The sequence below is a fragment of the Taudactylus pleione genome, unplaced genomic scaffold (assembly GCF_031769625.1).
Source record: "Taudactylus pleione unplaced genomic scaffold, aTauple2 ptg000571l, whole genome shotgun sequence".
NCBI classification, from domain to species: Eukaryota; Metazoa; Chordata; class Amphibia; order Anura; family Myobatrachidae; genus Taudactylus; species Taudactylus pleione.
The window spans coordinates 759547-821714 of record NW_028284973.1 but is presented as its reverse complement, the minus strand read 5'-3'; the positions used below and the strand labels follow the sequence as shown (position 1 = coordinate 821714).

At 46.3% G+C, this 62168-nt stretch overlaps 1 protein-coding gene across 4 annotated transcripts; it reads right to left on the bottom strand.

Moving 5' to 3' along the window:
* Positions 1-13109: 13109 nt before the first annotated feature.
* Positions 13110-49719, bottom strand: SEC22C (SEC22 homolog C, vesicle trafficking protein). 4 transcript variants are annotated; one of them, XM_088453087.1, is made up of 9 exons: positions 49646-49719; positions 42649-42774; positions 37835-39435; positions 35960-36214; positions 31750-31913; positions 27389-27544; positions 24953-25071; positions 21951-22016; positions 13110-16047 (listed from the first exon to the last, which is right to left on the bottom strand). In XM_088453087.1, the coding sequence occupies exons 4-9, from the start codon at positions 36133-36135 to the stop codon at positions 15847-15849; spliced, it is 882 nt and encodes a 293-aa protein (XP_088309213.1). In that variant the 5' UTR covers positions 36136-36214; positions 37835-39435; positions 42649-42774; positions 49646-49719; the 3' UTR covers positions 13110-15846. The 4 variants fall into 4 exon arrangements, with proteins under 4 accessions (XP_088309213.1, XP_088309214.1, XP_088309212.1 ...); XM_088453088.1 differs by having other exon boundaries at positions 39344-39435; XM_088453086.1 differs by having other exon boundaries at positions 35960-37937.
* Positions 49720-62168: the final 12449 nt, after the last annotated feature.

Sequence of the window (62168 nt, the reverse complement as noted above, 5' to 3'; positions counted from 1 at the left end):
TTAAAAATATGCTTCCACCCATTTTCATGTACCCCAAATTTGATGGCCATAGTTATTTTACCCCCAAAAATGCTATTCTTCATCAGCTCTTCAAAGCCATATTTATGCACCTGCCGCGGCTATTTAAAAATCTGACTTCCCTTCAGCAGGCAAAAACAGGGGTACTCATAGTGATCCCCCAGGACATCCCTCAGGACATCTTTAGGGGACTGCCAGGATGATTTCCCGAAAGTTGAGAGGACTTTTCGCTGGTTCCAGTTTCGCCGGGTCCCGTTTTCGCGACCTTAGAAATGTAATACGAGGATAAGTGGGGACGTGCATGACACTTTTCCGCCTGCAAAACAGGCGAAGGAGGCAAAAAGACCAGCAGGCAAAAAGTCCAGACTTTTCGCCACAAATTGAATACGGGCCAATGGAGGGAAACCATCTGGTTCTACCCATTGACGGGGAAAACATTCGACATCGGACATAAACCATCGATGATTATGAATCATCGTTGGTCGATGGCCATCCCTATTGAGGCAGATGGTGAGGAGAGGAGCTGGAGAGCGGAGTGAGATGTGCAGGTCTGCTACCTGGGACTGGGTAAGCAACAACGCTGATGTGGTGTCAAGTGCCAGAGCCACTGAATACTTGCTGATAGAGTTAGGGTTGCCAGGTCATACCTTTAATAAGGGACGCATATGAATTACACAGGTTCTGTGGCTGATTAAAACCAGGTGAAATAGAGACTTGAAGTCAGCCACAGAATCTGTGTAATTCATATGTGTCCCTTATTAAAGGATTAAGGGACAACCATAACCGCAGCAGAAGTGCCAGCAGTGTTTCTGAGAAATCCGGACAGGCAGCGTGTCAGCTCTGGGAGCCGTAGCAGAGATCCATGGAGATTGTGTGAGTTAAACTGATAAAGGGAGACATCCCTATTGAAAGTGTATTGCAATATTGAGTCATTCTAATTCACTGAGATACTGATGCTATTAAGTGCTGAAGATAACTGTGCTATTCAAGTGGAACTGTATTCATTGTGCTTTATAACTGGAAAGTGGAAGCTATTGTTCTCTGTAATCAAGAAAGACCTGTATTAGATGCAATTCTATTACCTTTGCCTAAGGAGATAACAAGTACATGCATGTTATAGGACAGTGACCACGTAGCAAAAGTGTACTCCGACGACAGAGCTGTGAGCCTGATTCAGCTTGGATTGCAGTTGCTAATATTCATGCAATCGGATGATTGTTGCGTTCTGCACATCCGTATGCATCGCAGTGTGCGTGCGCGAAATAACTATTGAGATCGGGACTGTGATCACAGAGGCTACGCAGACCTATGGCAGAGTGAATGACAAGAGGTGCTGCTTGTGGGTGGTAATGGGGGTGATTGGCTGAACGCAGACATGCCAGTGCATTCACATGCCGTTGCAGGGGCGTGCATAGATTATCCACTGCGATACCATTTGCAGCCTGAGGTCTCATAGCATGCGTGGCTGTTAGCAATTCCTGAGTAAGTATTACGGATGTGCGTATGGTAAAGTGGGCGTCCTTATGTGGTGCAGAGATTGCATTGTAATCGCACTGGTTTGTCTTGCAATCGCAGTTGAACTGCATGCGTACGCAGGATTACAATCTGTCTGGGGTTTCACTAGTCTACTGAGTAATAATATGGTTTTCTATTTCTTCCTATATTTCTTATTGATAAGATTATTGTGTGTTTAGAGAATAGTATAATTTGTATGATAAGTATTATTTTCTCCATCATGACCTCCCCTGGACTCACGTACTCTTAATAAATCTACTAGATTATTCTATTAATCAAGGCTGTCACATTATGTCATGTTACTGTGTGTAGGTGCCTAGCCTCTGTGCTACAGTCTGATGTAGATAATACTCATGATGTTGTTGCCAGAGAAGAAGGAACATCCACTGGAGCTGCTGTCTCAGCTGTAAGAAGGGCCGGCATGATACGGTAAGCCAGGCCTGTGCTGCAGAAAGGGCACCAGGCTGGAGGGGCGCCACCACCACCTTCTCCATTTGCCGGGCGCCTGGCAGCTCCTTCCCTACAGCCAGAAGCTGGAGTTCACTCCTGAGCTCTGCCTACATGCTCCCGTAGTGTATGTAGAGAGAGACGTCATGATCCACTGGAGCTGCGATTCAGCTGTAAGCAGGGCTTGTGTGATACGGTAAACTGGCTCTGTACAGCAGTGTATGTAGGGAGAGATGTCATGACATCTCTCCAATAGTGCAGAGCCCGAGGAGTTGTTGGACGGCGGCGGTCACAGGAGCAGGGCTTTAGGTAAGTACAGTGTTGTGTGTGTGTCTATGTGTCATTATTGGTAAGGGGCACTACTACTGTGGGCATTGCATAAGGGGCACTACTACTGTGGGCATTATGTGTATAAGGGGCACTACTGTGGACATTGTGTTTAATTGGCCCTACAGTGTGTCGTAACGTGAATTAGGAACATGACTATATGGTGTAATGTGAATCAGGGGCACTTAGGGCCTGATTCAGACCTGCTCGCGAGCGCACAGCGCTTGCAAGTGGGTCAATGGTCCCCAACTGTGCATGCGCCACCTCCGGCGTGTGCATGCGTGTGACCTGTACTGCGACGTCAGCTCCGTCGCAACGGGTCTCATTACAGCTCGCCCCGTCGCTACGTCTTGTGTGGGACAGAGGACATGGGATGAGAGAGTGGGGTTGGCAGCTGGTAGGAAGGAATGGGTATGGGCACTTCTGCTGTCAGTGTGCGCAAACTCTGGTTATCCTGATATCCCAGACATTGCAGGACAGGCAGAGCCGGTCAGCTGCTGAGAGAGTGCGAAAGGAGATGTAGGATACAGTATATGGAGTAGCTAAATACAGTAAATTCACAAATATAAATATAGAAAACTGTGCTCTATGGTTGCCTGTATATTGACTATTTGGCAATCCAATCTCAGAACTTGTCACAATTTGTAGTCATTATTTTGCGATGAAAAAGTACTGAGGCCAATGTAATGAATATGTAATGAAAAAATAAAAATAATAATAATAGGCAGTCCAAAGCGGAATATAGGCACCAAGCTATACCTGTTTCTATGGTACCCAGTAAGTGTGTGGTCAGACTTGCTCCTCAGTAAAATATATTGCACTGTGGGCCTTATTCAGACCCGCTCGCGAGAGCTGAGCGCTCCCAAGCGCGTCGATGTTGGAGCAGAGCACATGCGCATGAGGGAGCCGGCTCCGTTGTGCGCATGCGCGAGACCTGCATAGCGACGGGCAAGCCGTCGCTGTGTCTCACACCAAAGGGGGCGTGCTGTCGATGGTGAGTGACAGCACGCCCCCTTTGGTGGGAGTGCCGGGGGCGTGGCTGGCCAGACGGAGGCGTTCCCATAGGAACGCCTACCGTCTGGGGCCGACCCCACTGACATCTGATAGAGCCAAAAGCACTCCTGGGCTTGCGGCAGACGAGACCCTACCACAAGGGTCTTGTCGCAAGCCCGATGGTCGCGATGGTCAAGACCATCGCAACCATCTTTTTGGCCGCTCGTTATAGCTGTGGGTGGTCACCCACAGCTATAGGAGCGGCCAGGAGGCCGCTCTAAAAAAGAGAAGAAGGGCCCTGATTCAGAGCGAGCGCTCTGAAAGAGCGTCCGGCTCTGAATCAGGCCCTGAGTACCTGTAAACCCCTGCTCTGTGGCTGATAGCTTTGAGTCCTGAGCGGGTAAGTGCGGTTGCCTGATAGCTCCATGGGATACTTTCGTATAAGGTGATCTGGGTTTCTTGCGTAGAGTGTGGAGTATGTGAGTCAGAGCGGCTGTGCAGGAGTGTAGCCATTGGATGGCAGGCAGTCTCTGTTGCCGGTCAGTGATCGGGCGGCGTTGAGGTGCAGGGAAATCCCGTGTGCACATCTGATGGGAGGGTGCCCTGCCTTCCGGATCACATGACCACAGGTGATGACATACGTTTCGCCTTCAAAGAAGCTTGTTAACATCGTGTAAAGTGTGGTGTGTCTGATCGTGTTTAAATACCCTATATTGGTGTAACTGAGGAATTAAGGATTTGCAATTGGCAAATGAACCTAATGCCCAAAGGAGACATTATAAATGCATGGATATTAGTTAGAGAGGGTGTATTAGTATACCAAGAATGCACATTTGTTTAATCGAACAGATGATCCGAGATACATAAATAGTTCCAGAAATTAAACAATTTTTAGATTTTCAACAGGGAAAAGGGTATTTTAGAATAGGATAATGGTAATATTCGTGATAAGAAAAAATGGAACCAATGTAGTTAAATTAAATAGAGAAGTACAAACAGTGTTATTTATCCCAGAAGAGGGATGATAAAGGATATCCTGAGGCAAAGGAGAAGCGATGTAGAATATTATATTTTAATCTTCTTTAAAATGAGGCAGGATACGAGGCAAAAAAAGTAGTATAGGGTGAGATACATATATACACATACATATACATACATGCACTACACATACACACACACACATATATATATCCACGCATAAACACATACATACACATACATGTACATCTGGAGATGGATAAGGAGCTACGGAAGATAACAGGGATTAAGAGAAAAGAACTGAAGAGAAAGTTAGTGTACCTTCAATTTGGGAACCCTCACACCGGAAGGACTTAATGAATATATTAACTTCAGTTCTTTTCTCTATTACTGAATACTCGGTAGTCCACCTCTCCTGGAATATACCAGTAACTCAATTTAAAAGGGTTTTAGGAATTAAGACTATTAGCTAATACTGTTTTTCTGGTGATAATATCTACCTATTATATTGTGCTTAGATATATGGTACTAATACTATGTGTATTCTCTAATAGGCATTATGACATGACATATATGACATTTCCTTACATGCCTAGGGTTACTCAGAGTGGGGAGGTATTGCAGTTTTTATGTGTGTATGCCTTTTCTTTAGGAGGTTTTTCTGATTCATATTTTGTATCTACTTATTGTCGAAACCGGATAATTGGGTAAGACAGAATCTGTTTGCAATCAGGAAAACCTGCACGACGCCATCTTGTGAATGGCAGCAAGACTCCATTTTAGAAAAGAAAGCTTACACAAGCGCCATTTTGTCAAAAATACATAGTACACAAACCACAGTGCAAAGTTGCTAAAAGTAGCACGAACAGCTTTTTAACAATCTTCCCCAAACACATACCGACAGTGTTCAGAATACATAAAATAGCTTTCCAACACATTAAAATCACCACAGACTTATATTTGAGCAACAGCAAAGCAGTGGTGTTTTCCCCGCATACATACATTTAAAAGCAATGGTCCCGTAACGCAAAAAGGATAATTATTACTTGGTTTAAACGCAATGTCAGTATATATAGAAATGAATGTTTTCTGTAACTATGGCTTAGTAAATGACAATTGGACTGTGTTTGGAACCGTACTGATCTACTCTGTTTCCACAGCGTTCCGGTGACATCAATATGAAGATCAGAACATGCGGCTATGAAATATGAATGTTAGAGAGAATAACTATTTGAAATGTTGTAAGCCATAGCAGCTTAGATTTGCATGTGGGGGATGCAAAGGGAGGTTGGAGACCTTTTGTATCCATTTGAAATTGTTCAATAAATGCCCTGTAACAGATTTCTAACCCTTACCAAAGGACAATGACATTGTGTAGGCTTGTTTACATTTTTGTCCAAAGGACTGGTTATTCCAGTCTAATCAATAGAGATAGCTAACTGGGACTAGAATCTAATTAGCAGTAGTTTCAGGTAACCAAAAGGATACTCCCTTTCTGATGACCTCACAGGTGAAAGGGGGCGGGAACATAGCATGCACATTCTGAGAACACACAAGCCAGCAGACACACTTGCAAGAGGGATTTTTGGAAGAGAGAGGTTCCCTCTCTCACAAGACAACGGAAAATGGGACCCAGTTCCCCTGGGTTATAGCTAAGTATAAATTGTGCAATATTTAGCCTATTTGGGTGTCTGTAGCTATTTTTGGTGTTAATCTGTTATTAGCTTAGCGTTGTTTGTGGTTTGTAGTTTGCTAAGGATATTCATGAGTCTGTGTTAGCATACAGTGGATGATATAATGTTATCTAATCTGTACTTTTCATCTACACTGTAGGGTACAATAGTCTGTTATCAGCATGCAGGAAAGGGATTGATTATGGAGTTTTTGCAATATTTGTAAATGATTGATGCTGGTTGATTGAGATCCTCTGGTGAGCTGTGTTAGGGCCTTCCCATGTGCTTGAACAATATCTCTGCTTGGGAGAGATAGGCTTGGTATGTGTTGTATACTCATGAATGTAATCATAGGGTGGTATCAGTGTTATATATTATGGAAGTTGAATTAATAACAGCTTTGAATGGTCATAAGTAATTGCCGTATGGGTCAGATAGGTATTTTGTCTGCAGTTTATTAGAGATGGCTACCTCCATGTGGGGTGAACAAAGGAAATTATAATTCTACCCAGTTATGGTGTTGTATGGGTCAGATAGGTATATTGTCTTTATTATAATTGTGATCATTGATGGATGTATGATTTACAGAGTTACAACTTAATGTGGGTTTTCTTCATAATGGAGTTTGTCTGTAGACCATGCGGTTTGGACAATAGGGCAGGAAGCATTCCCAAACCCCCCCCCCCACACACACACACCATCACCAGCCATCTTGAACATGTGCTCTCAGCAGACATTGATATCTCTCTCATTGTATTTTAATGTGTCTCTCGTTCTCTCTCTCTCTGTCTCATATTGCTCATTGTATTTTGATCTTTAATAACCGTTTCATGTATATTAACTGTACCTTATGGCCTAATGTTTGTACAATTTATTTGCGCTCATTATTAGATCATAGCGTTGTAACATCTGTACTTTTACCTGAATAATAATCTTTAGCGCGTTGGACCGCTATCCAACTGTCTCAGTATTTCATTAATGGTATAATCAAACACAGCGCTAATTAGCGACATCTTGTGGTTTTAGAAGGTATAGGCATGTTTTGTCTTAGAGGTTCTAGGCAGGTGAATCTTAGAGGTTTATAGGCAGGAATGTACTAAAGGTTAATACTGACGTTTCAACATTATCTAGAGGTATCAAACGGATTTAATTGTCTTGCTTGTATCCGCGGTTACCCAGATATATCAGCTCACTAATGAGTGTAATGATATATCTTTTGTCAGTATATACTTGGATAGTATTAAATGGACTGACACATTGCCTTTCAATATTTCGCCGTCACCCAGATTTTATTACTCAATTATGAGTGAATGTCTTTCATGATTTCTTCCATCGGCAATTGTTGTCCGTATTTATATGTTATATGTTGTGTGTGTAAACCTGTATTTTAGCCCTTATAAAAAAAAATGTAAAATTTTTATATTTTCATATACATATCGAGTACCCACCAAAAAAGAGTCTTCTTTCCCCTTGTCTATATACTATGTTACTCTGACTCTGGGGAGCGCCACCAACTCTGAAATTTACTAACCAATTTCTGGCATTATTAATTTAACTAGTTGATCTCTCAAACTATTTCTTTCACCATACAATTTCTCTGTCTTTTTGAACATACTAGGATGGTGTCAAAAATAATTTCCACATTTACCCCTTTAGATTCGTCCTGTGCAAACTCCAGCAAACACTACTGTATTGTAAAGCAGGGTTCGGGACTATGATGACCAGATTCAGCATGAATTGATGAATTGCATCATCAGCCTCCTGGACAGCCCACTTCTCTCGGGAAGTGGGAGGCATCAGGCAGATGCGGGCATCTCCACGAGATTCCGGAGCCTTCCGGCCATTCTAAGAGAGTAGGCGAGTCTGGTGTATCTCAGCAATTGCTGATCTCCTAGGACTTAATGCATAACAGACAGTACCTAGAGACCACAGGTAATGGTGCCAGTGGCCAGTGGCGTCACAAGGGGGGTGTGACCCACACCCGGGTGTCACCCGACGAGGGGTGACACCAAGGTGCAGACTCCCCTTCAGTGACAGGAGCAGAGTGCTGCACTGTTATATTAAGTGCAGCACTGACATTGTAAGGGAGCCGGGACTGCAACAAGGCACCTCCTGCACCCCCCCTCAAGTAGCAAGAACGGGACCACTGGGGTTCGGGCCGCGAGGCCACTTCCCTTTCTGGCGCGCGCTTAGCTTCCCTCCCCGCACAAGGTGACACCGCGGGGAGGGACGCCACTGCCAGTGGCGTCACTAGGGAGGTGCAGAGTGCACCAGGTGTCACCATCCGAGGGGGTGACACCAAAATGAGGCTCCTCCTCAGTGACCGAGACTGTGATGTTATTGTGCAGCACCAGGCTCCCGGTCACTGAGGAGGAACCGGCAGGAGTGCAGGAGTCTCTGGAGGCAGCCCGGCATCTCCAGGAGTGCTGGGCATGCCCCCCAGAGTGACGAAATAGGGGTGCACCACGAGGCAGTCTGTTTGGCACATTGGGTAACACCAAACCCCAGTGAAGCCACTGAATGGCGCACAAAAACTTCCAGTGAGCTGCAGTTCTGTGAGTGAAAATGCTTTGTTAATGAGAGGTCAGATGAGACAGGCCAGACTGGTATATGCTGACAGGAGGGTGGCAGTAACTTACATAGCCATGCGTTACACCAGTGGTATGCAAAAGAGCATCTCTGAATTAGGGGTGAGCGGGTTCGGATTTCTGAAATCCGAACCCCCCCGAGCCTCCCCGATCCGAGGCAGATCCGAGTCAGGCTCGACTTTTCCCGCCTGACTCGGATCTGAAATCGAGGCAAAACGTCATCATCCCGCCTTCCGGGTCTCGCGGGTTTTGGATCCTATATAAGGTACCCGCGTCGGCGCCATTTTCTCACTAGGCTGTGGACAGTGAAGAGGGAGGGTGGGAGTTAGGGCTGGCTGGGCTGTGTAGTGTAGTGTAGTGTAGTGTAGTGCAGAGTAGTGTTGTGCTGTGCTGTGCTGCTCTGCTGTTGTCCATAGGGGCTGTGTCTACTACTTCAAAGTCCATAGGGGCTGGCTGGACTGTGTAGTGTAGTGTAGTGCAGTGTAGTGTTGTGCTGTGCTGCTGTTGTCCATAGGGGCTGTGTCCACTACTTCAAAGTCCATAGGGGCTGGCTGGACTGTGTTGTGCAGTCAGTTCTCCATAGGGGCTGTGTCCACTCCAAAGTCCTGTGCAGTGTCCCAGTCCTAAAGGGGTGCTGTAGTGTTGTCCAGGGGGTGCTCTGTCCATCAGGGGTGCTCCCCCCAAGTGCTAAAAAAATAATATTTTTTCTGTGTTTGTGAATTGTGTGCGCAGTAGCCGCACGTGCAGCAACAAAGTAGTGCCAAGCGTGCGCCTGTGTCATAAGTAAAGGGCCGGCTGGCTTGACCGTTAAAGGGTGCTGTAACCCCCAAAGTACACTCCAGTCCAAACCAAAAAAAAATAATATTTTCTGTGTTTGTGAATTGTGTGCGCAGTAACCGCACGTGCATCAACAAAGTAGTGCCAAGCGTGCGCCTTTGTCATAAGTAAAGGGCTGGCTGGCTTGACCGTTAAAGGGTGCTGTAACCCCCAAAGTACACTCCAGTCCAAACCAAAAAAATATATATTTTCTGTGTTTGTGAATTGTGTGCGCAGTAGCCGCACGTACATCAACAAAGTAGTGCCAAGCGTGCGCCTGTGTCATAAGTAAAGGGCCGGCTGGCTTGACCGTTAAAGGGTGCTGTAACCCCCAAAGTACACTCCAAACCAAAAAAAGAAATATTTTCTGTGTTTGTGAATTGTGTGTACTGGGGCTGCACGTGCATCAACAAAGGAGCAGCGCCAAGCGTGCGCCTGTATCCCATAAGTAAAGAGCCGGCTGGCTCATTTCTTAAAGGGTGGTGTAACCCACAAAGTGCACTACTCTCCAGCAAAAATAAAAAAAATATTTTCTGTGTTTGTGTGCGCCTTAGCTGCACGTATATATCAATATAACATAAATGGAGGACCAAACTTTCTCCGATAAAAATAAAATAGGGAAAGATCAAGAACCACTTCCTCCTAGTGCTGTTGCTTCTGCTGGGAGTTGTTCATCATCCCAGAGAGGAGGTATGAACACCACTACTTTTACTAAACAATTGACCCTCCAACAGTCCCTAGCGATGAGGATGAAGTACGACAGCAGTCATCCTGAAGCAAAACGTATAACTGAGGCCTTGACTGCTATGTTGGTGTTAGATGTGCGTCCGGTATCCGCCATTAGTGCAGTGGGATTTAGACAATTGATGGAGGTAGTGTGTCCCCGGTTCCAAATCCCGTCTAGATTCCACCTGCATCCTTAAAGCAGCAGCAACAAGCGTGCGTCTGTCTGTTAAAGGGTGGTGTAACCCTCAAAGTGCGCTCCACAAACAATAAAAAAATTCTTCTTTTTTTTTCTGTCTTTGTGAATTGTGTGGGCTGTAGCCGCACTTGCATCCTCAAAGCAGCAGCGACAAGCGTGCGTCTGTCTGTTAAAGGGTGGTGTAACCCTCAAAGTGCGCTCCACAAACAATAAAAATATTCTTCTTTTTTTTCTGTCTTTGTGAAATGTGTGGGCTGTAGCCGCACCTGCATCCTTAAAGCAGCAGCGACAAGCGTGCGTCTGTCTGTTAAAGGGTGGTGTAACCCTCAAAGTGCGCTCCACAAACAATAAAAATATTCTTCTTTTTTTTTCTGTCTTTGTGAAATGTGTGGGCTGTAGCCGCACCTGCATCCTTAAAGCAGCAGCGACAAGCGTGCGTCAGCCACACTGACAGGGATACACACAAATACCAAACTGGAGCAGAGGCACCCATGGGTATGGGCAGTGACATATATGGATAGGGGCAGAAGCACCAATGGGTATGGGCAGTGACATATATGGGTGGGAGCAGAGACACAGATGGGCAGGGGCAGATGGATACAAGTGCAAATACAAAATCGGTGATAAAGGGGGAAAACAAAGGGAGCGAAAGAGACTCTGGGCTTCATTCAGAGGCGGTGTTTGTCCAGTGTGCATGCGTATGAGGGAGCCGGCTCCTTCGTGCGCATGCGTGAGACTCGCTACGACCGACAGCGCCGGTTGTAGCGGGTCTCTTTCCAAAGGGGGCGAGCTGTCGATGTTGATTGACAGCTCGCCCCGTTTGGAAGGCGGGCCAGGGGGGTGGCAGCCCAAACGGAGGCGTTCCCGTGGGAACTTGTCGTAAGCCCCGGAGAGCCAGAAGTGAGACCCTACCCTAGGGTCTCGTCGTAAGCCCCGATGGTCTCGATGGTCTATGACCATCGCGACCATCACCCTAGCGGTCGTTAGAGCTGTGGGTGTAAACCAACAGCCTAATGACCGAAACAGAGGCGGCCGGTCAGGATGCAAGCGGCCGCCCAGTTTCTGAGCGACCGCTTGCATCCTCCGACCGCCTTTGAATGAGGGCGTCTGTGTTTTAGGGCGGGGGGAGAGGTTCAGGGAGAAGTCAGACCGTTCAGTGGCAAATGCAGGATTTCTAGAGGGGGGTTTATAAATGCTTGATTTTAAAGCAAGTAGTGTGGAGAGACCCCGAAAAGGGCATAATCAGCACTTAACCAGCTATAATATATGGCATACGAAGTACAGTTTACAGTAGTGTACAGTATATAATAATTCTGACATATACAGGACCAGCAATAACAGTAAGCCATTATACAGTATGTGGCCATCCTGTCTTTATTTCAGATGTGAGCTCCATTGCAGATCATTTGAGCAAGTTCGGGAATCTGGAGGGGCAGCAAAAGAACCTTGTACTGCCCTGGACATATATGTACAGATTGGTCTCCTTATGTACTGGATAGTGTATTATTATACAGTATTAATAATTGATCCTATATATGGTTTATATGAGTGCACCCCTAACAGTGCATGTTTTCCAGATCTCTTAGTTGGTGCACAAGTATATTCATTACGAACTGACATATTTTAAAAGATCAACAGGTCGAGTTAATAATTTAATTTGTAACATTGAGGGCCTACTTTTGTATTATATGCTATTTCAATTGTGGGTATCATGATGTGGGCTAGGGAGGGGGGTTTCCAGGCAACCGGAACCCCCCCCCCTTCATTTGCCTATGCCGTTGGTTAGAAAGACAAGCATGCAGGGGATGAAAGTCAGGTGTAGGCTGGGGAGGAACGGGTCAGGGCAGTTGAGTTTAGCTTTAGTTGCTGGTCATGCTTGCTCCTGTACTGCAAGGTCCCATTCTGTCCAGAATGCAGGGCATGGGGAGTACGATGCTACATGAGGAGTAGGACCCTGCATGAGGAGTAGGACGCCGCACCATAAGTATGCCGACGCACATTGAGTATGCTGATGATGAGAGCAGGACTATTCCAGTCCTAATGCTGGCGCAGTAAACCTCTCTCTATCACAGCTGCAACTGACATTATTATAATAATTATCCCACCAAACTCCTCCCCTTTCCAGTAATTGAAGTGGAAGACGTTTACGGTAGATGTCATCTGAGGAAAAAAATTTACAAATGGAAATTGCGCTCCTTCTAGGACAAAACACAATAATGCGACCTTGTATTAAAATGCCATCCAACGATGGATACTGTCCCCCAAAGTTCCAATGTTTTATAGTCAATTTTCTTCAGTGACCAAATAAATACTCCTTCTTCACGTTCCCTTGAGATGTCTCTTATTAATGCAGATCTGAATGCTGCGACTTCATGTGGTCTGTCGCTTCTCCACTGATAAAAAGACAGCTCTGCCGCTGATGGTGATAGGCAGTTCTCCAAATTCTGGGATGCCACTAATAGCCACAGAAGTAATGTCCCGTTATTAGGAGGTATGCAGGTATGCAGAAAGTATGAGAGCCGTCCACTGTAAAGGCTTCACTAGTTTCCCCTCTCTCAGGGGTTTTTCTCCCCTCTCTGAGGGTCTGACACAATAACTGTGAGATTGTGAAACGCTTACCTACCACCCATAACTGTTCTTTCCTTTCTGGCCAACTTATTTTCATAGGTTGCCCGCCCTGGTAGTAAATTCAAATGAATAGCACATCTGCAGCATCTTCCCGCCGAGCACGCCATAATCATTCAGATGACAATGTTTTACAGTACAGGGTCAATTCTGCAAGGGTACTAGAGAGAACAGCACAAACTTTGTACATATCAAATAAACTACGGGTGATAATAAAAAAATAATTTATTTAATTTAAAAAATTCCTCCCCTTTATCTGCAACACACAGTGATCTTCTAGTACATTATTATAAAAGCAGAGGAACCCCTGGGGAGTATAATAAACAATGACACATGCCAAGCTGGAAATGAGCAAAAATAAGCAATATACAGTGCATGCTAAATAAATACCGGACAAATACAGACATCTCACAACGCATTTCACCAACAGGTTTTGTTTCTCTGGAGACATTTTATAAAAAAAAAAAATAGAAAATTTTACACACATTTTTTTATTTTTAAGAATTTCCAATTCTAATACTTTGTGCTTTTAGGTAAAACAAAGTGATTGCCCCCTGTGTGTACTGCTGCCTTTATCACTATGTGCAACCATTTCAAATGGCAAAAATGAAAGCTCATAGATTGTTTTGGTGGTTCCATGACACCCTCATTTCCTGTGCACCACAATGGAAGGTTGAATGCAGGAAGTGAGGAGAGTAAAGAATAACTGCTTCCCCCCTAAAGTCTAAAGACACCATTAGTCATATACTGTAGTTGGGTGATCTGTAAATGGCCGGACTTTCTAAATATATATGAGTATTACAAAGTTACTGCTTGAGTAATAGATGTAATATGGAATAGAGCCAGGGTGTACACAGCTGTATTATATTATACATATAAATACAATTTCCAGTGACACTTTTGCTGTGTACTTGGAGGTTCTTCCATATTGTACAGCCTAAGGCCACCTTGCAGCCCCCCATGTGCGGTCTCCCCTCTTGTTCTCCCTCCACAACATCTCTATTCCTGCAGAGTCGCTGCTCATCTCCATGTACTTACTCCAGCAGTCAGTGTATACTCAAAGCTGCCCACTGGCCTGATTCTGGGGGACCTTCCAGAGAGTGTAGGTGTTAGTCCCGACTGCGAGGTATGCTCACCGTTACAACATGTGTTTCGCTCACAGCCGCTCTACGTGACAGAGTCCTGGTAAGCAAGTGCCATATGCACTAACCACTGCAGTCTGTGACCACGCCTCTGCTGTGTTGTAACCACACCCACAAGAAGGTGGCCACATCCCATCCCATAAACTGGCCCACCTGTAACTGCTACCTTGTTTACCTTTCATATATAAGTGTATTTTTTTTGTACTCAAAACTCCACAGAAGTCACTGCTGGCTGCTGTATATAAGGTGCATACTCTGCAATAATTGCAAATATAGGGGCTAATTCAGCATTGCACGCTAGTACAATGCTGAACGCAGATTCCAGATTATCGGGAATCTGCGCGTGTGCAAGACCCGTTCTGCTCATGTGCAGCTCATGCGTGATTGCACACAGCCCCTGCTATGTCTCTGCCTGATTAACAGGCAGAGCCATTTAAGGGGCGGTGCGGGGACGACTGGCATTCCCGTAAACGGAGGCGTGTCGGCCATGTTTTCTGGGAGCGGCAAGGCCTGGGACTGCGTCCACGGACACAGTTTCATGGCCTCACAAGCCAGCCAGCCTACTTAGCTGGCCAATGGTCGCGATGGTTATCCCGGCCTGCGACTTCGGTCGCAATGCTGGGTTCACAAACGCAGCAGGGGCTGTCAGGCAGCTCTTGCTGCATCTGTATGTTTGCAAGGACGGAATTGCAGAGCGGCTTGCGTGCAGCTTTGCAATTCCGTCTGCTACCGAATCAGCCCCATAGACAAAAGATAGAAAAGATACACCTAATTCTCCAAAACAATACTGATTCAAAACTAAACAGCAGTGAAAAATACGTTAGCGCTATGTGGAAAAATGATCTTATTGTTGTTTTTTTCTCAGAAGGTTTTCATAGGATACATAGGAGAATAAGAGAAACAGCAACTGTCATATACACTTATAAAGAAGAAACACAAAACACGTCCGGATGATTCGTGAGAGCACCACCAGGGAACCATCTATAGAGAGACTGCTTCATCAGGACCTGGGACGGGGGTTTCCGGGACGGGCGTGCCTATAATCCATATAGTGCTGTCTTTTATCACATTTGCGGTTTTGGTGGAATAGAATTTGGATTGCCTGTATATATTTTATGGCTGAAATTGGTCCATTTTATGTGAGTGCAACTGTATTTGGATGATACACAGTAGTATTGTATTCATTTGTTTTAGCCATATGTTATGGAAGAGACCACATGTCTGCAAATGCACCAGGGAATATAAGGAAACATTTTTCCACATAGCGCTAAGTATTGTTCACTACGGCTTATTTTTGTACCAACCCAGTTATATTTGTACCAACCCAGGCAACCCAGTTATTTATGTACCAACCCAGGAATCCGTCTAGCCTCCACCCATCCAAACGCATAGTCGCTGCAATGCTGTGGGACTTATAGTTCTACACTGTGAGTACTGATGGCGTTACCTGAATCTAGGAAGCTGTGGAAAAGCTGGAAATTATCCTAATTACAGGTGGTCACAGACACCGTTTTCTTCCTAATACTCTGAAGCAGGAAAACAAATACTGCATTTCACTTCAGACCTGAGGCCTAAATCTTTTATGCGCCTAAGGCAGCTGCCTCTTCTGCCTATCCCTCGCCCCTGGTCACAGACATAATGCTTGTAAACAGCACTTATCCTACCACAGCTCCTGTAACCTACATAACACTTATGCAAGTGGCTGAGCAGATGTTTGAATTAATCCACCATCTGTCTTTTTTCTGTATTGTAATGTATAAGATAAAAAATAATGAACGAGCAACAGTGATGCCGGCCTGTCCTCACACCCCACAGTCACTGTGTCTGGCCAGTGGCTTCCTCGCCGCAATCTGCTGTGCCGAGAGAAATGCTACCGAGACATGGAAGAGAATCTGCCACAGGTTGCGCAGTCCATCCAGGTACATGTTACACAGGCAGATCAGTAAGAAGAGAGCGGAGGCTTTCAGGGTCCGTGCTGGGCAGTAGAAGAGATACAGGTAACACTGAAAGAAACAGGATCAGGTGTAAGAATCCACATATACAATCTAATACAACTGTTGTGTTGTCAAATCTATTATCTCCTGATGCTGAATTGGGAGATAACAATGATCCCAATCTGTAATAATTATGGGAGTTGTAAGCAGGTGCGGCATACACTGAAGCTGCATGCAGGGCAATCTATGCTTAGAAGCACTCTCACCTTAAAAATTGTTATTTTTCTTAATTGTGCCTAGTATAAACCTTAGAGTATGTTATGTACAGCCTCTGTATTTATTCACACACCCAAATACACCCTGTATACCACCGTCCCCAGACTACACCCCAAATTACTGCATTGCGATAGGATTATCTCACATAAATAACACCCCTTTCACACCTGGGTTTTTGCACATGAACACGCATTGATGCAGGGTTTTGCTATGTGTGAATGCAAACGACCCGGGTCGAAGTCCTTGGTAAACAACTCTGCTCTGTACCAGGGTCGGGGACTGAGATCCGTGAAATTCATGGGTTGACAGACCTGTGTATTTTCCAGGTCGTTGGTCTGAAAGGGGTTTACTTGCCTCGCAAGCAGGCAGGAGGTGGCCATTCTGAGTAAGCTTAGGCTTAAAACACAGCAAGCTTAGGCTTACTCATATGGCCAATAGTTGCGATGTTGATCCGATCCTGCGTCTTTGGGTGCGGGCATTGGATCTGAGATGCCGGCGCCTAATTCCTCCAGATGCCTCCTGCAGGCATTAGCATATGTTTGCGCAGCTGAATCGGGCCCTAAGTTCCTCCAGCCCAGCAATTCCGCCAGAAACTTAAGTGATACAACAGGCGCAATCTTATCCCTCATACTATTGATGCTCCTCCCCGTGAACATCCCATCCACGTCGGGGGAGGGGCATCGACAACTAATTTGTCTGTGTGACTCAGGTGCCTCCAGGTGAGTTAACTCTCAATTTTGAAATATATAAATGTATGTGCTATTATCATGTAGCACAAGGAAATGCATACAGTAAATGTATGACCCAAAGTGGGTGCTATTATCATGTAGGATTAGGACCACCAAAAGCAGAGACGCCTTGGCGTGGCTGTGTTTAGTAAATACTGTATATGAACTGACATCTCTGCAATCACTGTTATTATATAGGATGCAGGTCGCTTTGCTGGCCCATTTGCAGAGTCCTGGGGACCTGCCAGATCGGGGACCATCCTCTGCTCATACGGTGGCAATAATGTACACCTACATTTTAGCTGGAATTTACTATCGTTTCCTTATATTTCCCCTCTGTGTTTTGTATAGTCGCACTGGTGTCTTTGTAATGGCAAAGAAAATGTATGTAAAAAGGAACTCCAGTAAAAGCTGTAAAACACATATTAATTATTCTTTAACAATTGAATATACATGTTAAAATAATCCTTATGTGTTGGCTTCATCTCAGTTTTATTTACCACAATACAGTAACTTAGAATGAAATGTTAACTTTTGTTACTCCTCCCTGAAATGTAGATAATAATATGTGAAACTGGCACATTTATATACACCCGTCCCAGTCTGTTACTGCAATACAAATACAGTATGTACCAGTAATCAATGTACTAAGAGATCACAAAATCATTTTTTTTTTTTTATTCTTCTCATGCTCCTATATGTCCTGCTCTTTCCTCCCCTGCCTATTATACAGAGAGAATGGCCCTTTCCTCCCCCGCCTATTATACAGAGAGAAGCGCCCTTTCCTCCCCCGCCTATTATACAGAGAGAAATGCCCTTTCCTCCCCCGCCTATTCTACAGAGAGAAGCGCCCTTTCCTCCCCTGCCTATTCTACAGAGAGAAGCGCCCTTTCCTCCCCGCCTATTCTACAGAGAGAAGCGCCCTTTCCTCCCCCGCCTATTATACAGAGAGAAGCGCCCTTTCCTCCCCCGCCTATTCTACAGAGAGAAGCGCCCTTTCCTCCCCCGCCTATTCTACAGAGAGAAGCGCACTTTCCTCCCCCGCCTACTCTACAGAGAGAAGCGCCCTTTCCTCCCCCGCCTACTCTACCGAGAGAAGCGCCCTTTCCTCCCCCGCCTATTCTACAGAGAGAAGCTCCCTTTCCTCCCCCGCCTATTCTACAGAGAGAAGCGCCCTTTCCTCCCCCGCCTATTCTACAGAGAGAAGCGCCCTTTCCTCCCCCGCCTATTCTACAGAGAGAAGCGCCCTTTCCTCCCCCGCCTATTATACAGAGAGAAGCGCCCTTTCCTCCCCCGCCTATTATACAGAGAGAAGCGCCCTTTCCTCCCCCGCCTATTATACAGAGAGAAGCGCCCTTTCCTCCCCTGCCTATTATACAGAGAGAAGCGCCCTTTCCTCCCCTGCCTATTATACAGAGAGAAGCGCCCTTTCCTCCCCTGCCTATTATACAGAGAGAAGCGCCCTTTCCTCCCCTGCCTATTATACAGAGAGAAGCGCCCTTTCCTCCCCTGCCTATTATACAGAGAGAAGCGCCCTTTCCTCCCCTGCCTATTATACAGAGAGAAGCGCCCTTTCCTCCCCCGCCTATTATACAGAGAGAAGCGCCCTTTCCTCCCCCGCCTATTATACAGAGAGAAGCGCCCTTTCCTCCCCTGCCTATTATACAGAGAGAATGGCCCTTTCCTCCCCTGCCTATTATACAGAGAGAAGCGCAGTTTCCTCCGCTGCCTATTATACAGAGAGAAGCGCCCTTTCCTCCCCTGCCTATTATACAGAGAGAAGCGCCCTTTCCTCCCCTGCCTATTATACAGAGAGAAGCGCCCTTTCCTCCCCTGCCTATTATACAGAGAGAAGCGCCCTTTCCTCCCCTGCCTATTATACAGAGAGAAGCGCCCTTTCCTCCCCTGCCTATTATACAGAGAGAAGCGCCCTTTCCTCCCCTGCCTATTATACAGAGAGAAGCGCCCTTTCCTCCCCTGCCTATTATACAGAGAGAAGCGCCCTTTCCTCCCCTGCCTATTATACAGAGAGAAGCGCCCTTTCCTCCCCTGCCTATTATACAGAGAGAAGCGCCCTTTCCTCCCCTGCCTATTATACAGAGAGAAGCGCCCTTTCCTCCCCTGCCTATTATACAGAGAGAAGCGCCCTTTCCTCCCCTGCCTATTATACAGAGAGAAGCGCCCTTTCCTCCCCTGCCTATTATACAGAGAGAAGCGCCCTTTCCTCCCCTGCCTATTATACAGAGAGAAGCGCCCTTTCCTCCCCTGCCTATTATACAGAGAGAAGCGCCCTTTCCTCCCCCGCCTATTATACAGAGAGAAGCACTATTACCCACTGAGGGAGGGAGACTGGTTTTTTTTCTGATATCTAATTAAGAAATTTTAGAGTCTCACAATGGCGCTGTCCATAAAGAGATTAGTTCATAAAGACTTCGGTTGTACCCTAAAAACACAAAAATGTTCTTCTTGCTGTGTTAGGATCAACTCTCTTATCTCCAAGATTCTTTTATACCTCCCAAGAAAAGAGAGAAAACAGAAGATAGTGTAATACTGTGGTGATTATAAAGTCCAATTTTTTAGACAAAAGGGTCACTCACATTTTAGTAGATGGATCAAGTCTTTCACAATTTCTTATTGAAGTATGACCAGTGGATTCCTGATAGATCCTTGCGTCACTTTTGGATCATCAGCTCCCATATATTGAGAGAAAATAATATAGTGCAATATTGTTTGACAACAAACAACCAAAAAATTATTTCTAGATGCACACTCACATTTAGGTAAAAAATATACAGCATATAGCATCACCAAGTCGATGCAAACATATAGGCGTAACACCAACACTGCCACTGGGGTGTAGAGTAGGGGTTTCCGGACACCAACAGACTCACCACCACAGTTCCAAAGGTCTCAGTTAAGATGTTGATTTCCACCAGCTTAACGCGTTTCGGATGCTTAGGTCCTTCATCAGAAGCATGGTGGTACGCTCTGTCATAAGGGCTTAAATACCTTTGTTAATTAAAAATCCTCCCCTTCCTTTCACCATTTTCCCGCCGTTTTATTTGAACATACCAAAATGTAATGCAAGAGGGATCCAGGTTGTGGTGCACATTTAGTACACCGCTTCCTGTTAATGTGATCCACTAGAGCATGGTTTGTCAGCACAGGAAGTGAAGAGTCATACTCCTCCTGCGCTGACAAACCATGCTCTAGTGGATCACATTAACAGGAAGCGGTGTACTAAATGTGCACCACAACCTGGATCCCCCTTGCATTACATTTTGGTATGTTCAAATAAAACGGCGGGAAAATGGTGAAAGGAAGGGGAGGATTTTTAATTAACAAAGGTATTTAAGCCCTTATGACAGAGCGTACCACCATGCTTCTGATGAAGGACCTAAGCGTCCGAAACGCGTTAAGCTGGTGGAGATCAACATCTTAACTGAGACCTTTGGAACTGTGGTGGTGAGTCTGTTGGTGTCCGGAAACCCCTACTCTACACCCCAGTGGCAGTGTTGGTGTTACGCCTATATGTTTGCATCGACTTGGTGATGCTATATGCTGTATATTTTTAACCTAAATGTGAGTGTGCATCTAGAAATAATTTTTTTTGTTGTTTGTTGTCAAACAATATTGCACTATATTATTTTCTCTCAATATATGGGAGCTGATGATCCAATAGTGACGCAAGGATCTATCAGGAATCCACTGGTCATACTTCAATAAGAAATTGTGAAAGACTTGATCCATCTACTAAAATGTGAGTGACCCTTTTGTCTAAAAAATTGGACTTTATAATCACCACAGTATTACACTATCCTCTGTTTTCTCTCTTTTCTTGGGAGGTATAAAAGAATCTTGGAGATAAGAGAGTTGATCCTAACACAGCAAGAAGAACATTTTTGTGTTTTTAGGGTACAACCGAAGTCTTTATGAACTAATCTCTTTATGGACAGCGCCATTGTGAGACTCTAAAATTTCTTGTATTTGTATTAAGGAAATTGTAAGGTGTCCTTTGAGTTTATCACGGGCTGCAGTCTTTTATGCGCAGTGAAAAAGACAACCATTATCTTTGATAACTAATTAATACACAATTCTGGTGTAAAAACAATAAATCAATCCACAGTTTCATAGTATCTAAAAGATCCTAACTCGCTTTCTGTCCCGTCCGCTTCCTGGGAGCAGTGACATTATGGGCCTGGTCAGAGGTACACGCTATTACTCAGGGCCGGGGTGTTCGTCCAGTGCGGTCGAACAGAGGCTGCACCCCTCCCCAACATCCCGATTTCAGCGGGACAGTACTACCCCGCTGTTCCACCCATGGGCCGGAGTAGCTGAATGGATGCTGCGCGCGGCATCCATTCAGTGCCGGGAGAGGACTGGGTGAAGCCCAGATAGTGACGGAGTGCTGGGCTTACCCCCAGCCTGACGTTATTTGGAGGCGTGCCAGCCTTCAAATGTTACTTAGGAGGCGTGGCCTATGGTAATTCCCCCTGTGATCTGCGCAATAGACTCCAGGTACACTCTAGTGCCCAGGGTCTATTACTTCTGCAATAGTCCACGCAAGCCGCGTCAGTCGGCCCCGAAGTGAGAGGAGGGGGCCCGTGACAGGGGGGATGCACATGGACCCCCTCCTCTCTAAAGACGCCACTGCTCAGAGAGTTTACCATCGGGACACATGCGTAGTGCAATGTGGAATGTACGTGCAGGCTGAGCGCATGCTGCATGAACACTATGTGCACCCCTGAGTCAGGCTCTATGTGTCCTGTGTCATTACGCAATAGAGAAGGGAAAGAGGGCTGGTGTCTTTTGCCGTTTCTATTGGAGGGTGAAGGTAATACTCCATCACACTTTATGTTTTCACATAGCAGCAGTGCAAAGTCAGGATTATCCTGAATAGCACATATTATCGCGATAACCGATATATGAATTTCCCCTTCTCCTGGTGGTAGTTGTCCTATGACTGACCTGTAATATGTTTGCAGCGAAGGCAGAGAGAAAAGCCAAAACTCTTCCTGCATTTTCATATCCGTCCTGTAAACAGAAGAAAGAAAGTAGCCTGTGAGTGCTGTATACTTACTCACTGTAGGTATATAATATATACCCAGGTATGGAGCAGATACAGCCACTGGGTGGTTACAGTGATGTGACATCACCGAGACAATTTGTGCCTCTGTCATTGCATTTGTTCATACCTCATACCTCACAAATACGATGGACTTTATTTTATACCATGTAGAGATTGATATGTACTATCCGGCTTCTCCAGAAATATTGATGTGAGCCCTGTTTACCGATACTAAATTTCAGTTTATCCCTTTTCTTACCGTTTCTATTTCATATATGTGAAAAACGACTCTTTAATTTCAAAAGAGTCTAATTCCCGGTAAGAGTCTGCTTTGGCATGACAGAGGGACAGACACCTAACAAGGCTGGAGACTGTTTTTCTCAAGGACAACTTTACGTGGCCCTTTTGCATGTAACGTCAAAACTAAATCTATTCATGTTGACGCCAGAAGAAAAAAAGGGAGAGGGAGAGAGATATATATACTGGGTCATAGACCCGGAAGTCCCTCATTTGCAAAGGACAGCTCTTACCGAAAGAGCTGTCCTTTGCGGTGTTCTTCATGCAGAGCCCAGTGTGTCAGTGTCCGTATCGGAGGCAGGGAGGATCACAAGAGAGACTGTGTGAAGGCCAGGAGGCCAGTATCTTTACCTGTGAGAGGCAGAACTAAAGGAATGAGACTGTGTTACATTTGCAGACTAGATGCCCACTGTAGTCAGGGTTCAAGCGGTGAGGTAGTGCCCTGCATGGGGGCAAGGCTGTTTATTATTTTGTTCCAGAAATCCTGACAGTAAAGCACCATATATTTTCATTTTAGCCTGAAAAGCTGCATATGGATCTTTTATTATGCACCTACTCACTGCACCACTGACCTCTCTACCAAGCTAATTTCCCTGTGGTCTCACAATAAATTATAAATACATTTATTTTGTGATGACTTGGGGTAATTAGCTCGGTAGATGGGCGTCAGTGGTACAGTGATTAGGTGCTAAAGCAGCATAAATTTGGTGCAACACAAATTAACACAAAATAATAAACGCCTAGCCCCTTTTTAGAGTATCTAACTCACTTCTTGACCCCTGACTATAATGGTGCACCTAATCTGCAAACACAGTCTCTCAGCGTTAAAGTCCCAGTCCTGACAGATATTCTCACAGGCTTCGGCCTGCTCACGTTCAGGCTCCTGACCTGCTTGCAGTCTCAAAATCTGCTTCCAGCAAAGTAACATACACAGTCTTTCTTGGTGGCCTTCCCTGTCTCCTCCAGGTATAGGCTCTGGCCTCCCCAGCCTGCAGCCTAGCAGTTTCAATGTATACAGTCTTTAGAGTTTTTCCTGCCTGCTGTAGGTCTGGACTCAAGCCCTCTGGCCCCCAATGGCCTCCAGGCATACTGGGCTCTGTACCTGCCAGTCCTCCCTGGACTGACTGCACATGCAGCCTGACTGTAGGTCTGTCTCGTTAGCCCTCACCTGAGCTCTCTCCGCAAAGCAGCCCTTAGGTGTGGCCAAACTCAGTATTTCTACCCTGTGTGGGCGGATCTCTCCTGCCCAAAAAAACAAGGTAGAATTTGTGTGGGGGCGCTTAAAATAATTTATGGACATTGATGCTGCAGTGTGCCTAGCCCAAAAATTGTCAAAATAGGGATCAGCGCAGGGTTATAAGAAGCTTCAGCAGCTTTGTACTATATAGTGAATAATTTATTCTGCGTTTGCCCCTTGCTCAAGTTTCACGTTTGTGCAGCCTCTAAGTGGGGCAATTTCCTATACGGTGTATTTTATGAGCTGCGCTGTTCTGTGATGAACAGATTTCTTATTTGTTTTGTTACAATATAGTTTTCTCTGTACCGTCTATGTACAAGGGATATCAGAGCGGCAGCCAATCACATTATATTGAAGTTAATTGTAAAGGTCACCCATCTACAGGAAGTGAAGGCTGCCATTTTGTAAATTCATATGGAAGGTCTTTAGTGTGAGTTTTGTAGGCCGATTAGTTCTCATTAATAAGTCTACAAAATGGTGTTTCCTATAAAACAAAACTGATGCATCTAAAACAAAGCATATTTCTACGGAGTCCATTTATGTTGTTATAAACTGTGTTGGTGGCTAAGACTAATACAATGGTTCCCAAACTGTGCGCCGAGGCACCCTGAGGTGCCCCGGGACACTTGCAGGGGTGCCTTAGGTTGGTGGTCCAGTACTAAATCAAATTGATGGTCATTATAATGTAAATATGTGGACAAATAGAAGCGCAAACCTGTTCAATACTATATAACTGAACCTAAGGATGACAGGCAAGCAATCTACTTCACTTTACTACTTTTTATTCTGAATTTCTCAATAACAAAGGTTTGGCTTAGGGGTGCCGTGAAAACAATTCTGATGCACTAGGGCACTGTGATTCAAAAAAGTTTGGGAACCACTGGACTAATATATATGTGGCTCCCTCTAGTGATCAAATACTAGTACTGTTAGCATTTCTTGTCCTCACAACAAACTGCAAAAAGCTAGGAATGTCCAATTCATCACTCTTATATGGTGTAATGCTGGCCACACACTAAGCTATTGCAGCCAATAACAGGCAGATGGGCCAATATCACAGCATGGATACCCCAAAGGAAGCCACAATGTTTTTCAATAATCCCATAAAATACGGCCCATCTGCACAGGCATACAAACGGTCCCTGTAATGTCAGTAGTGATGCAGCCGCTTGTCCCAAGTGGCCGATCAATTGTATATTTTCCCATTTGGACCCTAGACCCTTGGACAAATGAGCCTTTGGTCTTGAGTTTGGATAATTGATATATTCATACAGCCTGCATCACCCGATTCACTAAACCACATGACAAGTTCAGTGAAAGCGTTCTAGAAGTAGTAAGATGATAATGTCAGCGTAAGACAGAGGTTACCTGGAACGAGTACTCGGCCAGGTGGACTCCGCGGATGAGGCTCAGAGCGCTGCACATGATGTTAAGCGTCAGTGACAGGATGCCCAGCGCGGTCACAGGGGCCATTCTGTAACTAGGTGCTAAGGACAAGTAACAGAGAGTCACGGAAAAGATCTTCATGGTCTAAGACACAGAACATTCTACACTAACTAGCTATAATCAAGGTCAGGTCAATATAATATAACCATTAACGTAAACCTGTCACAAGGAAGGCAGCCATTATACAGACTACCAATTCAAGGGGTCTGATGATAACACTACGCATGATGTCCCATTTTCTACTGAATTTATAGGCAGAATAATACATCTGCCAATTAAATGTGGGTATTCAACAGTGGTTTCTGCAATGAACGATCAAAAGTTGTTGTTTGCAATGGCTACTTTATGAATGTACAGAAATGCTTCACCCAGTGGAGGCAGCCATTTTATAGGCTGAACGAAGGTTCATCAGGTCACCTGAAATCCCTGACATCACTGCGGCTGAAGCTTCATTCCCAGCTTTGTGCTGTTAATTGGTGATTTTAAATCATGCCCACGTACACTGCTGCTGGTAAGTATGTGTAGGGGACATCCAGCTCCACCTTTGTGCTATAAATCCTGTTCCATTTGCTTCAAATCACATAATGAGAGTGTGTGACCAATCTGACTGGAGAGCGTCCATTGTCTGGTGATTGGGATGTGGGGGTGTAGGGTCCACAGGCAAATGCAGAGGGGTTTCCGGCTGCCTGGAAACCCCCCTCCCCAGCACACACCATGACCACAGTACAAATAGTACTATAATAGAATTTTACTAGTGCTGCATGTTCTTCTCAGGGGTGCGGTATGATGCTGACTGTACTAAGGTAAGTATAAACTAACCTAACCTCCCCCCCAAACCCTAACCCTCCCTTAGGGGTGCTTAAACCTAACCTTCCCCCCAGTGCCTAAACCTAACCCCCCCTTCCCTGCTGCGTAAACCCAAGTCTCCCGGGCGGGGTGCATGGGAAGCAATCGGGAAGCCGACTGCCTATATACCGGCAGCCGGCTTCCCGACTGTCTTATCCCGGCATGGGTGAAATGCCGGGCGTCTAGATGTAGACGCCCGCATTTCCCCGACGCCGGGAGACCGGCGCCCGGCATCACGATCGTAGTGATGCCGGGCGACGCGAGCGGACAGCCGCGGGGGGGAGGGTTAGGTTTAGGGCTCCCGGGGGGGACTTAGGGTTAGGCACCCCCCCGGGAGGGTTAGGCTAGGGGGAGGGAGGGTTAGGCACCCCCAGGGGGGGACTTAGTGTTAGGCACCCCCCCGGGTGCCTAGGGGGTGGTTAGGGTTAGGCACTTACAGGGGGGATTAGGGTTAGGCACTTGGGGGGGAAGTTAGGGTTAGGCACCCCTAAGGAGGGTTAGGTTAGTGGATACTTACCTATCCACGATCGGGATTTCCAGCGCTGTCGGGCTCCCGCTGCGTCGCACTCTGCTCCTGTCGGGCTGCCGCTGACGGGAATCATACCCATTCCGGGTGCATAACCCTGACCTCCCCCCGGGGGTGCCTAACCCTAACACCCCCCTTCCCCTAGCCTGACCCTAACCTCCGGGGGGGGGGGTGTTAGGCACCCTAACCTACCCCTCCCCCCCCATGGCTGTTTGCGGACGGCACCCGTCTTACCTTCGATCGGTAAGTCGGGTGTCCGGCTCCCAGCATAGGTAAAATGACAGGCATTGGGATTTTGACGCCTGTCATTTAGCCCTTGCCGGGATTAGACAGTCGAGAAGCCGGCGGTCGGGATTCCGTCTGTCGGCTTCCCGACTGCTTCCCCTTCTCAGTATCACAAATGAAATAATTAGCACCACCTGTGGATCTTTTAACATGTATCAGCCAGTAACAAATAACCTGTGCACCAACTAGGAGATCTGGAAATCATGCACTGTTAGAGATGCACTGCTATAAAGCCCAATATGTACATATATGTCCAGGGCAGTGCTAGGTTCTTCCGCTGCTCCTCCAGGCTCCGGAACTTGCTCCAATAGTCTGGAATGATGCCCACATCAAAAATAAAAACATTCAGCTCAGGCGGGAAGGCTTACTGTGATCCCTGGCCCTGTATATGCTGGCATTATGACACAATACACTTTGTACAACGCGTTTTAAAGCTAGTCAAGTACTAATTCTGCCCTCTTCATGAAATGGCCACACTCACTCTAAAATCAAGCATTTAGAAACCCCCCCTCTAGAAATCCTGCGTTTGCCACTGGGGCCCAAAGTAGTTGTGACTGAAAATGGGAGGAGCCAGGACTGGATGTGGGAGGAGTAACGAGGGGAGGTTCAGGATTTATTCTTAAACCGCCCACTCCTGGTATTCCGATGAGTCCCCTCTCTGTAAATAACACGCAGGGCACTAACATGCTCCATCACTTTACCTGAGCGCACATGTGCGACCGTGTGACCATTTGCGATGCCATTTAATTCTGCCACATCTTCCAGCTTCACAAAGACGGGAGGGGGGCTGGGATCCAGGCGGATCGGGGGGCTGTCGACAAAGTTGAAATTGTGCTTCACCCGCTGAATGACACTGTCTGGATCAGAGAGACAATAGATGGACAAGATGGATTTTGACAAAAAGCAAGAAAACCTGAGACTGTGTGTTACTATATACACCAACATTGGTGAATTACCGAGGTAAATACAAGTGATTATACTTCACTTATAAACATCCCACTGCCGAATGCACGCTGCCCCATTACCTTGCTGAAAACAGGCAGGTTGGTTTTGCCTTTTAAAAATAAAAAAATTTCCACTTTAAATCTCACGGCTAAATCACGGAAATATCTGTATTTTCAGCTATCCAGAGGCGATTACATTTGGCCCAGGGACTGCAGTTTGCTCAGATACTCTGTGACTCATCCAAGTATATCACTGGTTATACCCAGAGATATATTTGCCATGTAATATACTGAAAGCTGCATTAGAGGAATGAGATAACCTGCCCAAGTTATTGTTACTGCCTCACAACACTGAGCTCTTGGGATAAATACCCAAAACAGCCCTAACTGTGTGGAGTTTGTATAGTCTCCCTGTAATTGCATGGGTTTCCTCCGGGTACTCTGGGTTCCTCCCACATTCCAAAAACATACAGAAGTCAGCAGTCAGAATCCTGGCTCCAGAATCCCGATGGCTGCCATCCTAATGGCGAGTATTCGGGTTAGGTTTAGGGTCAGGAGTTAGGCACTAGGGGAATTAATAGGGTTAAGGTTTTGGTATGGTTAGGATTAGGCTGCGGAAAAGGTGAGTTAGGGTTAGAATACTTACCTGCAGGCTTCGAGATATCCACCGTCTGGATTAGGCTGCCGGGATTTTAACCGCCGGCATTATCAGGGCTGGAATCAGGTACCCCACCCCCTGACTAACCATCTATCACAGCCATACTTGTCCAAAATGACATTTACGATGTTGACAGGGGCCTGTAGATTCCTGGATGTTGCTATAAGGATCTGTGCGAGTTGTTAGAGATCTATGTAGTCTGATATTTGGGTGAATTTTCTGGGATACCCACTACTGGGAGACTGTCCATTTGATTATCATTTGTATCACTGTAAAATACTGGAAATGTCCTTATAACCATTTCCAGACTGTCGCTTTATTGGGATTACTGCAGATGTCTTTTCTCCTTGGTATTGTATGAACACATCCTGAAGGCTCCAGACTAAACTACCAAATGTTGTGCAATTATATACAGTCGGTAGCACTTCCATGGCCAAATAACAAAGTACAATAGATTAGCAGACGCTGGGCGTGATTCAGCAAGGATCGCAATTGCAAAGCTGCACGCAGGCTATAGATATGATGTATGCACGCAGGCTATAGATATATGATGTATGCACTCAGGCTATAGATATATGATGTATGCACGCAGGCTATAGATATATGATGTATGCACGCAGGCTATAGATATGATGTATGCACGCAGGCTATAGATATGATGTATGCACGCAGGCTATAGATATGATGTATGCACGCAGGCTATAGATATATGATGTATGCACGCAGGCAGCTTATGGAATTCCGTTCTTGCTATTATGCAAATGCGGCAGGAGGTGTATGACATCCCCTGCTGCATTGGCGATCAAAGAAGCATAGAAACACATATTAAGTTATCTGAGCCTTTTATTCCCATGTGACTTTTTTATTTTTGTACTTACATGCCTATTATGCTATTGTTATTGGTTGAAACTTATTTAATTTGCTATTTGTTTATTTGTGTATCATTGACTTGTATGACTCTTTAAATAAACACATTTACAAGAAATAACTTCCCTCAAAATTGCCTTTTGATGGCTGGATAACTAAAATCTTCTTTAGAGAAGCTCTGCGGCCACCGCCAACATGGAATTACTTAGTCAAAGGAAGGAAAATGTATAAAAGGAGGATTCATTTGGAGTCTACTGTTTCTGTGTTGGTAAGTCTTAGTACTGTTTAAGGTTTATTGATTTATAATAAAATGGAATTTTAGCAGACAATAATAAGTAGTGCCCTCACAAAGAGAGTTTATCTTTTTCTTCCTTTGAGTTATTTATCCACACCAACTCTAGGGGAGCATCGCCAGAGTATCTGTCCTTAGTTCCTGCATCATACAGGCTGGATTTTATTCTCAATTCTGGTTAAAATATTGTAAATACACTTTTCTAGTTAAATGTGTGTATGACAACTCCCCCTACATACCCTATGGCAGGCCTGGCCAACCTGAGGCTCTCCAGCTGTTGTGAAACTACAAGTCCCAGCAAGCCCTGCCACGGTTTTGCTATTACGAAATGTTAAAACTGTGGCAGGGCATGCTGGGACTTGTAGTTTCACAACAGCTGGAGAGCCCCAGGTTAGCCAGGCCTGCCCTATGGTATGAATTAGGTCTTCATGTTATTCCCCAGCTGCCAACTGTGTGGCGCCCCCACAAGTCCTGGTGCCCTGGGCTGCAGCCCGATAGTTGATCGAGCACTGCTCTGACCTCAGTGCCAACCAATAAATACACATAAGCAAGGGTGTATTAAGAGAGGAGGGGGCCTGTGTTGATTCCCCATCCGGGGCCCCTCCCTCTCTCCTCGGCGGCCGGCAGCAGACTGTCGCGTCTGACCGCCGACTACAGCATCAGTAGACTCTGGGCACTAGAGTGTGCCCGGAGTCTACTGCACATGTGTAGGTCACCGGGGAAATGGCGTGGCTGCCATTTTCCAGGTGATTTCCTCACTGCGTATGCGCGAAACGCTGGTCGGCATTTTCCGGCGTTTTGTGAAGGGCTGAGACACCCAACGTGGGACCCGGAGACGTAAGTATTAGATAATATGGGTACTGGACCCAGGGGCCCGTGTGCACCGCACACCCTGCAACCATTATAGATACGCCCCTGCACACAAGGCATGGTCTGAGACGGTTGAAGCCTGTACCTGATTATAAATGATGTGCCCATGTACCTATTACCCAACAACAATGTATTCTGTAATGTGCGGAGGCAATTCAGACTACACTAGCACATGAAGGGGCGGCTTTCTGAGTACCCAGAAACCCCCACTTCCCAACCAATTTTTTTTTTATCAGAGACCTAGACAGTCTAGTCTCGGGCCGTAAGCAGGGTGGCAGCACAGAGCGGAGAATGCTCTGGGAGCGAACCCGGCTGCTGCTGCAATTTCTATTTGCTGGGTGCCCGCTACGATGTATATCAGAGGCTCACCCGGCTGTCCTGACTGCTGTAAGGGTTGTGTAAAGTTCCCTTCAGTAGGTACATCTAAGGAAGGGGATCTATCCACAACCCTTCTGTGAGACTGTGAGCTCCGCCTCCCCCGGCTCCCGCATGGTGCACTGGCTTTTAAGGAGAAACATCATGATGGCTCTCCAGTGACTCAACAGCTACAGTGCATACAAGGGATCGAGGAGCTGTTTGAAGTCCTGGGGAGGAAGGAGGGGGGAGAGTGTTTGGGGTGTATGTGTGTTAGACATAGGAGTCCCAGGGAAAGGGGGGGGGCAGTTTGATGGCACCATGGTTATAAAATAAAACTATAGCTGCACAGACATTGCCAGTGTGGTCCAATTGGCCAGGTGGGTGCTGTGCATCTGCATCTGGAAAGTCCTGGGAGGGGAGGAGGCTGGGATATAGTAATATGAAATACAGATCTTTCTTTGTAAATTAACTCTATATATCCCCTTTATATTTGTTTAATGTTAATATTAATTGGTGAAAACTGACGGGGGAAGAGGGGGTGGGTACCGATACTCTTTCACGCACAGGGCACCAGAATGTCTAGTTACGGCACTGAGAAAGAGGCAGGATCATCACGGCCACCCAGCAGCAGCAGTAGCCCGGCAACTGTATGTATGCTGTGTGTGTTTGTAAGTATATTGTGCGTATGTAGTGCTGCGGCGGCATTGCGATGGCAGTAGATTAGCTTCCAATCGCACTGAAGCGTGTGCGTACGCTATATCGCCGTCCGCAGTGAATCAGGCCCAAAGCAGCCAGTGCAATTCTACAGAACAAGTGTGCACAGCTGTCAGTCATTCTGTGTCTGCTCTGTCAGGGAAGCTCTTCCCCCTAACATAGCAGCCTGCTGCAGAGGAGTAACTGAGAGCACGGTGGACATACAGTATTTACTTAAGAATGAACAATTACTTCATGTGTATTTTTCAACTCCGTCATACTGGCTTTACCTGCTCTCTAAGCCTCCTGCTGTATGCAGCGTCTGTTCTAGTGTTGGATGTGAAGCAGCGGAAGGTAGATTCTATACAGTGAGAAGCTTACCAAACTCCAGGAAGGCATAGGGCCGGGATACCAGGGCTATAGCACTGCTGTTGTAGGATGAGGAAAACTCCCAGATCAGCTCTTCCAGGAAGCAGAAAGCCGCCGCGGAGGGGTAACTGCTGGCGCAGACGGTGAGAGAGGAAATGTCACCTGACGAGCAGAAGCTGAGGAGGAAGGAAAGGGAAATAGGGCATGTAATATATATACATATTAATATACGTCATTAATACAAAACTGCAAAAACTCCTTACACAAAAGAACATACAATGCAATGTCGGCCCCTGGCGCACAGAGAGTCTAGGTCATTGGGGGCACCCTGCAGAGATCATGCACCCTGGCAGCGTGAGATATTGCACCCGTGTGGCCTGATAACCTTCTCAGACCTGGTCATGGATACCTTCGGTCTCCCGGCATTCGGGATGCCGATGCCGGGATTGTGAGAGGTGTCGTGATTCCGGTGCCGGTAATATAAGCGCCGGCATCGCGGCCGCCAAGATACTGACTGTATCCCGTCCTCGCCTATAACCCCATTCCATTGATCCTGAAAAGGACTCCACTGTTTGCGGACATGGTTTTAGCCCTGAAAAGAACCTATCTATGCATTTATATAGAGTATGTGGACACTGTTACCTCAATAATAAGTAAAACAATGTTGAGGCAACTGCAATTGCAATCTGCTTTTGGCTACGAACTTTGGCCAAGATTAGATTTAGGAGGAATGTTTTTCCTGTTCCCCCTGGAGCATCTAGAAAGACTATACCTCCAGGCTTACTTCTTACCAAAGAACGGATTCTGGGTCTCATTCAGACCCGCTCGCAAGCAGGTCGATGATACCCAAATGCGCATGCGCACGACAGAGGGAGCTCCGTCATGCGCATGCGCGAGACCCGGATAGCGACAGCCAAGCTGTCACTCCGGGTCTCGCACCAAAGGGGGCATGCTGTCGATGGTGATTGACAGCACGCCCCCTTTGGTGGGCGTGCCGGGGGTGTGGCTGCCATACGGAGGCGTTTCCATGGGAACGCCTACCGTCTGGGGCCGGCCCCACTGACATAGTGATGTCAGTGGGAGTGATTTTGGCTCTGATAGAGCCAAAATCACTCCAGGGCTTGCGGTAGCGAGACCCATCGCGACCATCGGGCTTGCGACGAGACCTTGCGGTAGGGTCTCGCTGCCGCAAGCCCTGGAGTGCTTTTGGCTCTATCAGAGCTGACATCACACTTGTGATGTCAGTGGGGCCGGCCCCAGACGGTAGGCGTTCCCATGGGAAAGCCTCCGTCTGGGCAGCCACGCCCCCAGCACGCCCACCAAAGGGGGCATGCTGTCAATCACCATCAACAGCACGCCCCATTTGGTGCGAGACCCATAACGACGGCTTGCCCGTCGTTGTTCGTGTCTCGCGCATGCTCACGACGGAGCTGCCTCCGTTGTGTGCATGCGCACTTGGGCAACATCGACCAGCTTGCGAGCGGGTCTGAATTAGGCCCTCAGTTATATGCAACTTTTTGATCTGACACCAGCCTGGGCTCATTTTCTGTCACAAATCTCTGCAACTGTGCAACATTATAGCTTGTTTCACATAACAAGTCTTTACTATGACTGGAGGTGTTACTTCTGTCAGGTGTTGGAAGCCCTACTTGATACAGACTCTTGCCTACCATCTATTGAATTTAGGGCCTTATTCAGGTTGGTTCGCACGCAGCCGGTCGCTGTTTGTGCTCTGCGCATGCATCGCAGTGCGCGAACCGGCCGGTGCGATCGCAGCGAGTATGCAGTCCCATCTCATAGTGATTGACAGGAAGTGACTGTTTACTGTTTGGGGGTAGAGAGGGGGAGTGTTTGGCGGAACGCAGGCGTGCCTGTGCGTTTGAACGCCATTACAGGGGCGTGCATAATTAAGCCCCTGCGATTGCAATTGGCGACAGAAAGTTTAGCAGTTTGTGCAGTAGGGTCAGGTCAGCCACAACTGTGTGAATGGTTCCGATGTTACTGATGATTTTGCTGACTTGCGGATGCATGTCATGGGAAGTGGGCGGCTTTATAGTTTATACAGTGATGGGCGTCTCGGTATAGTGATGTGGTTGCCATGCGATTGCATTCATTGGCATATTTTCGCAGCGAGCGGGTGCGTGCAAAAAGCAGCCGTGTGATCCGTGCTGAATCAGGCCCTTTGTCCTCCAAGCAGATGAGAGTTTATTTGAACATTTCATCAGTGTATTGTGACCTAAGCTCAGGATTGGCTCATCTTCCTTCATAATAAATCTCTTCAATCATATTAGGCCAATATCTGTTTTGTGAGGTACGTATTTTGGGGGGGGATTCCATATTCCCTTCCCTTCTTAAACCAAAATTTCAGGGACTCCACAGCCTATTTGGTGGGCACCATGTAGAACTCAATGTGTCCTGATGAACTTCATGAGTATAGGTGCATACACACGTAACAATTGTTTTGAACGATTTAATTATAACAACGTTGTTATCATTCAATCGTTGAAAAACATCGTTCAGTTTCTGAGTTATAACGATGAACGATTATCGATCATGCGCGTTCCCGTTTGCAGTTTATTCTGACTGACCAACTGAACGATTTTCATTAAGGGAAGTTACAAAAATCAAAAAAAAAATTCAAAAAATCGTTCATTACACTTTAAACAATCTGACAGATAATCGTTGGTAACAAAATTGTTGTGTGAGTAAAGGGTCTTTACTCATAAAGTTCATGACTTAGGGCCTGATTCAGACCCACTCGCAAGCGGCTGTCCGCTCGCAGGTGGGTCGATGGTGTGCACTGCGCATGTGCACGACGGAGGGAGCTCCGTCGTGCGCATGCGCCAGACGCGATGAGTGAAGGACTTTCCTTCGCTCGTTGTGTCTGATCAAAGGGGGCGTGCTGTCGATGGTGATTGACAGCACGCCCCCTTTGGTGGGCATGCCGGGGGCGTGCCTCCCAGACGGAGGCATTCCCAAGGGAACGCCTACCGTCAGAAGCCGGCCCCACTGACATCACTAGTGATGTCAGTGGGAGTGATTTTGGCTCTGATAGAGCCAAAATCACTCCAGGGCTTGTGGTCGAAAACCCCGACCACAGGCTTCTGGTCGCACTGGCGATGGTCGCGATGGTCAAGACCATCGCGACCATCATCCTGCATGCTCGTATGAGCTGTGGGTGGTGACCCACAGCTATACGAGCGTCCAGGAGGACGCTCCATTTTTATGGAGGACGGCCCTCATTCAGAGCGAGCGCTCTGCTCAGAGCGTCCGGCTCTGAATGAGGGCCTTAATTAGTACCTCAGTCAATTTGATTCAACCATCAAGCATGGACATACTTAAAACCTGGACTGTAGTGGTGGAGTTTGTCAACCTAATCTTGGTCAAACTATACCACCATGCCAAATTTGGTGGAGCTAGGTACGTGCATAAAGGAAAACGGGGGCAGATGTACTAAGCCTTGGAGAGATAAGGGGAGATGTACTAAGCCTTGCAGTGAGCTAAAGTACCAACCAATCAGCTCCTGTCACTCTACAGGCTGTGTTTGAAAAATGACTGTTAGGAGCTGATTGGTTGGTACTTTATCTCACTTCAAGATAAAGTACATCTACCCCAAACAGACACACACTTTTCTCGATTGAATATATAAGGGAAATATGGAATCCCCTCAAAATATGCACCTCACAAAACAGTTATTGGCGTAACCTCTCCCAATGACATACAGTATTTCTAGGCTGAATAAGCACCAAATAGCTTTTTTTTTTTTATTAAGACAAAATTCCCCTTAAAATAATCCTCTTTTATAGATTGTGCCCTAAAGCGGAGGTTTCCACATTCCACTATTACAGTCCAGGTTTTAAGGATATCCAAGCTTGAGTCCAGATGGTTAAATCAAATTGACTGATGTACTAATTAAGTCACCTGCGCTCAAGCATGGATAGCCTTAAATTGTGAAGCCTAATGGCAGAGTTTGGGAACCTCTGCCCTATTGGGTTTATACAGTTGCAATTTTCCACCTTGTTTTACTACAAATTATATATAAAAACAAGATATAACAAGATATTCTGCATTTTTATTAAGGTAAATAAAAAAAAATATCCATGAGGCTCAATTGCACAGCGCCCTCCTTTGGTTATGATGGAAACAGCAGAAAGTTTAGTTGGCTGAGAAAAGAAAGAGCAGCTTTGCTTTTACATGAGAGAGCTGGATAAAAGGGTCTTACTGTATGCGGAGGTCGCACGCTGGAACTGTGCCTTTCGCTGGCCGCTGGGACAGGGTCACAGATAACTTCTTCACCCATCTCTTGCACTCCAGCAGTTGCTTGTTCGGGTGGAAGTCTGTGGAGGCAGAGAGTGGGAGGCCATCCTGTAGCCTCACGACACAGGCGTAGAGGATCATGGGTGTTCCCTGCTGCCTGACTCATGGAGATTGCATCTGCACATAACGTACATTCAGGTATCTAAGACTTGTTGTATTACTGTAAAAAGATGGATATTACACTATTATGCACATTCACTGCGATTTGCACCATCAAAAGACATAATGTAACACTAAATAAATACAGGTTGAGTCTCCCATATCCAAATATTCCGAAATACGGATTTTTTTTTGGCATGACTGAGATAATGAAACCTTTGATTTTTGATGGTGCAATGTACACAAACTTTGTCTAAGGGACAAATTATTAAAGATATTGTATAAAATTACCTTCAGGATGTGTATATAGGGTGTATATGAAACATAACTGAATTTTATGTATGTGCACAAATTTTATTTGAGCCACAAAATTATTGAAAATATTGTATAAAATGACCTGCAGGCTGTGTGTATAAGGTGTATATAACACATAAATGCATTCTGTGTGTATATTTGGGACTCATTCCAAATCTATTTCATTATGATATGCAAATATTCCAAAATACGGAATATTCCGTTATCCAAAATGCTTGGGACCAGGGGTATTTTGGATATCGGAGACTCAACCTGTATAACTGAAAATGGAAAAGCCCTTTATAATAGAAATCCATTCTTGGACAACTCCCCTTTATCTCAAATTCTCTCCCCTGTATTGTGTGGGGTCATCGCATCTCATGTGGAAAAGGTCCCTCCTGTCATCCCTATCCAGCTGCAGAGTTGCGATGACCATTGATAGTGAACCATCAATAGTTTCGGTAGCATCCAGTAAGCTATGGTTTCATATTTTGCTACCCAACGTGGGGGAATGGAGCTTAGCTCCAACGTATTTCACTAAACCCCGCCCAGTGTGACTAAGCCCCACCCCTAAATCTGATTGACCCATGGTCTGCTCTGCTCCCCAGCAGGGATGGCCATCAATCGGTGCAGAACATTAATGATTCACCGTAGATGATTTCAAACGCTCAATGCTACCCATCGATGGTTAACCCACCGATGGTCATCCATACTGAGGAGGAGGACTGGCTGCTTCTATTCCTCCAGTTGGCTCCCAGCTTCAGGAAACAAGACATGCCTATTTGCTATATTACATTTCACCCTTATCCTTCCTCCATACTATTTTTTTTTTTTCTCTGGGTGCGTCCCTTGGACAACCACTATTTGCTCTATCTAGCAGAGTTTCAGTACCAAATTATTAAACTTTATTCATATTGCATCATCATCATCATACCTAGAGCTTTGTAATTTGGGAAAAGAACTATAATACAACAAGACAGGCTATTAGCAGATGGATAATACTGTAGGAGGGCGCGGCCTGCCAGTTAACAGCCTACAGATACTTACATTCCATATAGGGTGCCCAGCAGCAGTGGAAGAGATACCCAGTGCTAGATAATGTGTTAGATACCAAAGGTTGGATTCTAGGCCAACCAGGCTTCAATGTTAAGAGGTGCTTAGTAGGTCTGTGAAAGGCACAGAACAATGTCGGTTTGTACCGACCTGAAAGTCTCGGGCTGTTTTCGCATTTATCCCTGTTCAGATTTGATGAACAGCTTGGGCAAACCGCCCATTGGTAAATATACCCCACAGAGTCTAACAACAGATTCCTGGACAGTGCGAGACCCACTGTTCCCTTTTATTACAGACACATTTATTCTGGTGTAAATAATGAGAGAGAATGTACTTGAAGCTCTCAGATCGGTCTGCTGGTGCCCGGGGCACTGTGTTATCTCATACACCTCAGGCTGAGGAAGGCCGCCAGCCGTGCACTTATGCACTTTCCACCTCTGTATAGAAGTAAAAAGAAACTTTTAGTCATCAATTGTAACATACTTGTTGTCATGTATCCCTGTATGAGGAGCAATATCACTGTTCATAAACTTAAATGCTCATAGGGCCTGATTCAGAGCCGCTCGTAATCGGCCGCTCGTTCATTCCTACCGATGTTCGCACAACTGCGCATGCGTACGGATTTTAATACGCATGCGCGAACCAGTCAGTGCGGCCGAAAATCGTGTGCTCGCTAAATAGCGAATGCCTGCTATTTTGAGTGACAGAATGAGGCGTTTGTGGGTGGTAACAGGGGAAGGTGCTTGAAAACGGGGAGTGGAGATCAGAACGCAGGCGTGCTTAAAGGTCAAAACGGGCGTTTTAAGGGTGTGCATAATTAACAAAGCAGCGTCATTGACCACGTCACTTGGTTGTTTTATAGTCAGAACTGCTCGCATGATTGTGGTAGGAAAAACCAACTACAAGAATAGCGAGCAGTTCATACACCTTTCGATGTACTCGATTAATCTAATAAATAGCGGACATGACGTATGATGTGAGCGGCCAGGGGGCGTTTTTTTCAAAATTACGTTCGCATGTTTTGTTCGCTCGTTCAGACATAGAGGCGTGAACAGACCGCAAAGAGCGAACAGTTCATTTAAATAGCCAGCCCCTTTTTCTGAACGAGCGAGCACAAATAGCGTCTGGCTCTGAAACAGGCTCATAGTCTGCAAGTGCTGCCTGATGGTATACACAGATGACCTGGTAGAGAATGACCTCACCTATAGCAGGTAGTGGAGAAGCTGCTCGTGTACCCCACTTATCCCTCCATGGTGTATAGACCTTGTGCCTGCTCAGATATAGAGCAAAAGTTGTACTTACTAATAGCAATAAGGGGTCGTCTATGTACTAAGGGCCTGATTCAGACCCGGACACTAAGAAGCGTTCGGTCGTAGCTGCCGATGGTTCGCATTGTGCGTATGCAACGTAGTGCGCGTGCGTGAGCCAGTCCTTGCGATCGGGAATCGCGCGCTCGTAGCACAAAGACTGAGCGCTACCTTGAGTGACAGTGCCGTTTGTGGGTAGTAACAGGGGAAGGTTCTTGTGAACGGGGGAGTGGTGGTGCGAACGCAGGCGTGTCTGGGTGTCCAAACGGCGTTTAAAGAATGTGCATAATTAGCATGGAGGTGTCACAGTACACGTCACCTGGCTGGTTTATACACTGAAGTGCTCGCAGTGCTTGCGGTAGGGTAAAGGCAACCTCAAGCGTTGCGAATGCTGCAGATGGTAACCGATGTAGCGATGGTTATATACACTTCCTGGAGATGACGTGCGCAAGTGGGCGTCTTAAGACAGGCTGGTGGATGTCTACATACACAAAGTGATCACATGCCAAGACATAGTGGGCTTGTTTATGCCTTACCGAACGATCGCCTGCCTTGACGTCAGTCGAATTTGCATACGTTGGGAGGGAGCGTTCCCATCTAGCGAACAGGTCTGAATCAGGCCCTAAGTCTGGGAGAGAGATAATAGGGGTCTATTCACTAAGCCTTGTAGAGAGATTAAGTGAATAAAGATAAATACCAACCAATCAGCTCCTGTCATGTTACAGGCTGTGTTTGAAAAATGACAGGAGCCGATTGGTTGGTACTTTATCTCCGTCCACTTTCTCTCTCCCCAAGGCTTAGTACATAGACCCCTATATGATATAATCAGACCCAGAAGTTTCAACTGTCATTTTATAGACTGTGCTAGATAAATGATAGCTAGGAGCTGATTGCTATGGGTAACACCTAAACTTTGGGGGAGAGTTATCAAAGGTTGAAGAGAGATAAAGTAGAGAGAGATAAAGTACCAACCAATCAGCTCCAGTCATGTTACAGCCTGTGCTTGACAAAATTATAGTTGGGAACTGATTGGTTGGTACCTTTATCTCTCTTCAAGCTTTGGTAAATCTCCCCCTATCTCTCTCAAAGGTTTGATACATCTCTCCTCCAGTGAGGATGTGTCTAGAATTGTATATATGGGTAACACTAGCACAGGGACAAGGGCAGGATCTGTAGCACATGAATACAGAAAGCAGATGAAATTGGACTTGCAGGGGAAGTGGCAGCTTCAGCCTATGGCCCTCGAGTCCTTTAACTGCAGCCGTCTTCCTCCCTGGCACAACGCATGGAAGTCATACAGTGCCCGCAGCACATCTGATGGAGGAGGCACAGGTTGCACCACATGCATTTCTGTAGCAAACAGCTGTGTGATTCAGCCTTACGTCATTAAACCATGATAAGTTTAGATGGGCCCGGTTATGTACCTGGGTGCTACAAGGTTCCCTACCATGAGGCACATTAATACCCCTTTTCCACCAAAATTCCGTTCTGACCCAGAGTTGGAACAGGGGCCCTGGTTCACAGCCGGACGCTCTGACCAGAGCGCTCGCTCCGAATCAGGGCTGTCCTATTTAAATTTGGAGCGGCCTTTTGGACACTCGCATAGCTGTGGGTTACCACCCACAGCTTATGCGAGCGTCCATGATGATGGTCGCGATAGTCAAGACCATCGCGACCATCGGGCTTGCGACGAGACCCTGCGGTAAGGTCTCGCTGCCGCAAGCCCTGGAGTGATTTTGGCTCTATCAGAGCCAAAATCACTCCCACTGACATCACTAGTGATGTCAGTGGGGCCGGCCCCAGACGGTAGGTGTTCCCATTGGAACGCCTCCGTCTGGCAGCCACGCCCCCGGCACGCCCACCAAAGGGGGCGTGCTGTCAATCACCATCGACAGCACGCCCCCTTTGGTGCGAGACCCGGAGGGACAACTTGGCTGTCGCTATCCGGGTCTCGAGCATGCGCACGACGGAGCTCCCTCCGTCGTGCGCATGCGCATTTGGGTACCCAATGAGACCCAGAGTTCCTATCCGGACCAGAACCGGAATTTAGCCGGAGTCTGGTCTGCATAGACCCGGCTTTCCCGGCGTGAAAGTGGTCGCTTGGAGATGACGTCATCTCCAAGCGCCACTGAAGCCGGACTAATCGGCCGGCTTACAGCGCACTCCAGGTCATCATGACCCGGAGTGCGCTGTTCTCACAGCAGGGTTTCACGCGCTACACCCGTGGTAAACCCTGCTATTTACCTGGGTTGGATTGCCGGGTCACCCGACCCGGCGATCCAACCCTGTCCCCTTTTACACCAGGGAGATGCCCGGGTTAACCCTTCAATAACCCGGGTTTTAGGTCCGATGTAAAAGGGGTATTACAGTACACAGGTAACAGAATGACGATGGGAACGTGTCCTGCAAATTGTATTGTGTCGGTTCCACCAAACTCTCATAGAGCTGGTGGGAAATTCCGCTCGCCCAGAAGACACAATCAATGTTATAGTTTGAAGCAGGGAAATGAAAACACTGACTGTTATGTAGTTAAATTATTGATTGAAATTATTTATGAGATTAAAGGTAATGAGGGACCTGTTAGATTACAGTAAATTGTAAAAAAAAATAAAAAAATCTTCCATCCTTCTCCTGTTCGAGAAGAGTCATATATTAGAGGGGTGGTCAATAACAAAAGCACCTATCAGACAGAGGGTCATCCGCAATCAGCCAATAAGAAGTGACTAGCCAATGCAGGCAATCACTTTCACCATAATTATTATTATTATAATTTATTTATAAGGCGCCACAAGTGTTCCGCAGCACCTTACACAGTACATAAATAAATAGGTAACCAGTGACTTACAGTACAATACAATACAGGACATGGATAATACATATTGCTACATTAGTGACCATAACACCCAGATAACAACAGAGCATAAGCAGCCAAGTGTTAGGTAAGTAAGAAGTAGATTAAAGTAAATTAAGGAGAAGCACAAGAGGGTAGAGGGCCCTGCTCGTGTGAGCTTACATTCTTAAGGGGAGGGGTAGACAAACAGACGTGACACAGATGGGGTAGACATGGAGTAGCGGGTTAGGATGAGAGCTGGAAGGCTTTGATGAAATAGTGGGTCTTGAGAACCCGTTTGAAGGAATGTAGAGGGGTGGAGAGTCTGATGGGGAGAGGGAGAGAACTCCAAAGGTGGGGAGCAGCGCGGGCAAAATCGGAGGTGGGAGTGGGAGGAAGTAATCAGTTGGCATGAGAGGCGGCATGCATTTGTTCAACGAAGAGGGCGGACAGGAGAGTGAAGGGAGATGAGGTCAGAGATGTTAATGGGAGAGGAGTGGGTGAGGACTTTGTAAGAGAGTGTGAGAACCTTGAATTGGGTTCTGATAGGGAAGGGGAGCCAGTGTAGGGCTTGTAGGAGAGGGGAGGCAGATGTAGAGCGTTTGGAGAGGAAGATGAGCCGAGCAGCAGCATTGAGGACAGACTGGTCTCCCCTACTCCCGTCTCTCTCCTCTCCAGTCTGTCCTCAATGCTGCTGCTCGGCTCATCTTCCTCTCCAGTGTGTATTTGCACCAGCCCTCATGCAGGTGCTATTGATACAGCTTTGACAGGCGTATGTGCGGGTCTGCATCTTTTGGATTTACGCAAACCCACCCTTACTGTCCTCGGCCAACATTAGAACCCCCTGCACCCCCACATTCTGCCTCTCAAGTGTCAAAGAGGAACAAATTTGCATTTGCATATATGTCTTACGCAAACCAACGTAAATATCCAACTAAACGTCGGCCCCCGTGTGTCTCCATTTTGCAATTTGGCGTTTGATGGAAGCAGAAAGCAGAATCTGTTACTCACTGGGAAATGTGATTGTGCTTCAGTTGAAGGCAGAATATAGGAGGGCCCCAGGATCGGCCTGTTCAGCAACAGCGAGGGCAGATGTCACTCCCATCCCATAATCCTCTTTACTCCGTCACATACGCTCTAGGTCACAACACAAGAAAGATGCAGTTACTAGAATGTATCCGGGAACTTAATCAGATTGCTATATAAGGAAGATAATCTTGACTCCTCTGTTTGACAGATTGGCTCTTAATTCTACATTAATTTGACACTTATAACATTTATTATGAACCAAAACATTATGGCCACTCCCATATGAATGACAGCTATCTCATAACAACGGCGCACGTCAAGGATGCATTAGACAGTAAGACGCAGCAGTGACTCGTGCAGTGCAGGTCAGAGGAGACACTGTAGTCCCTGGCCAGGCTGCAGACTCCCAGGGACTACATCGGCTGCAGTACCTAGAAACCAGGTAGGGCTGCCCGGTAGTGTGCCACTCCTTTGCCTATCTGCTAATCAAAGCCCAAACTGGTAGTCGCAGGGGTGTGACCGGCAGGTTGTGCCTCCAATGGGAAGTAACTGCCAGTCACAGTGTAGCCAGTGCAGTCACTCACTGATTCCGTGATAGACACAATGGCAATGTGAGCGACTATTTGTTACTGCGCAGCATGGAAAATTCTGAAATTCCCCTTTGGCGCATGCGTTCCACTGAGAGTGCGTTGCTGCGCACAGGACCACTGGCATTAGGAATGGTGAGGCTACACCACGGGCGAGACTGGGAGGTGCCCTGAAGTAAACACAAAATAAGTCTGGGGCATATTATGGGTGTGTCAGTGACCGCGGCTGTGTTCTCAGATACACAACCACAGAGGCCATGTTTAGCTGGAGTTCAGATCAGAAGGATAGATATATACATAATGTACACACACACACACACACACACACACACACACACACACACGCACACACGCAAAGCAGTCAGGGACAGATATACACAATGTACACACACAGCAGTCAGGGACAGATATACACAATGCACACACACACACACAGAGCAGTCAGGGACAGATATACACAATGTACACACACAGCAGTCAGGGACAGATATACACAATGCACACACAGAGAGAGCAGTCAGGGACAGATATACCCAATGTACACACACAGCAGTCAGGGACAGATATACTCAATGTACACACACAGCAGTCAGGACAGATATACACAATGCACACACACACACAGAGCAGTCAGGGACAGATATACACAATGTACACACACACAGAGCAGTCAGGGACAGATATACACAGTGTACACACAGAGCATTCAGGGACAGATATACACAATGTACACACACACGCAAAGCAGTCAGGGACAGATATACAAAATGTACACACACAGCAGTCAGGGACAGATATACACAATGCACACACAGAGAGAGCAGTCAGGGACAGATATACCCAATGTACACACACAGCAGTCAGGGACAGATATACTCAATGTACACACACAGCAGTCAGGACAGATATACACAATGCACACACACATAGAGCAGTCAGGGACAGATATACACAATGTACACACACAGAGCAGTCAGGGACAGATACACAGTGTACACACAGAGCAGTCAGGGACAGATATACCCAATGTACACACAGAGCAGTCAGGGACAGATATACACAATGTACACACACACAGAGCAGTTAGGGACAGATATACACAATGTTCACATACACACACAGAGCAGTCAGGGACAGACATACCCAATGTACACACAGAGCAATCAGGGACAGATATACACAATGTACACACACACAGAACAGTCAGGGACAAATATACACAATGTACACACACAGCAGTCAGGGACAGATATACACAATGCACACACACAGCAGTCAGGGACAGATATACTCAATGTACACACACAGCAGTCAAGACAGATATACACAATGCACACACACAGAGCAGTCAGGGACAGATATACACAATGTACACACACAGAGCAGTCAGGGACAGATACACAGTGTACACACAGAGCAGTCAGGGACAGATATACCCAATGTACACACAGAGCAGTCAGGGACAGATATACACAATGTACACACACACAGAGCAGTTAGGGACAGATATACACAATGTTCACATACACACACAGAGCAGTCAGGGACAGATATACACAATGTACACGCAGAGCAATCAGGGACAGATATACACAATGCACACACACAGCAGTCAGGGACAGATATACACACAGAGCAGTCAGGGACAGATATACACAATGTACACACACACACAGAGCAGTCAGAGACAGATACACAATGTAAAATAAGTCTGGGGCATATTATGGGTGTGTCAGTGACCGCGGCTGCGTTCTCAGATACACAACCACAGAGGCCATGTTTAGCTGGAGTTCAGATCAGAAGGATAGATATATACATAATGTACACACACACACACACACGCAAAGCAGTCAGGGACAGATATACACAATGTACACACACAGCAGTCAGGGACAGATATACACAATGCACACACACACACACACACACACACACACAGAGCAGTCAGGGACAGATATACACAATGTACACACACAGCAGTCAGGGACAGATATACACAATGCACACACACACGCAAAGCAGTCAGGGACAGATATACACAATGTACACACACAGCAGTCAGGGACAGATATACACAATGCACACACAGAGAGAGCAGTCAGGGACAGATATACCCAATGTACACACACAGCAGTCAGGGACAGATATACTCAATGTACACACACAGCAGTCAGGACAGATATACTCAATGCACACACACACACAGAGCAGTCAGGGACAGATATACACAATGTACACACACAGAGCAGTCAGGGACAGATACACAGTGTACACACAGAGCAGTCAGGGACAGATATACCCAATGTACACACAGAGCAGTCAGGGACAGATATACACAATGTACACACACACAGAGCAGTTAGGGACAGATATACACAATGTTCACATACACACACAGAGCAGTCAGGGACAGATATACACAATGTACACATACACAGAGCAGTCAGGGACAGACATACCCAATGTACACACAGAGCAATCAGGGACAGATATACACAATGTACACACACACAGAACAGTCAGGGACAAATATACACAATGTACACACACAGCAGTCAGGGAGAGATATACACAATGCACACACACAGCAGTCAGGGACAGATATATACACAGAGCAGTCAAGACAGATATACACAATGCACACACACAGAGCAGTCAGAGACAGATACACAATGTATACACACATAGCAGTCAGGGATATAGATACACAATGTACACACACAGAACAGTCAGGGACAGATATACACAATGTACACACACAGAGCAGTCAGGGACAGATATACACAATGTACACACACAGAGCAGTCAGGGACAGATATACCCAATGTACACACAGAGCAGTCAGGGACAGATATACACAATGTACACACACAGAGCAGTCAGGGACAGATATACACAATGTACACACACAGCAGTCAGGGACAGATATACACAATGCACACACACAGCAGTCAGGGACAGATATACTCAATGTACACACACACAGAGCAGTTAGGGACAGATATACACAATGTTCACATACACACACAGAGCAGTCAGGGACAGACATACCCAATGTACACACAGAGCAATCAGGGACAGATATACACAATGTACACACACACAGAACAGTCAGGGACAAATATACACAATGTACACACACAGCAGTCAGGGACAGATATACACAATGCACACACACAGCAGTCAGGGACAGATATACTCAATGTACACACACAGCAGTCAAGACAGATATACACAATGCACACACACAGAGCAGTCAGGGACAGATATACACAATGTACACACACAGAGCAGTCAGGGACAGATACACAGTGTACACACAGAGCAGTCAGGGACAGATATACCCAATGTACACACAGAGCAGTCAGGGACAGATATACACAATGTACACACACACAGAGCAGTTAGGGACAGATATACACAATGTTCACATACACACACAGAGCAGTCAGGGACAGATATACACAATGTACACGCAGAGCAATCAGGGACAGATATACACAATGCACACACACAGCAGTCAGGGACAGATATACACACAGAGCAGTCAGGGACAGATATACACAATGTACACACACACACAGAGCAGTCAGAGACAGATACACAATGTAAAATAAGTCTGGGGCATATTATGGGTGTGTCAGTGACCGCGGCTGCGTTCTCAGATACACAACCACAGAGGCCATGTTTAGCTGGAGTTCAGATCAGAAGGATAGATATATACATAATGTACACACACACACACACACGCAAAGCAGTCAGGGACAGATATACACAATGTACACACACAGCAGTCAGGGACAGATATACACAATGCACACACACACACACACACACACACACACACACACAGAGCAGTCAGGGACAGATATACACAATGTACACACACAGCAGTCAGGGACAGATATACACAATGCACACACACACGCAAAGCAGTCAGGGACAGATATACACAATGTACACACACAGCAGTCAGGGACAGATATACACAATGCACACACAGAGAGAGCAGTCAGGGACAGATATACCCAATGTACACACACAGCAGTCAGGGACAGATATACTCAATGTACACACACAGCAGTCAGGACAGATATACACAATGCACACACACACACAGAGCAGTCAGGGACAGATATACACAATGTACACACACAGAGCAGTCAGGGACAGATACACAGTGTACACACAGAGCAGTCAGGGACAGATATACCCAATGTACACACAGAGCAGTCAGGGACAGATATACACAATGTACACACACACAGAGCAGTTAGGGACAGATATACACAATGTTCACATACACACACAGAGCAGTCAGGGACAGATATACACAATGTACACATACACAGAGCAGTCAGGGACAGACATACCCAATGTACACACAGAGCAATCAGGGACAGATATACACAATGTACACACACACAGAACAGTCAGGGACAAATATACACAATGTACACACACAGCAGTCAGGGACAGATATACACAATGCACACACACAGCAGTCAGGGACAGATATATACACAGAGCAGTCAGGGACAGATATACACAATGTACACACACACACAGAGCAGTCAGAGACAGATACACAATGTATACACACAGAGCAGTCAGGGACAGATACACAGTGTACACACAGAGCAGTCAGGGACAGATATACCCAATGTACACACAGAGCAGTCAGGGACAGATATACACAATGTACACACACACAGAGCAGTTAGGGACAGATATACACAATGTTCACATACACACACAGAGCAGTCAGGGACAGACATACCCAATGTACACACAGAGCAATCAGGGACAGATATACACAATGTACACACACAGAGCAGTCAGGGACAGATATACACAATGTACACACACACACACAGAGCAGTCAGGGACAAATATACACAATGTACACACACAGCAGTCAGGGACAGATATACACAATGCACACACACAGCAGTCAGGGACAGATATACTCAATGTACACACACAGCAGTCAAGACAGATATACACAATGCACACACACAGAGCAGTCAGAGACAGATACACAATGTATACACACAGAGCAGTCAGGGATATAGATACACAATGTACACACACAGAACAGTCAGGGACAGATATACACAATGTACACACACAGAGCAGTCAGGGACAGATATACACAATGTACACACACAGAGCAGTCAGGGACAGATATACCCAATGTACACACAGAGCAGTCAGGGACAGATATACACAATGTACACACACAGAGCAGTCAGGGACAGATATACACAATGTACACACACAGAGCAGTCAGGGACAGATATACACAATGTACACACACAGAGCAGTCAGGGACAGATATACACAATGTACACACACACACACAGAGCAGTTAGGGACAGATATACACAATGTACACATACACACACAGAGAGCAGTCAGGGACAGATATACACAATGTACACACACAGAGAGCAGTCAGGGACAGATATACACAATGTACACACACAGAGAGCAGTTAGGGACAAGTATACACACACACACAGCAGTCAGGGACAGATATACAATGTACACCACACACAGCAGTCAGGGACAAATATATACACAATGTACACACACACACACACACAGAGTAGCCAGGGACAGATATACACCGCACACAGCAGTCAGGGACAGATATATACACAATGTACACAGTAGCAAGGGACAGATATATACACAATGTACACACACACAGCAGTCAGGGACAGATATACACAATGTACACACACAGAGCAGACAGGGACAGATATACACAATGTACACACACAGAGCAGATAGGGACAGATATATACACAGAGCAGTCACATACAGGTATACACAATGTACACACACACACAGCAGCTAGGGACCAAGTATACAATGTACACACAGAGAGCAGTGAGGGACAGATGTACACACACACACACAGCAGTTAGAGATATACACAATGTACACACACACAGCAGTCAGAGATATACACAATGTGCACCGCACATAGCAGTCAGGGAGAGATATACACAATGTACAGCAGTCAGGGGGAGATATACACAATGTGCACAACACACCGTTGTCAGGGAGAGATATACACAATGTACACACACAGCAGTCAGGGAACGATATACACAATGTACACCACAGATCTATATAATGTAACACACAGCACAACTAGGGACAGATGTGCACAATGTACACACACACAGGACACAGCAGTCAGGGAGAGATATACACGATGTACACCACTCACAGCAGTGAGGTGAAGATATATATATTGTAAACCACAGAGCAGTGAAGGACAGTTATTTACAATGTAACACAGAACAGATACACTATGACACGGATAGATAGATAGATACAATGTTGCTCTCGGTGTGACGTCACTGCCCCCTCCCTACCTGTCAGTGCCGGAGTTACAGATGGGGCAGCTGCTGCAATCAGATCACTGACACCTGGGCCTAGACACAGCTCCTCACGGAACATGCGTAGATAGCTAGGGCTGCTCTTAAATCAGCAATGCCACTTCTGTTCTTAAAAAGGCGATACCATTGAATAATGCAGAACATTGGTCTCTAGAGACATAAATCTGTTATTCAGACCCCAACATCTCAGAGTTTCCATCTCATGGATCTAATATTTATCTTATTGGTGACTGATGTACGTTATAACTTATCAGATGGGACACCGCTTGTTTGTGACAGTCATGTCTATTATTATACCCTAACAGCCCAATACCATTATTTGGCTATAAATAATCTGACATCAGAAAGTGGTCATATTATATTCTCTCCTCTGTACCCTCCAGCATGACCCTTACACCAGTTACACAATGCTCTGCTCCTGGACCACTGCCCACTTCATTTATAGTTTAGTGTAGCTTTCAGGAGCTGGGGCTAAATGTCTCAAAAAGTTTTGGGAGCGGAATCCGAAGGATATTAGCAGAGATGGTGGTGAGTGGTGACAGCAGGCAATAGTGTATACTTTCCCAATGACGCAGACTCTGCTGGGAGCAGTAGTTCTCCAGATGAATTGATACACCAGAGTATAATATAACCAGCCACAGAGTGAGCATTATTGATTAGGTGTATAACGCAGTGATTGGTGCTGGTGGCGGTTAGTTCACACATGGTACAGCTTGATCAGTTATTAGATTTATTATATATCAGGTAGAACAACAGGTCGCATGTGACATAGGGAATTACACAGGTGTAACAGTGGTAGATGGAATGCACTGTTTGGGGCAGCCTGGAGCTCGGGGTATTGCTGGGTGTTATAGTGCGCTGGGTGTGATCATGGTTCTGACGCCTGTTGCAGATAGCAGCACTTGTGGTCTGCTGTGCAATGGTGGTGGTATAGTGTACTTGCGGGCATACAGCAGGGCACTGTAGGGCTTAATGGTGGTGACAGCCAGACCTGCTGTCCTTATGGATACTGTGGAGTAAAGAGGTGCGCTAGGGAGTAAAGAGGTACCGAGAAGCTGCGCATGTCAGAGGTCAGACCTCTCTTAGCTGGGTTCCAGCTGGTCCTAGTGACCGATGGTTCTTTCCTACCTGGATAATGCTGGAGGGAGGCAGCGCAGGACCACGCTCCTTCCAACAAAGGATCCCTCTGCAGTAATGTCTGCGTTCACATGTGTGAATGGACTTCCGCGCATGCATAAGAGCTGTGCCGGGTCTGAATCAGGGAGTAAAGTGATCGCCATAGGCCTGCGCTTCCTTGGGGGAAAGGAAAATGCTCTATTCATATGCCGTATTTTTCCAGTTATAGATAATTATGATGTCAACATTTTATTAACCATGTCAAGATCATGAATGAATGTTGACCTTCTGGTTTGTCGACATTGTCACTGTCTACTTCATGACTACACCCCACAGGAACGAGCCTCAGTCTGCATACTCCTGCACAGGCAAGAAGTCAAGTTCCAGGTTATTTTTAGTTAAAGCTTCTAGAACTGGATCTTACATATCTGGGAAGTTCTGGAGCCTATGGGACTCCCCCAGGGGCATATCTATAATGGGTGCAGGGTGTTTTTATGCCAGCAGAATGTAAAACAGCGGTACTATTATTACTACACACTTGTTTTTGAACTTAATAGAATCGCTGTTTTAAATTCTAAGGTCAAAAATGCAGATAATTGGCAGCTATTAAAAGCCACCATTTAGTAAATTACTGCCAAAATTGATATTTATAATTGTTGCAAAATTAAAACAGATATCTCGCAGAATAATCTATAGAACTATAAGGACTGGAGTGAGCAGCCAAATAATATATCCTGTTATGTACAGTCCCAAGCAATCTTTTGCTTTCCCATACATTGAAATTGTTTTTTTATGTAATCAACAACAATGGTGACAGGAAAAAGACGTTATATGAATTAAAATGATAAAACTCCTCACAAACCTCAGAACAGCCCCCCTGCAGTCTCTGCTTGACCTCTGGCTTACCTGCAGTTTACATCAGGTATTTTATAATAAATCGTAGGAGAGAAAGAAGACACCAAGCCTGCCACTTACTTGTAAGGATCTGAAGAAAGACAGATTTTTGTGCACCACAGGCTCCTCCAGCTGCAGACTGTGATAGATGAAAGTCCAGGCTGGGCGAGTGATGTCATTCTGGACGACCTGTGCCATAACGTCAGACCTCCTATCTGCACAGTCCAAAGTTTACATAGAAGTCATAGGGGCATATTCAAAGTTGGGAGCATAGCAAAATAAAATAAGTAACTTTGCATATTGGTAAAACCATGCTGCGCTGCAGGTGGGACAGATGTAACATGTGCAGACAGGTGTAAGGTGCTTACACACTAGACCAGGGGTTCCCAACCACGGTCCTCAAGGCACACTAACAGTCCATGTTTTGAGGATAGCCATACTGGAGCACAGGTGACTTAATTAGTACCTCAGTTATTTTGATTTAACCATCTGTGCTCAAGCCTGGATATCACAAAAACCAGGACTGTTAGTGTGCCTTGAGGACCGAGGTTGGGAATCACTGCACTAGACGATTTTTGGAACGATATCCCCGATACTGATGTATCGAAACGACATATTGTTCAAAATTGTCTAGCGTGTATGCTGCGCCTGGTGCGCGCTCCCGTGGGGTCATCAGCCGCATCGTCAGGTCGGTCCTACATGCAGGCCAACCTGGCGATGCGGCTGACAACACCATGCAGCGGGATGCAGCAGGGCCAACTAACCAGTGGTCGGGCACCGGATCATCTAGTGTGTACCGGTCGGCCAATAGTGTGTACCGGTTGGCCCGTCAGCGGGGGTGGCGCCAGTCACATTGCTGGCTACACCTGGGCTGGCTCCAGGACTAATAGCGCCCTGTGCCGGCCGAGCGCTCCACGCTCCTTATCGTGCACGGCGCAGCGATATTGGGGGCATGGTTTTATTGCCATAGGCCACGCCTCCTTACATGACGTTATCTGAGGGGTGTGCCCGCATGGCACGCCTCCAAATAACATCAGGGTGGGGGGAACCTCACTAGCTGGGCTTCCCCCAGCCCTCTCACGGCACTGAATGGATGCCGCACGCATGCGCGCTGTATCCATTCAGACTCCGGGGTCCCGGCACCGCCGCACAGCTGCGACGGTGGGGGTCCCAAACCCCCCGATTTGACCACCCACGGGCCACTTTGGCCTACAGGTGGAACAGCAGGACGGTACTGTCTCGCTGGGGAAGGGTGCACCTGGGTGGCGCCCCTGTTATATGGGTGGCGCCCCTGTTCGACCGCTCAGGTCAAACACCCCTAGAGCCGGCCCTGGGCTACACACATTGCTTAGTGTACCCAGCTTTAGATTTGGGAGGGACATGTCCAGTCTCAAATCTAAATTGCAGTACAAAATTAAAGATGTCCCGCATTTGTGGGCTACATGCAAAAGCAGCCAGTATTTACCCTGCATGCAGAAACAAAAAGTTTATATGAACCTCTTGCATTGCAACATGGTTGTTTACATGCAAAGTCAGGGCCGTAGCTAGGGTAGTGCGGCCGGTGCCATCGCACAGGGCACCACAGGTCAGGGGGCGCTGTTTGGGCCTGTCAAATTTCTGTTTATTATCATTCTTGCTTGTAGCTTCCTCTTATTTCATCCCCAGCATCTCCTGGCCTCCCCTATCTCTTCCCTGGCCCTTCCCCATGAAGCCATGGCCCTTTTTTGGGTGCATTATGTCCCTTTGAAAAATGAGGGGGTCGCCAATGCGCTTTCTGGCACAGGGCACCAAAATGTCTAGTTACGGCTCCGTGCAAAGTTACTCCTTTGCTCCAAACTCAGAATGGGCCCATATTCTGCACTGATCATATATTATTATTTAGTAATGGGCAAGTGTTTTCACTTGGTAATAGGGCTGTCTTTGAGTCACCTCTTGCATCAAAGGTTTATTGTCAGTAACTGCTATTTAACAAGTATAATGGTGGCACCTATTAAGCAAGGGGATTAATCATTTTTTGCTGCCAAATGAAGATATATGAGTGGAGCAAAGAAACTCTGAATTAATTAGATCATCTCTATGGACAAATAACATATACCAAAAACAAATATAGATAAAATGTTCTAACAAATTCCACATATTCCAGGCTTGACAGACATGTAAAGCTGTGTCCATCCTATGGTATATTATGTGAAGCTCGTATATACATATATATATATCATACTTGTATACTCCTGGTCACCCGACAGAGTGGGCAAGTCAGCCGGCTGGCCACCATCCACCTGTAAGCCCCCTTCCCCACCACTGTCTGCTTCCCACTTGCAGCTGCCCACTTATAGAATACAGGTGGCGTCCAGGGGAGCCAAATCGCGTAATCTTGGCCCCACCCCCTGATGCGCAATGCCGGTAATCTCTGCATTGTGTAGCGGGGGCAGGGCCACCAGAATGTCAGCAAGTATGATATACGGAGATAGAGCGAAGTCCCGATTAAAAAATGGACACAGTTTAGATTTTGTCTCAACCGGACACTGTTTTGTCTACTGCGCATGCGTTTGATTGGCGCTGCACATGGGCCACAATGGTCTTGCAACAGCGGGTCGCAGTGTGGATTAGGACGCAGGGTGATTGACAGACAGAGACTGTCTGGGGAGATAACGAGTGATGACAAAAACTCGGACGCAGTGTCACTGGCCTTGTCGTCATACTTGCAATGGGCATTCTGAGGGTTGATCAGAAGTCTGTTGCTACAACCCATGTTTCCGATGGTCGTCCAATGCTGCATCTTCGGACACAAGCGGCGGATCTGAGAAGCCGGCGGTGGCATCTCTATACGAAAAGACGACAGCTTCTCAGATCCGCTGCGTAAAAAGACGCAGCACTATTGGCCTTTTGCATCCGTCTCAGAATCAGGCCCAGAGAGAGCAATAGATGCGAAAACAGCGCCATCTAGTGCAGCATTACTAAGTCTCAAAATTGGAAAAAATCCCAACATAAAAATTCCCAACAAATATGAGCGTACCAGAAATATATTAATCAATTGCTTATCTGAGTATCTGTTAAGGATACTGCATTTGAACCTCCTATATACCCTGCCTATACCTTCTAATATCCTTCCTATAAACCTCTAAGGATGATGCTAATTTGCGTACGCAGTCATCCAGTAAATAAAGACTCCAGACTTAGAACATGTGGTTCCAAACCACAAAGTATTATTCAAGTAAAAGTACAGCAGTTACACGCTATGATCCTCATATAATCTTAGCGCAAAGAGATTATACAGACCCAAGTACAATTATACATACGCAGCGCTCTCTGGTCCAGATGTTAGGCATCAGCAAGAAACCCCTCGTCAATCAGCATTCAGCACAAAGACTAGGAACCCAGGGTCAGAGCATATTTATACCCCCCCAGAAATAAACAACACAATAGAGAAGTTTGTTGCTAATACCATTGGTCCTAACGGGGAGGGCATATGTTACAAGGCATTTAACAGGTTGATTCAAATAGACACCACCCAGCCTCTAACAACTGGGGGGTCTCTGATTTCCTGCCTCATGCAATCATCCTAACAGTTGTTCATATTATGTACATTTTGTTGCTTGAAGTCTCTGCGGTCCATAAGTTGAGAATGCATGATGCGATCTCCACACCGATGGTACCGGAATACTGTTGAGAGAGTACGCATCAGTACAATTCCAAACATGGCTTACTTATCACGTATAAAATCTTAGTTACGAAATAACCTTTATTTCATAGCAATTATAGTAAATGTGCATACTTGAATCTTATACCTTAAAGCTTATTAAACCTTTTATGTGAATATGTAATGTGTAAGTATGCGGGGTGTGATGTAAAGATGCTAGTTAACTTGGGGCAGATGCATGCGCAAGAAGCTAATAAACAGCGTTTTCATACAGGATCTTATGCATTCGCTAATATGCGATTAGTTACCAGCGCAATTGTGCGTATTAATGTGTGTATGAGAAATGGTGCACTTAAATCTCACTTAAACTAAGTGAACACCTAGCAGTGTGGAATGCTGAGCCTTATAGTTCCACACGCCCCCCCTCTCTCAGCAGCCCCCCACCCTTCCCAGGCTCAGAAGTACAGTCCTTTGTTCTCCCAGGTTCTTGTGTAAATCCAAATTAGCACAGCTACAAGACCCAAACCTCAGATAACACTCTTGGCTTTGAAGGTATTTTATTGCAGGAAGCCTGCTAATGTAAGGTGCTACAAACGACCCTCTTGCTGTATTCGAGCAGGGCCACCTGGAGTGAGAGCAGACGTTATGTCCAGGAAGCTTGTCTACACAAGCTAGTTGTCACGTGGCCATTTGCTTTGTTTAGCTAATGCAATCCAATTTTGACATACTGTACAGCCATTTCTGAAATATATCCTTTAGGGGAATTAAAATAATATACACTTTATCCAGAGCACCCAAACTATGTAAAGTCATGAAATGGGCTTTTGATGAATCGCCGTAACTTATGGCGATGGTCACAGATGCAATCGCATGATGTTAATAGTAATATCGCCACATGTACTAAAGTGTGAGTTTATCTAAAATGGCGCTTAGGCAGCCATTCGCAAAATGGCGTCTTGCGATCTCATTTCCAAGATTCGACACTGTGATCTTTTTCCAAGAAGTTCTTTCCTTGTGTTTTATTTATTTTTTATTTTCATCATGTTTTTCATTTAAGGTTTTTACCATCCCTTATCTGCATGATTATCATCATATTTATAATAAATCTGATATTTATTTTATCTGCCAGCGCTCCCAGTTTTTGTCTCTAAGACAGGGGCCAGACACTCGGCTTGGGTTTGAAATCCTGGCGGCTTAATAGCCGCCAGGATGAAATGCCAACGCCGGAAGCCTGACAGAGGAGAATCCAGGCGGAACATGTAAGTACCCTAACCCTACCCTCCCCCCCTGCCCCTAACCCTCCCTTAGTTTTGCCTAACCCTAAATATCTCAGGGTGGTGCCTAACCCTAAGTCCCCCCCCCCAGCGCGGCTAAGTGCTAAAGGCGGCTGGACTTACCTTGAGCGGTCGGACATCTGGATTAAGATAGGTGTCCGTATTTCGATGCCTACCTTAAGTCCCTTGTTGGGCTTCTGCTGTCGGGATATAGACCGGCGGCATTTAGTTCACCGGTCTATAAACTACATCCCAGCCACTTCTATCTGGTGAGCTGCTTTCAGATACACAGCAATCAGATTGTTACTGAAGCGCCCAATACATTTCTCCTCTCCACTAAGCCCTGGGCATCGATGTTGGCAAACCATTAGTTCTCCGCCACAGTAGGGGGGAATGGAAGGTTGGTAGAGTGTTAAGGCAGGTACACACTAGGGTGATATATCATTCGATCCGGTGCCCGCTATGTCACCGACGATGCACGCTCCCTCATGCAGGTCGAACGGGCGATATCGTTAGCGCGGGTCATGCTGCCGAATGCAGCATGGCCACCACTGTCGCTTCCGGCATCGGCAAGTGTGTACGCAGTTGCCGATGCTGGGACTCGGCGCATGAGACATCGGCTGGGTATACATCATTAAGTGTGTGCCTAGCATAACGGTTACTGTATCACATGCACATAGTAAATACGAGGTATGTCTATTAAATAACGAGACTGATTAAATAGCTCATCTTAATTTATTGACATTATAAATGTAATGTTTGTCCCCTTCAATATACTCCCCATTTGCACTAATACATTGTTGTAGTCTTGTTTTCTACTGGTGGAAGTCATGGAGCAAATCAATTTCTGTTAGTTATTTCAACATATTATCTGCCGTTTTCTTCTTTACAGCATCAACTGATTCAGAAAAAATGCTAAGTTTAAAAGTTGAAAATGTGTCAATTTGAAATTTTAGTAACATTTTTCCGATATGAAGGGAGTACTTTTGCAAGAATGGGTTCCAGAAGGCACAACAGTAACCAGCATTATTATAAGGAAGTTTTGAAAAAGCTGAGAGAGAGTCAGAAAGAAACGGCCGCAACTGTGGAAAATGGTTGATTCTCCGCTCGCTCTGAATCAGGGCCCTCCTACCTGTTTTTGGAGCGTCCTCATGGACGCTCGCATAGCTGTGGGTTACCACCCACAGCTTATGCGAGCGTCCATGATGATGGTCGCGATGGTCAAAGACCATCGCGACCATCGGGCTTGCGACGAGACCCTGCGGTAGGGTCTCGCTGCCGCAAGCCCAGGAGTGATTTTGGCTCTATCAGAGCCAAAGTCACTCCCATTGACATCATTACTGATGTCAGTGGGGCCGGACTCAGACGGTAGGCGTTCCCATGGGAACGCCTCCGTCTGGCCGCCACGCCCCTGGCACGCCCACCAAAGGGGGCGTGCTGTCAGTCACCATCGACAGCACGCCCCCTTTGGTGCGAGACCCCGAGCGACGCATGCTCCCTCCGTCGTGCGCATGCGCATTCGCCAAACATCGACCCGCTTGCGAGCGAACTTCCCTCGCGAGCGGGTCTGAATGACCCCCAGTGTCCCTTTAAGCACTGATTTAACTTTTGGGAAAAGATAAAAGTCGCAAGGTGCTAAATCGGGCGAGTATGGAGGATGTTAGTGTAGTAATGTGACTGTCGGTCAAAAACTGCTCCACAGAAAGTGCTTTGTGAGCAGACGCATTGTCCTAGTGGAGAATGAAACCATGTTTCACATTTGCGGCCGTTTCTTTCTGACTCTCTCTCAGCTTTTTCAAAACTTCCTTATAATAATGCTGGTTACTGTTGTGCCTTCTGGAACCCATTCTTGCAAAATTACTCCCTTCATATCGGAAAAATGTTACTAAAATTTCAAATTGACACGTTTTCAACTTTTAAACTTAGCATTTTTTCGGCACTCTGCAGAAAACACAACCAAATTAAATCGCGACTCACAATCCACTGAACGCCATTGAGTGTTGCTGCTTGTCCTGCAGGTTCAGACAAGTTCAGGGTTACTACGTATGCAGTTAGGACCGGTTGTGACTTCTTTGTTTACTAGGTGGAATCACAGTCTCGTTATTTTATAGACATACCTCGTATACATTATATTCAGCAGGTAGTTGAGTCTGAATTCATTGTGTCCGTTAGCACGTGGCTCAGTGCTAGGTCTACTGGACCGCTGCCATCCATCATGTCCTTGGCCGCCATCTAGTCTGACAGCTGAAACTCTGCGCCTGGCACTGTACCTTGGAATGTGACACCCAGCCACGATATTGTCATTCAGTAGCCGTTTATAACATAAATAAACGTTTGATCTGTTCTTGGGACCTGGTAGTGTGTTTGAAACACCAACTTCTTAATTGCTAAAATGTTTAATAATTGTTTAATGTTTCTATTGCAATTCAATACGCTTTTTAAAAATTCATTTGAATATAATGAAATACATCACTGGCATCCAGTGGCGTAACTAGGTATTTTAAAGGCCCCATACTGTAGCAAAAGTTTGTAAGGGCCCCTATGTACTACCCAATGGAGAAAACTGTATAGGACACATGTAACTTTGGCAAGGACGATGGCCCCACCTCTCAGCTCTGGTCTCCTTAGCACCTGCACCCCTTGTACCTATGGTAGTTACCCCCATGCTGGCATCTTATGCTGAAACAAGAAGACGTCATTTACCCAAAGCAGTAGGGGTTGTTTGAAAGCAATTTATGTTTGTAATCCTGTAATGAATTATTGTGCTTTCTAATTTTGCAGAAAAGAATGCAAAGATGCAGCTTTGGATCTCCTGCCAGACCGTCAGCCATCTGAGTAACCCTGAGGTTAGTCAGTCTGCCCCTCGCAACTATGGTGTAGAGGCCTGAAAGTCTGCATCGGAAGATGCACATCCTGGCCTTGGTGCTCCCAGAAAACGGGGACGACACGCCCCTTTTTGTTTCTGTAATTGAAACCGACCCCACCCACTCCCCGCCCCCTAAAAGGCAGCGAGGGAGAATTGTGGGCGATCTTGGGAGACCTGTATATGCGCAGTACATGTCCTGCACATGCGCAGGTCTCTCACAGTCGGTGTTGTACATAAACCATCGGGTTTGCGTACAACACTGAATCAGGCCCTATATTTATGAAGCGGCGGCTTTTGTAAGCCAACACTTCTAAGGTTAAGGTGAAAATTTAAAGTGGCACTAAAATGTAGAGCCTGACATGCTGGGGAGTTGTTACGGTCCAAGACCATTTAGGGCTTCACTTAACCTGGTTCCATCTGAAAACTTAAAGCGGCACTAACATTCAGTGTAAAGCACGCTGGGCTTTACAATGAATGTTGGTGCCGCTTTAAATGTTCAAATCCAACCCACCGAGGAGCAGCTTTGTAAATATAGCCCCTAGATTTTTGGGGAGCATCAGACATGCGTGGCCTGTTTTCTGACCTGATAGGGGGCAGTGTAAAGCTGGGTACACGCCATATAACAGTGCAACCCATTGATGTGACGCAATGATACATTGCGCGAGGCGTACACACTGCACGGTCCGGCATCCAATGGCGCAATGTATCATTACATGCTGCATTTTACAGCACCATATCGTTCATTGTATTGTCCCATCTGGACCTGCACGACAGCAGATGGCACGATGCATAGAACGACCATCGGGAACATCGGATCGGGCGTACACACTATACGATGTGTACGATATATCGTAGTGTTCCGCGTTAGAACTATGGGCCTGATTCAGATCCACTCGCGAGCGGCTGTCCACTCGCAAGTGGGTCGATGGTGTGCACTGCGCTTGCGCACGACGGAGGGAGCTCCGTCGTGCGCATGCGCGAGACACGACGAGCGAAGGACTTTGCTTCGCTCGTAGTGTCTGATCAAAGGGGGCGTGCTGTCGATGTTGATTGACAGCACACCCCCTTTGGTGGGCGTGCCGGGGGCGTGCCTCCCGGACGGAGGCGTTCCCAAGGGAACGCCTACCGTCAGAAGCCGGCCCCACTGACATCACTAGTGATGTCAGTGGGAGTGATTTTGGCTCTGATAGAGCCAAAATCAAACCTGGCCTTGCGGTTGAGAAACTCAACCGCAGGCTTCGGCTCACAGTGGCGATGGTCAAGACCATCGCGACCATCATCCTGCATGCTCGTATAGGCTGTGGGTGGTGACCCACAGCTATACGAGCGTCCAGGAGGACGCTCCATATTTATGGAGGTGGGCCCTGATTCAGAGCGAGCGCTCTGGTCAGAGCGTCCGGCTCTGAATCAGGGCCTATATACTGTTCCATACATCATATAGTATGTGCCCAGTTTAAGGGTTGTGTGTCCCCCTTTTCTATATACTCTATTTAGTGTGCTCCCATGCACACCTGAAGGTATGAGACGCCTTCAGCCTAGATTAGCACTCCTCCCCCATTGGTTTTAAGCAGGGATTCTGGCATTTTGACTGCACCTTAGTACAAGGCACAATCTCAGGTAAGTCCTACAAATGTTTATACTGCAGTGCAGCTATGGGTTGATTTTTGGGGCATGGTTCCCCTGGATTGCTTTGGTTGGGGTGCTTCAGGGCATTGCATTATAAAACACATTTTCCTTTTTGCACTTTTAGCACCTTTATTGTTTGTTTAATATATATGTATTATTTTTAAACCTCTATTTTTTACCTTCTTATATATGCAGCAGTAGCTGCTCTTATCTATCTTACACTTTATTACTCTTCAACTTCTCTCATTAGAGTGATGCCCTGGGGTGGCTCAGCTGGGCCAGTTTGGGGGTGTCCTGTGCTCTGAATTTCAAACCCAGTATGTTAGGGACCTACCATCAGAGCATACCTGCCTACCCTCCCGGTTTTCGCGGGAGGCTCCCGATTTTTCGGGTAACCCCCCCCGCACCCCCAGAAGGGTAGGCACCTCTCCCGCATTCTGCCCACCTCCTAATGAAGTGGGCAGAATGGGGAGAACTTCCGCGGCAATCGCGGGTCCCTGTGTAGAGGGCGGGGCTTAAAGACACGATTCTTCATGAATCGTGTCATTTAGCCCCGCCCCTTATTTAAATATGCCCCAATTGCGGTAATTTGTTGCTGAGGGGCGGGGCTTAATGCCGTGAATCGTTTGGCCCCGCCCCCGTCGGGACCCAGCTGCTTCTCCTCCCCGGGTTCTCCCGGGGACGAGATTTAAAAGGTAGGCAAGTATGCCTCAGAGGTTACCTGGGCGCGGTGGCTATGCCCATAACCATGGCCATGATTATGCTAAAACCTCTATGTATTGCAAAATTATATTGCATAATGTACGTATTATATATAATTAGTAATGTTGGAATTGTGCACTTGTACTTTTTCTTCTTGTGTGTCTACCTCAGCAGAAGGGCCAAAGAGCCATCAGGCTATCTCAACCTGGATTAGGGGGAATCTTGTGAAGGTAAGAACAATAACTGAACTGTGTGCTACCTATTCAACTTACAGAACCAGCTCATACTGATTACAAAGTTGTAGTGTGTTTGAGCGGTCTTTGGGAATAGAGATGCTACTGTATCAGTGTACATTTGATTGTTTGATTACATATTTTTTAG

Bases quoted from the DNA above. Each gene is read 5' to 3' on its own strand.
- SEC22C (XM_088453087.1), bottom strand. From the start codon at position 36,135: ATGATCCTCTACGCCTGTGTCGTGAGGCTACAGGATGGCCTCCCACTC. The intron at 31,914-35,959 runs GTAAGACCCTTT...CTTCCTCCTCAG, and splicing joins GCGTGCGACCTCCGCATACA to CTTCTGCTCGTCAGGTGACA. The intron at 27,545-31,749 runs GTAAGCTTCTCA...TCTCTGATCCAG, and splicing joins CTATGCCTTCCTGGAGTTTG to ACAGTGTCATTCAGCGGGTG.